The 72089-nt window shown below is 43.0% G+C and overlaps 3 protein-coding genes across 5 annotated transcripts in view; 1 reads left to right on the top strand and 2 right to left on the bottom strand.

Annotated features, from left to right (window-relative positions):
• The first annotated feature begins 18624 nt into the window (after positions 1–18624).
• Positions 18625–31476, top strand: LOC130126197 (serine protease HTRA2, mitochondrial-like). Of its 3 annotated transcripts, none has more exons than XM_056295597.1 (8): positions 18625–19304; positions 19561–19765; positions 24010–24204; positions 24413–24445; positions 25549–25657; positions 29468–29537; positions 29656–29751; positions 30704–31476. In XM_056295597.1, the coding sequence occupies exons 1-8, from the start codon at positions 18826–18828 to the stop codon at positions 30867–30869; spliced, it is 1353 nt and encodes a 450-aa protein (XP_056151572.1). In that variant the 5' UTR covers positions 18625–18825; the 3' UTR covers positions 30870–31476. The 3 variants fall into 3 exon arrangements, with proteins under 3 accessions (XP_056151572.1, XP_056151573.1, XP_056151574.1); XM_056295599.1 differs by having other exon boundaries at positions 19282–19412; XM_056295598.1 differs by lacking the exons at positions 29468–29537; positions 29656–29751; positions 30704–31476 and adding an exon at positions 27979–28204.
• A 51-nt stretch (positions 31477–31527) lies between these two features.
• hif1aa (hypoxia inducible factor 1 subunit alpha a) lies at positions 31528–53935 on the bottom strand. The gene is made up of 15 exons (XM_056295596.1): positions 53638–53935; positions 38554–38744; positions 37796–37941; positions 37474–37558; positions 36525–36634; positions 35738–35940; positions 35360–35466; positions 34800–34947; positions 34301–34593; positions 33958–34172; positions 33716–33838; positions 33336–33598; positions 33145–33244; positions 32952–33057; positions 31528–32751 (listed from the first exon to the last, which is right to left on the bottom strand). The coding sequence occupies exons 1-15, from the start codon at positions 53667–53669 to the stop codon at positions 32588–32590; spliced, it is 2286 nt and encodes a 761-aa protein (XP_056151571.1). The 5' UTR covers positions 53670–53935; the 3' UTR covers positions 31528–32587.
• Positions 53936–58034: 4099 nt separating this feature from the next.
• Positions 58035–72089, bottom strand: part of prkcha (protein kinase C, eta, a) — a 38159-nt gene continuing 24104 nt past the window's right edge. Inside the window, exons 10-14 of the mRNA XM_056295219.1 lie at positions 68517–68671; positions 63159–63297; positions 61437–61625; positions 59038–59184; positions 58035–58804 (exon numbers count right to left, since the gene is read on the bottom strand). Of these exons, the coding sequence (XP_056151194.1) occupies positions 58655–58804; positions 59038–59184; positions 61437–61625; positions 63159–63297; positions 68517–68671 (780 nt within the window). The 3' untranslated portion in view covers positions 58035–58654. The remainder of the gene's footprint in view (positions 58805–59037; positions 59185–61436; positions 61626–63158; positions 63298–68516; positions 68672–72089) is intronic.

Raw genomic sequence — 72089 nt, 5'->3', positions numbered from 1 at the left:
GCACTTGCCTTAAAAAAAAAAATTGCACTTGTCTTTTCCTGGCGAGTGCTGACGACGCCATCCAGGCGCTCCCTAATATATCCTAAATCAGTGTCAGTGTCATATCTGACCACTAGATCGTTGCAACCAGCTGACCTATCTTAAGGCTTCAATATAAATATATACATTTTATACTTTGGTTCCTACACACCGGCCTCTACTATTTCAAGTGTGTAACATAACAATAAACTAAACAAAAACTATGGAGCCAAATTACATAAACAAGATGAAGTCTTAATTCTAGTCCTACGGATCTATTTTCTATTCTGTTTCTACAGATCTCTTCTTCTAAGTTCTACGTGTGTAATGCAAATGTCATGACTGTGTATGTGTGTGTAGTGTAGGGCTGGGCGATATATCGAATATACTCGATGTATCGCGGCTTGTTTTCTGTGGGATGTAGAAAATGATTATATCGTGAATATTCGAGTATACATTCAATTGTCACGCAGTTGCTTTTAGTAGCGGGCATTGAACTACAGGTTTTTCTCACTCTTTCTCATCTCTCCGCACAGAGAGTTAAACAAGCGCACCTAGTTACGTACGTCACATTCTGTCTTGCGTGCAACGTCATACGCCCGGCAGCATGTAGCAGCAGAGATCTCAGGTAGCGGCAGCAGCACGTGCTATGACAAATGGAGGAGGGAGAATTAATTCCCAAGAAAAACAACGCAGGATCCATCGTCTGGCGGTGGTTTGGGTACAAGAGGGAGGACATTGAACAAATAAACGTAATATGTAAAGTATGCCGCAAAAGCGTCGCCACAAAAGGTGGTAGTACAACGAATTTATTTCACCATTTGAGAACCCACCCGCTAGAAAACCAAGAGCGCTTGAAACTCCGCACGAGCGCATCTCCGGCCGGTGCCATATCGAAGAAAGTGCCGAAGCAACCAGCACCGACGCAATTGAGTCTGGCGTCTTCTTTTTCCAGAACAACACCATACGACAAAAATAGTCAAACACAGAAGGAGATAACGTCCGCAGTAACGTTGTAAGTAATGAATGTTTAAAATCAGCATATATTAATGCAGTATGAACAAGAATGTTTTAATGTAGACACGTAGAATCATCATACTGGCATGATTGTGTGCATCAAAGTGTTAATTCAAGGCTAAGGCAAAATATCGAGATATATATCGTGTATCGTGACATGGCCTAAAAATATCGGGATATTAGTAAAAGGCCATATCGCCCAGCCCTAGTGTAGTGTACTTGGCTTTACAACCAGCTGACCTATCTTAAGGCTTCAATATAAATATATAATTTTATACTTTGGCTCCTACAAAGGTGATCTCACTGTATGCCATGCATATATTACTAGCAACGATGCTGAATTATGAGAAATTAACCATGATGCTGAACAAGGGATAAAGGGTGTTTGACCCCTCGGTATATCTGTGGGTACGTCATTTATGGGTACTCTGATTTTGAGTATTCTTTTGTTTTTCATTTTTGTTTTTGTCATTACTTGTATGATTGGGGTGATCCATAAATATTGTATTAAGACCGTACTTAATGCTGTACAAGTTAAATATTCTCCTGATCCCTGGGTTCCACCATATAATTGTGATGATGATGATAAGGATTTTAGCAAGTGTCTGCAGTGACCTCACTTGATAGAGTAGTTCCCCCAGAGCCCTTCCTTTATATTTAGTTATTTGTTTCTTTTCCTTTCCTTATGTTAATGCTTAGTTAGTTAATTTTTAATCAATCTACATGTGTATGTGTGAATATATCTCCCATTTATTGTTTCGTCATTTATTCATCGTTTAATGTTACTGGGGACTATGTTGTGTTTTAGATGGATTTTGAGCATTCACATAAGTTTTCCCTAAATGTCAACACTGGGTTTTTTCTTGTGATATGGTTGCTCAAATTAGTGTAGATGTTTGCCTGGAGAGGACCTTGGATGATTGTGACTTCTGTCTGACTGCTGAGTTTATATGGAATGTGTTGATATAAATCTGATGCATTTCAGGTGGCTTACAACTGACAGACAGACCTCACAGTTATTGTGTGTGAGGTAAGATGTTCTCCATGATGTACAGCCATTGTCATGTTTTTGTTTTTGTTTTATCTAGACGATTTGTTGTTGATTAAAAGTAATCAAATAGGGAGATTGTGAAGGCAATTCATATATGTATATTGCTTACTTTTAATCTTTGACCACAGATCAGCTAACTATGTTTACATTGTCTGAACAGATGTCTGGGGGCTCATGTGTAGCAGGACAAGGAGGGGGTTTAAAGGTGCGTCTTCTTGTGCCAAATGGTATGGGCCTAATAACAGGGGGACGAGAAGTGGTCCTGGAGGGTCTTGGCAGAAGGTGAGGACAAAGGAAGATGACCTCTTGGAACAATAAACAAGTTCTGTTACCCAGCAGGAGGACAATTCACCAAGAAAAGTTGTGTCCTCCAAGACAGGATGAAAGGAGACTCTGGGTACATATCATTGTGATCAAAGCAATGGGCGTTGTTCTACTGCATGGTATAAAGAGGGTGGGCTCTGAGATCAGGGCATGCACAAGCGTCTGAGCTTGTGCATCTGTTCATTGAACATACATTAAAATCGTGTGACAATACTGTAAGAGATTTTTGTTTCGCTCCTCATTTAATGTCAGAGTGGAATTAATAATTACCATGACACCCACATCTCAAGCTTTCGAGTGAATGCACTGATCTTGTTGGCCAGGTGAGGAAGGCGCTATTCTCTGCCTTGAAGCTAAAGATTTAATTCATTCAAATGTCCAAATATATCGCTGAGACAGACCAGTTTCATCAGATATTGTTCATCACTAAACTTGCTTGCAACTTCATGCATACGCCCCTCTTCCAGAAACACCCGAATTTCCTCTCTGAGCTCAAAGACTCGCGACAACACTTTACCTCGCGACAGCCACCTAGCCACACTGTGAAACAACACAGCTGAATGTTTAGCTCCCATCCCCTCACAAAGTGCAGAGAACAGCCGCGCTCTCAGTGGTCTTGTTTGATGAAATTGACCAGGCTAACAATTTCGGTCAAAACCTCGTTAAGGTCAGGCCTAATCTGTCTTGATGTTAGCACTTCTCTATGTATGACACAGTGCGTGCCATTGTGTATTTGGCGAGACCCTCTTGATTAGTGTCTGCAATCCCTTCGTTTTCCCTGCCATGGTCTGTGCACCATCCGTGCAAATGCCGGCAGAGTTCTCCCATTTCAGCCCATGTTCGGTCAGGTAATAGTCAAGAAGCCTAAAGAGCTCATCAGCTGTCGCTCTACTTGGGATGTACTTGCAAAACAGCAAATCCTCACATAGTGACTCTGATGTGACAAAGCGAACATAAGTAATAAACAAGTAGTCTTAATTGCTCTCAGTAGCCTCATCCACTTATAAGGCAAAACGTTTGTCTTTCAATGAGTTGTTCTTCAAGGTCATTTAAAACGTCGCATATATGTCTTGCAACTGCATCATTGGACAGAGGGACAACCTTCAATTTTGCAGCGCTTGTCTCATTAAACATAATCGATACCATATCTAAAGCCACGGGAAGTATGAGTGCCTCTGGTATTGTTTGTGGTTTCTTGCATTGGGCAATTCTGTATGATGCCATTAGTGCTTTGTTGTTCACTGATGCAGCTTTTACAAAGCAATGTTCCTGCTGACAGTATGTACAAAGTTTTCTCTGAAAGAACTTGAGTGGCTTATTGACGTGACTGGGATGTAATGTCTCCAAGTGTCTTCTTAATTTGTTTGGTCTCATACTACCAGCTGCCAGAGTTTTCAGACATAACATACACACTGGTCTCCCCTCATCTCCCACCACATTTACTGTGAACCCAAGAGCAAGATAGGCTTCATAATATTTTCTTAACTTGGTTTTTTCGATTACCATCAGCTAAGCAGTTTGTCTTGTTTGTTTCAGAAGCATCGCCTGTCTTTCTTTTCGTCCCTGTCAAATATCTCTCCATTCTATGAGCCTACAGACTCTGTCATGAAAGCACGTTTTGTTGATTGCTCCGACCTGAAAAAGATTCGCACTATCAGCTGCTGCTGAGTACGAGACTCGCGAATTAGGCCTGTACTGCAATGTATTAAAATCTTTTTTCCTGTATCCGTGTTGATACACACACACACACACACACACACACACACACACACACACACAGTTAAGTGCCAGGAGGATTGCCGTGACCTGTTCATTGGGGAAATTAAACAGACACTAGCCAAGAGGATGGCACAACACAGAAGAGCTAACGCGTCAGGCCAGGACTCCACAGTCTACACGCATCTACTGGCCAGTGGCCACTCTTTCAAGGGTGAGGATGTGCACATCCTTGATAGGGAGGAACGCTGGTTTGAACGGGGAGTCAAAAAGGCCATCTATGTGAAGAGGGAATGACCATCACTGAACCGGGGGAGGGGGGGCCTAAGAGTACATCTGTCGGCATCTTACAATGCTGCGATTGCAAACATTCCCACATCCTCTGTGAGTAGTACACATGGCCATTGAAACTCTAGTTAATGGTCACGCCTATCTGCATATAAAACTGATTGTTAGTTTCGGGCGTTATGCAACTGTATTGTTTATAAGGGTGGGGACACCTGCAGTCAGTTTAGACTGAAGATGTCACACTTGGATAAGTGATGAAACATTTCTGTCAATAAACATTGTGTCCAGATGAACTGATTCAACTTTCTTCCCTGGATTATTCAGTATGCATAAAGACAAAAGAATCAAACTTTGCTGTCATACAAAATTTCACCTTTACTACTTTGGTAGTGGGGTGTGGTTAGCCTCGGCTGCTGCCGGGGAGAGAGGGGGGGGGGCATGGGTTGCCAGAGAGCCACCATGCGATAGCAAGGCGGATCAGCCTCAGGTGTGCCAACTAACAAACTGCTCTTTATATTCCGCAGTGAAGGTGGGTCCTGGACTGACACTCACTGACAAACACGGAAGCGAATGTGGCGAAATAAGAGAGAGAATGAGAGAAAGAGAGAGAAAGGAGCGATGCCTGATATCCACTCTGAAGGAAGAGAGTGAGGCAGCTCTAGCACCAGAGCACACCGATCCATGCGGGAAAAGAGACAAGCACTTTGATAAATAAAACCTCTGTGTTAAACCGTCTAACCTATGTCTGTCCCTTCATCCTGAACCCTCCCCACTGGCAACAGCTTTGCTACAACAACATTATACACTCACCTTCAATTTCGAGCTTCCCTGTAGAGCTGCTCACTTTGTGAATTTCTTGTTGCTGCTGCCTCTTTGTTTCCCTCTCCTTCAGGTAAGCAAACACTTTCGCTGGGGACATGAAAGGGGCTGTGTCCGCAGTAATTAAGCACTCTGTTAAAAAAGTAGGACAATAGAAAAAAAGCTGAATCAGTTCATCTGAACACAACTTTTATTTAGAGGAACGTTTTATCTCTCATCTAATACCCCTTTCACACTGGCCAAAAAAACACACTAACATCCACCTTTGGTGGTCATATAAGTGACCTCTTCAGTCTCAACTGACTACAGGTATGTGGTGTCCAGATGAACTGATTCAACTTTCTTTCTTTGATTTTCTTACCTGGATTATTGAGCATGCATAAAGACAGTGGGCATAAACAGTAGGGGAAGTCAGACTGACTATGACGTTTAATATCTGAATGAATGAATGAACAAATGAATGAATGGGTAATGTCTTCATGCATGCTCAACAATCCAGGTAAGGAAATCACATAATGCTGAATCAGTTCATCTGGGCACGTTTATTGAGAGAAACATTTCATTACTCATCTAAGTGACCTCTTCAGTCTCAACTGACTGCAGGTATCCCCACCCTTGTAAACAATAAAGTGGCACAACAACCAAAAACAACGATGGGTTTCATATGCAAATTGCCATGAGCATTAACTAGTTACGATGGCAACTTGTACTATTCATAGATTGGAGAATAGCTTGGATTGGAGAATAGCTGCAATTATAGCATTGTAAAATGGTGACACATAGATGGCCCCTAAGACTCCCCGTGCACATCATCATCCTTGAAAGAGTGGCCAAATGCCCCCCCCCCCAACATTTGATTGTTACTGTTTACCGTAAACCAACACATACTTAAGGTTTGACTCTCATCATCCACTGGAGCACAAACTAGGAGTCATCAGGACGCTGTACCGCCACATTAAACAAGCCCTGGTTAAGTGTGGTTATCGTAACTGAGCATTTGTCAAAGCCAGGAAGACGTCCAAACAGTGCATCAGCCGATCGAAGAGAGAAGGATGGACGACAGCTGCCTAAGCATAAACCAGTGTCTATGAATGTTCTCATTCATCCAGGTCATGGTTATCCAAAGGAATTGAATCGAGTGCAACTGCACTAGGTATATATCCGTGAAGATGTTTCGCCTCTCATCCAAGAGGCTTTATCAGTTCGTGCCTAGTGAACTGATGAAGCCTCTTGGATGAGAGGCGAAACATCTTCACGGATATATACCAAGTCCAGTTGCACTCGATTCAATTCCTCTGGATAAACCAGTGGTGATTCCGTATTTGGCGGGAGTTTCGAGACGCATATTTTCCAAACATCGCAAGTAAGTTGCTTTCAAAACCCCAAAACACGCTACGCCAGGAATTTGTCTGCCCCAAGGATCGGGTCCCCCAGCACAAACAGAGCAAAACAGTGTATTGTGGTGATACACAATTGAGGGTAGATTCACCAGGGGCTGCTGCTCCTTTAAGGCAGACATTCAGAGTGCTGACGTAGGCACTGCTTAGAGTTTCCGGGGTGAGCCATGTTTGCAGCAGCCTAGCGGTTAGCTGGTTGCCACGAGAGATTGTGCTGTATCGGTGTCGTTTTGTGTGGCGAGTAAACGGAATTTACTCGACTCAATCTCCCCGTCTCCTCACTCCTGCACTCCCATATTGGTGACCCCGCACGTTGACAACGAACATGTCGACCCAAAGCGATGACGACACCACTCCGGCTCCAAATGATGCTAACAGTATGGCTCATGTTAGCGCTAGCATCTCAGCAGCAACGGTGAAGTTGCCCAACTTTTGGCAGCACAGTCCCCGGACATGGTTTCAGCACATTGAAGCCCCGCTCGAGCTAGGAGGAATAACGCGGGACGTTACAAGGTATTTCCATGTGGTGGCAGCGTTGGATGCCCGGACGACAGCCCGAGCTATGGGGCTAATGGAAGCCCCCCCGGCTGTGGGAAAATACGACGCACTCAAGGCATTCCTTTTGCAGCTCTTTGAGCTGTCGGAGATGGAGAAGACGGATCACCTGTTGTCACTCAACGGACTCCTTCTGAGCTGCTGGAGAAGATGTTGGCCGTTTTGGGCTCGGCGGACCCCTCTTTCATTTTCACCCATATTTTTCTACGGCAGCTCCCAGCGCCTGTGCGCATAGTGCTAGCCAGTTCCCCCCTCTCCTCCACCAAAGACTACCGCGCTCTGGGTACAGTGGCGGACAGGATTTTCCTCACCAACCGGCAGCAGTACATTCATGCAATGCTCCCCACCCAGACCTCGCCCCCACTGCTGGAGGATGCAGCGGGCACCGCAGCTGCCCACCACCAGCGTGACAGCGGGTTGTGTTATTACCACAACAGGTTTGGTGCCAGGGCCAAGCGGTGTCGCCCGCCATGCAGCTTCAGTGTCCAGGGAAACGCCAGGGCCGAGAGCCGGCGAGAACAGCGGGCTGTTGTTTATCAAGAGCACCTTATCTGGCTGGCGGCTGCTGGTAGATTCGGGCGCTCAGCGTAGCATCCTGCCTGCATCGGCCGCGGACACCATGGCCGGCGGACAAGGCCCCCCGATGGATGCCGCGAAGGGCACGCCCATACGTACCTACGGCACAAGGTATGTGGAGGTGTGTTTCGGCAGGCGGCATTTCGGCTGGGACTTCGTTATGGCTGCGGTGTCGGTTCCCCTCCTGGGCGCGGACTTCCTGTGCGCCTTCAGGCTGCTGGTGGATGTTACGAACTGTCGCTTGATCGGTGCTGTCTCTTTCGCAACATACCCGTGCACACTGGGAGGTGCAGGGATGCTCGGCCTGTCAAACATGCTTGCCACCGGAGATACGTATCAACGACTGCTCGCAGAGTTCCCTGACCTCATCACACCTACGTTGTCGTCAGTGGTGGCCAAACACGGCGTGGAGCACCATATTGCCACCGACGGCCCCCCGGTCTACGCACGTGCTCGGCGCCTCAACTCTGCTAAGCTGGCGATCACCAGGGAGTAGTTTGCCACCATGGAACGCCTCGGCATTGTGCGTCGCTCGGACAGCCCGTCGGCCTCCCTCCTGCACGTGGTTTCTAAGGCTGATGGCAGTTGGTGCCCCTGCCGCGATTTTCGTCGCCTAAACAACGCCACAACCCCTGACCGGTACCCTGTCCCGCACATACAGGACTTCTCCGCCCACCTGGTGGGGGCCACCATCTTTTCCAAAGTAGATTTGGTGCGGGGCTACCACCAGGTACCGGTCCACCCTCGGGATGTGCCCAAGACAGCGGTCATCGCGCCATTTGGACTCTTCGAGTTCCTGCGGATGCCCTTCGGTCTCAAAGGGGCAGCGCAGATGTTCCAGCGGCTGATGGACTGTGCTACGGGATATGCCGTTCTTGTTTGTTTACTTGGATGACATTCTCGTGGTCAGCGCATCCGCAGAGGAGCACCTGCGGCAGCTCCGGCATTTGTTCGAGCGGCTCAGTGCGCATGGATCATAGTCAACCCAGCCAAGTGCCAGTTTGGCCTGTCGTCCATCCACTTCCTCGGCCACCGCATCTCGCTGCAAGGAGCCGTTCCGCTTCCTGCAAGAGTGGACGCCGTCGCCCGTTTTCCACGCCCCCGCACAGTGAAGTCCCTGCAGGAGTTCTTGGGCGTGGTGAACTTTTATAACAGGTTCATTCCCTGCGCAGCTCACCGCATGCGGCCCTTGTACGAGGCCCTGCATTGCAAGGAAGCCGAGGGCGAGGTAGACTGGTCCCCGGGGATGGACAAAGCTTTCGACGACGCCAAGGCTGCGCTGGCCAATGCCGCTTTGCTGGCGCATCCGTCCCCCACTGCCCCGATTGCCCTCACGACCGACGCCTCTGACTATGCGGTCGGGGCGGTGTGCAAACAGTGGGTGGGCGGTGCCTGGCAGCCCCTTGCCTTCTTTAGAAAACAGCTTAAGGACAACAAGCAGAAGTACAGCACCTTCGACCGGGAGCTCCTTGGTCTCTCCTTGCCTCCCGACACTTCAGGTTCCTGTTGGAAGGCCGCCGTTTCACTGCCTTCGTCGACCACAAGCCGCTGACATTTGCCATGGCCAAGACCTCCGAGCCGTGGTCCGAGCACCAACAGTGTCAGCTCTCTGCCATCTCGGAGTTTATCCCTGACGCAGACATCCAGGCCTATCGGACGGCTGCTACGGGGCTGCGGTTGGAGGATGTGGTGTTTGACAGCGCCAACGCCACACTGCTCTGCGACGTTTCCACAGGCCAGCCCCGCCCCATGGTGCCCACGGGCTGGCGGCGTGGTGTTTTTGACGTTATCCATGGCCTTTCCCACCCAGGTGTGAAGGCGTCCACTAAGCTCGTGGGGGCCAAGTTCGTCTGGCCTGGCCTCAGGAATGACGTCAAGGCCTGGGCTGACTCCTGCGTGGCGTGCCAGTGTTCCAAAGTACACTGTCATACCAAAGCCCCCTTGGCGCCATTCCTGGTGCCCGAGAGGCGTTTTGACCATGTGAATGTGGACCTGGTGGGACCCCTGCCCCCCACTCCACGGGTTCACTCACCTTCTCACCATGGTGGACAGGACTACCAGGTGGCCGGAAGCTGTTCCCCTGTCATCGACCACATCTACTGAGGTGGCCCTGGGTGGCTCGTTTTGGCACACCGGCTGACCTCACCTCTGACAGGGGCCCGCAGTTCACGTCAGAGCTCTGGACTGCCATCGCAGTGGGGCTGGGGGTGAAGCTCCACCCAACACAGCGTACAACCAGCAGGGCAACGGACTTTGTGAGGGGTTTCATCAGTCTATGAAGGCCGCTCTTCGCGCCAGCCTCACGGACAGCAACTGGGTCGATTGCCTCCCGTGGATCATGCTCGGCCGTCGCTCTGCCCCCAAAGAAGACCTCCAGTCCTCGTCTGCCGAGCTGGTTTACGGCCAGCCGCTGCGTGTCCCAGGTGAGTTTCTCCCGGACGCTGTGGCCCCCTGGTCAGCAGCTTCTCATCTGGCTGTGGCCCGGGACAGTGCCAACGCTTTCACTCCGATCCCTACATCTCACCACTGTCTCCCTCAGTTCTACGTCCCCAAGGATCTGCTGTCGGCCAGGTATGTCTTCATCCGCTACGACAGCCACCGTACCCCCCTGCAGCCCCTCTACGACGGACACTTCTGCATCCTGGAAGTGGGGCCTAAGAACTTTGTGGTGGACATGGGGGGCAACCTGGAGCGGGTCTCAGTGGACCGTCTCAAGCCTGCCCATTTGGACCTGGGTGGGCTGGTCGAACTGGCCCTGCCCTCGCGGTATGGACGCTCCCCTTCTCAGGCACCTGCCCGGGCTCCGGCTCTGTCCCCTGCCCCTATACTCATTCAGCGCAGCCGTTTTGGCCGCCTGGTCCGCCCCCCGAGATGTTAACGGTTTCACTGAGGACTGTTCGCTTGTTGGCTGTTTGTGTTTCGCGGAGTACTTTTGTGTTGCATTACTGTTTTGCATTTTTTCGTGATGGTGAATTGTGGGGGGGGGGGGGCCTGTGTGGTGATACACAATTGAGGGTAGATTCACCAGGGGCTGCTGCTCCTTTAAGGCAGACATTCAGAGTGCTGACGTAGGCACTGCTTAGAGTTTCCGGGGTGAGCCATGTTTGCAGCAACCTAGCGGTTAGCTGGTTGCTATGAGAGATTGTGCTGTATCGGTGTTGTTTTGTGTGGTGAGTAAATGGAATTGACTCGACTCAATCTCCCCGTCTCCTCATTCCTGCACTCCCACAGTATGCTGTTAAGTGCCAGGATTGCTGTGACTTACATCGGGGGAAACCAAACAGACACTGGCCAAGAGGATGGCACAGCAGAGAAGAGCCAACACACTGCTCTGATGGCCGAGTGGAATAAACCCGCCGTTCTTGCAATCCGCTCGTCATGTGGCTGGGAGGTTCGTATCCCAGACTCGCCATAACCGGTCACGGCCAGAGCATCCGCGGGGTAAGGCATTCATTAGGCCACCCTTACCCGAGGGATAGTGGGGGTAGATCGGTGTAGTGTTCAGGGACTCGTCGTTTTCCAGCGACCCCTCTGGGCGCCTGCAGCCAAGCAACCAAAAGCATTCCACCTACGCCTGAAGGTAATGCGTGAATGAGAGGGAGGACAGCAGAATGGTGAGGATGCAAGGAGTAGGGGTGACGAAGGTGAATTAGTTTAAATACTTGGGGTCAACTGTCCAAATTAATGGGGAGTGAGGAAGAGAGGTGAAGAAGAGAGTGCCGGCAGGGTGGAGAAGAGTGTCAGGAGTGAGTTGTGACAGAAGGGTACCAGCAAGCGTTAAAGGGAAGGTTTACAAGATGACTGAGAGACCAGCTATGTTATATGGTTTGGAGACAGTGCCATTGACGAAAAGACAGGAGGAGGAGCTGGAGGTGGCAGAGTTGAAGATGCTATGATTTTCATTGGGCGTGATGAAGAAGGACAGGATTAAGAACAAGTATATTAGAGGGACAGCTCAGGTTGGATGGTTTGGAGACAAAGCAAGAGAGGCAAGATTGAGATGGTTTCGACATGAGCGGAGGAGAGATATTGGGTATATTGGGAGAAGGATGCTGAATATGGAGCTGCTAGGGAAGAGGAAAAGAAGAAGGCCAAAGAGGAGGTTTATGGCTGTGGTTGCATTGCATATAAAATGATGTGAGGGAAGGCATGCAGGTGGGTGGTGTGACAGAGGAAGATGCAGAAGACAGGATGAGATAGAAACGGATGAGTCGCTGTGGCGACCCCTAATGGGAGCAGCCAAAAGTAGTAGTGGGAGTATTTGCTGCATCCACATCAAAAGATCAGCTCCTATATCAGGGTTCATACACTCTTTCACCAATGATTTTCAATGACTTTTCCACAACCTTTAACTGAGTTTCCATGGCCAAAAAAATGACTTCATTGTTCACTGAAAATGATTTATTGTAGCACCAAGTAAAATTAGGTCTGCATTTCAAACATGTGGTGCCTCTCTAAAACAAATCTTTGCAGTGTATTCATTCATTCATTCATTCATTATCCAAACTGCTTATCCTGCTCTCAGGGTCACGGGGATGCTGGAGCCTATCCCAGCAGTCATTGGGCGGCAGGAGGGGAGACACCCTGGACAGGCCGCCAGGTTCCTTGTATTCACTTTTAACAAAATAAATACATAATACTTATATCTAAAATGAAATACAACAATTCTCCCAAAAACTAGCGATGGAATATGTGTCACCCAATAGTGTGAAATAAACTGTAAACAGTTTCACAACAAATATAAACAGGTAATTCAATTCAATTCAATTTTATTGTCATTAAAAACAATGTGCAGGTACATGTTAAAAATGAAGTGAGGGCTGTGGCTTCACCAATCAGTGCAAGACAGACACAGACAAATACAGCAAACACAATATAAAATATACACACATGAAGACCAAAGCTAAAAACAAGTTAAAAGAGAGCTGGAGTACAAAATATTCAAAAATATCTACAGACATTCAGTGGGTAGCCAGGTTCAGGTGGGCAACAGCTTGTGGAAAGAAGCTGTTTTTGAGCCTGGTAGTGCGGGCTCTGAGGCTCGTGTAGCGCCTCCCAGAGCGCAGGGGGGAGAACAGTCCATGGTTGGGGTGGGTGGGATCTCTGCTGATGCTCAGACCCCTTCGAAGGCAGCGTTTGTGATAAATGTCTTTTATGGCTGGGAGCTGGGTACCGGTGATATGCTGGGCCGCCTTGACGATCCGCTGCAGAGCTTTCTGGTCTACTGAGGTGCAGTTGCCATACCACACTGAGATGCAGATGGTCAGGATGCTCTCTATGGTGCAGTGGTAGAAGTTGTTGAGAATTTTGGGGGGTAGACGGGCGCTCCTCAGCCTCCTCAGGAAATGCAGGCGTTGTTGGGCCTTTTTCACCAGGGTCTGGGTGTTTAATGTCCACGAAAGGTCCTCGCTGGTGTGGACTCCAAGGAATTTAAAGCTGGAAACACGCTCCACTTCCACCCCATTGATGTGTATGGGGGAGTGGCTGCAGCTTCTAGCCCTCCTGAAGTCCACAATCAGCTCCTCTGTCTTCTGCACATTAAGGACAAGATTGTTGGTAGTACACCATGATGTGAAGCGCTCAATCTCGTCTCTGTAGGCCATCTCGTCATTGTTAGTGATACGGCCAATGACTGTGGTGTCATCTGCAAACTTAACTTTAACATTTGAAGGGTGAGTTGGCAGGCAGTCGTGGGTAAAGAGGGAGAAAAGGAAGGGGCTCAGAACACAGCCTTGAGGGGCACCTGTGCTGAGGGTCAGGGTGGAGGAGGAGTGGTCACCTAACCTAACAGACTGCGGTCTGTTGGTCAGGAAGTCCAGGATCCAGTTACAGAGGGAGGGGTTGAGGCCAAGGGAGAGGAGTTTGGTGGTTAGTTTGGCGGGGATGATAGTGTTGAAGGCAGAGCTGTAATCTATAAACAGCATCCGGATGTATGTGTTATTAAGTTCAAGGTGGGTCAGAGCAACGTGCAGGGCAGTGGCAATGGCATCCTCAGTAGATATTTTGGGACGGTAGGCAAACTGATGTGGGTCGAATGTGGGGGGGATAATGTTTTTGATGTGAGCCAGAACCAGTCTTTCAAAGCACTTCATGGCAATGGGGGTGAGTGCTATGGGTCAGTAGTCATTCAGACATGTGGATGTGGGTTTCTTGGAGACAGGAATGATAGAGGTGGTCTTAAAGCATGCCAGGACTTTAGATTGGGACAGTGAGAGGTTAAATACAGGTGTGAAGACCTCAGCCAGCTGGTCGGCACATTCCCGGTAGACCCAACCCGGTATGCCGTCTGGTCCGGCAGCCTTCCGTGTGTTCACTCTGCGCAGTGATTCTCTGACCTCTGCGACTGATAGAGTGAGCACCTGGTTTTCTGGGTGGCTGGGGATTTTTGTGGCTGGGTCAGTATTGTCCTTGTCGAAGCGGGCATAGAAATTATTTAGCTTGTCTGGCAGGGAGGCATCATGGACAGTGGGACCGCGATTAGAGCTTTTTTCAATAAAACTAAAATCCTTCTTGCGATGCTGTTGAAGATCATCACTTTTGGGATGAACAGAAGACCCTTGGAGCTGTTCTTTACGGCCTCAAAAGACTTAACCTTAGGATCTGGTAGATCACCCTTCCGCACCATCTCCACGTAGGTTGTCACGTGGGGCCAAAGCTTCAAAGCTCGGTCAGACACACCAACATTTTCAAGCCAACGATGTCTGCAGAACTTGAGCATCACGGTGCTGCATCCAGTGGAGGAGACAAAGTCCTCATGACGAGCAGGACAATCACAGAAAAGCCAGTATAGGCTCAAGCGTGTATGCTCAATGTCCCAGCCAGTACTGAAAGCATTGTGCACGATATGCAAACCGCAAGATCCAATGTTGAGAACTGATTTGTCCACCTGCTTCTGCATCTCTTTCTGTATTAGTTCAGATGCTTTCTAGTTTACATTTGGCTCATCCATAGACAGCTGGATGAGGTTATGAACTCTTGTCTCAGACAGTACTTTGGTTATTTTTTCGACGATATCGACTGCAGTGGAATGTCCCAAAAATTCTGAGCCAATGTATATAGTCTTAACCTGTGCTCCTTCCCACAGCCTCACATGTAAATCCATTTGTTTAGACTGCAAATGGTGGTTTAGGTTCTTGTCAAGTAGCACTACATATGCCATTTGTTGGGACATTTCTGCCAATAAGAGCCTCTTGAAATACGGAGCAAGCCCAAATGTGCAGACATATGAACTTCCTCTCACCGCAGGCAAATCTTGCTGCAATCTGGCTGTCCGGGAACATGGCTGTGAAAACACAGCTCGTGTCCTTGAATGACTTGAATGAGTAGTGCGAATTTATGATTTTTAATGTCCACATAATCGCCGCTTAGAGGACTTCGTTTTTTTGTTCAAACGTCCAAAGTTGTCCATTTCTTCTTTGTTGAAGCTGCAGCAGCGTCGCTGGATGTATTTGATACACCAGCATTCATAAACTCACCAATAAGAATTGCGGTGCTAGCAGTAGCGACTGCTGTCTCATGCTTTTTCTCCCTTCATGTGGCTAATAAGCACAGCCTCCCCCATATTCGAAATATCGAACGTTTTACAGCACACCTTACATTTAGCACGTTTTAGGTCAATGTCTTTTGCCAGCCACAAATGGTATTTATACTTATAAAGCCATGTATTATTGAAGTGCACTTCCCTGGCATGTTGGCACAGCAGGTTTGCCACCTGCTACCTTAGCGCACCGGGGGTTTAGTGGGCGGCCTGTAATCATAGACTGAAATAACTTCTCATACGCCACTGAAATACCGCAACGGTTATGTGCCAATTTAGTCTTGTTTTTCATGCTTGGATTAATTAGTAATTACATTTGATGCAAATTTAGCTATATTTCCATGACTTTTCCAAAACTTTAAAGAAACATATTCCATAACGTTTCCAGGGCCTGGAAATTGCATTTTAGATTTCCATGACTTTTCCAGGATTTTCATGACCGTATGAACCCTGTTATATATAGGTAGTGATACATTTTCAAAACACATGAATGAACCGCACCTTGAGCCACATTCTCCCCTCCATCCCAGGCCTCAGTAGTGCAGATGCTGTCTTTGTCGAGCTCTTGCCATTGCCCTTTTCTTTTCCTTCCCCTCTCTTTCACAGTATCATACATTTTTGATGGGGACACCAGAGGACATTTCTCCCGGGGTACATAAGCATCTGTACAAAAAAAATGAAACCACTAAAATCAACAATGCCTATTTGGTTTATTGAGTCTAGTGCTGGTGATAATGAGTTGGAAAAAGTTCTTTCTGTGACAAAGGACAGTTGTTAAAACAGAAAATTTGTAAGAACTTACCGAGGACCTTCGCATTCCATCTACAACCATCTTCAGTGGACATCAAGGGAATTGGCATCCTTTTTTTTGGAGTTCCGTTACACCTGTCAAAATTGGCCAAAAATTATGTTCAATCATTCCCTCTAAAAAACACAGGTTCAAACCCATTTAAATATGTTTTTGTGTGTTATTTCCATAAGAGGGCAAACCAATACAACAAGAGTACAACCAATACAACAATATAACAACTTGTATAGGTCAAATAAGGTTGAATCAGATCACCGAAACGACTGAAACCAACAACCAGTTTCAAATATGAAACTGGTCGTTAGTTTCAGTCATTATGCCACTGTATTGTTTATAAGGGTGGGGATACCTGCAGTCAGTTTAGACTGAAGATGTCACTTAGATGAGTGATGAAACGTATCTGTCAATAAACGTATCCAGATGAACTGATTCAACTTTCTTTGATTTTCATCCCTGGATTATTGAACATGCATAAAGACTATTTGAATAGTTATATTTATTTCAACATAAAGATGTCTTTTAAAAGATCTACATACATACCAATTACAAAATAAACAAATAAAATGATGTCCTATACCGTAAAATTTCATTTAAAAGACCATAGACCTCTCTCTGCGCCGTGGTTGGTGCTAGAGCGAGAAATGAGAACGCGCTACCTCTCGGGGCGAGATGAATGATTCGTAATTGATGTGTTATTCGATAGCCCAATTTTTATACAGATTAGGTAAGACTCATACTGGTTTAAATAAAAAATTTGGTAGAATTTTACCATCTTTGGTGAGGAAGAGTTCAAGTGACGTTGAGTGACTCCTGTTCGTCATGCAGCGTATTCAGTGCAGTGCAAACGAATATTAATTTTCATACGCGAATGTGTAGTTGTTGTTTTTTTTATTATTATTATTTTTTATTTTTTATTTTTTTTTACTATTCGGTTATACATTCGAATTTGGAATATTCATTGACAGCCCTAAATTCTGTTGGTCATATTAAATTCATCCGAATTTGTCATAGGATGTGGCAGTCTTTTCTCTTTCTCAGAACTGATCTGATCCAGCGGATCAAGTCAGTTTGAGGCATAGCTGAGATTATGGACAGTGGCTGCAGGACATACCTATTTGTTGGTGTACATGCATACCTTGTTTTGACAGGATTGTTTTCTTCCTTCCTTGGTGGTGATTTCTTCAAATGTTGGCTGAACTCTGGGAATGGTTTGTTTAAACTTTTCCTCGGAGACTTGATGGGCGAGATAGTCAGGGCTTTAAACTCATCCTGATGGAAATCATAACTCGGTTTCTCCGGTGGCTTGTCAGATATCCACAAGTTATTTTCTTCCGTAGGCAAGTTAAATGTTGCTCCCCGATTCTCCTCAACTGTACAACTCATATGTGTTCCTTTTTCAGTCATCTCGTTCATGGAAATCTTCATTCTCTCTGCTTTAGCTTTTAAATAAGCAAACACTCGAGCAGGGGATTCATGGCGCTGCATTGATCGGTAATGCGACTTCATGTCTCCCGGCAAGGAGCAACGAAAGGCAGACCGATTATTCATTGCACTGATCTCCAAAAGAAAAGAGGCCGTGGATCTCACATGTGATATCTATTGGAAATGTACAAAAACGAATAACGGATTAAGATACAATGTGTAGCTTTCTGTTATGATGTTCAAATAGCATCTGGAAGCGAATATGAATGATAGCTAGATAATTTTGTGAATGATCAATCAAGTCAATCAAGTTGCATTTTTATAGCGCTTTTCTAGCTGCAACAGCCACGTAAACAAGCAGGATACAACATACAGATAATCCATTGCCAATAATCTGAAGCGATCGACAAATCCACACATCAAACTCAGCGAACAGATCTCCATACACATCAGACTATTTGTTACGTGTTCGAAAAGGAGTAATATCTACGCAGTAGCAGCTCCTGGCTAACGGTTCCATTATCGAGTTTAAGATTATCATCCATCCTATGAATAGAAGTTAGAATGGAGACACTACCGAAGCATCACCTACCTCTTTTGACTATGATTAATGACGAAGAGTTGTTTAAAGTTGATTATATCCTGCCAACGTGAACGCTAAACATTTCAAATTTTGCCGCCTTCTTCTTCTTTTTCCCTTCTCTTCTTCTTCTGCTACTTTTTCTTCTTCTTCTCCCGGTTTACTGGCGGATAGCAAACGACTTTAAAATACATACCGCCACCTACTGTACAAGAGTGTGTAACAACCGATCTCATTTGCTGCTGAGTCGATTACCATTGTTTGTGTACTAAACAAAGTTTAAAAAAATCCGCACAGAAGCTGAAATTTGTATTTCTACAGTTATCTATATCTGACTGTTTAGTTTTCATTTCAGCACGCCACTTTTTCCATAATCATTGAGCGAATCATCAACCAGTCATATGTACGAGACCGAACGTGATCGGTGCGTTTACGTTGATGTAACAAAAACGTTGTTGCACTTGAACGTACCCCGTTTCTGCGCGTCCTAATGCGCATGCTTAGCAAGCAGTCAGCTTCTGAGATCACAGTTTAAGCAAGGGCTTTTCTATCATGGTCAATAATAATATCAAAATCACAGGACACTGACTTTTCTTATGCATTCGTTTATTCTCTCTGCATGACGTTTACCGGCTATTTAAGGACGCCCAAGAAAGCCTTTCTTTATTTCGTGTTGACAGCTCAAAAATCCGCTGAAGCGGTTTGAAGTGATGCAACATGGTATCGCGTATGGTCAATCGTTTTTTCTCGTTAATGAGGAGACCCACCCGCGACCAGAGACGCGGGTTTGATTTCAGAACTTTGGACGAAAGGACTGTCGACCGAGCCTCCTCTTCTTTTGTTATAAAGGAGAGTAAAGGAAAGTCGGAAAGCGATGGACATGTCGATCTTCACGTAGTAAGCCCGTTTCGGAATACGGGAAGTGGTCACGGTAGTACCAGGGGTCGAAGAAGTCTTGTGAAGTCGGTCGCCATTGGTTTGGGACTTGCCGGTGTAGCTCTTTTAGACATTAAGAATTGCGAAAGAGTTAGCGATGGGAGAGCCTCTCTGTCAGGATCAGTTCTTGACCACATCCTACGATCAGCCCAGTGTGCGTCTCCCTACAAACCTGACAGCCCCCGGTACAAATACAACTTCATTGCAGATGTAGTTGAAAAATCCACCCCAGCTGTCGTTTACATTGAAATCATCGGCAGGTAAGTTAAATCACAGCGAGCAACATGATGGAGATGGAGATCCAAAATTCAACATGGGAATAGTTTTCATATACAGTTTTATTTAGTAAAACCCTGGACTCATCGCAAGTTAGTATTACATCTTTTTTGACTAATTAAAGTCGTGTTGTCTTGTTTCTTTAATTATGAACTAAGAGGCAGAAGTGGCTAACAAGCCTGATTTAGATTTTGGTCTCGAAATGAGCCCAGAGGATTTAACGTTGTTTTATTGGCACAGGCACCCGTTTTCTGGAAGAGATGTCCCTGTGTCAAACGGCTCAGGTTTCATCATCAGTAGTGATGGTCTTATTGTCACCAATGCCCATGTTGTGGCCAACAAAAGAGGGGTACGAGTTAAACTGACCAATGGAGAGACATACCAAGCCACCGTACAAGATGTTGACCCAGTGGCAGACATTGCAACTATCAAAATCACTTCCAAGGTAAGAAATGACCCAAGACAGCACCCACCACAGTTCCTGCCATGGAAACAGTGCTCAGTAACTGTGGGACTGGAACCAGGAATGTTGGGAGATTTCAGGCAAGCCCCATCCAGCACCCCCACCATAGGAACCCAAATGTGGAATCGGGGCCATACTAAATTGTCCCTAGGTGTGTGCATGCGTGTGTGTGTGTGTGCGTGTGTGTGTGTGTGTGTGTGTGTGTGTGTGTGTGTGTGTGTGTGTGTGTGTGTGTGTGTGTGTCACAGCCCTGTGATGGCCTAGCGGCCTGTCCAGGGTGTCTCTCCGCCTGCCGCCCAATGACTGTTGGAATAGGCTCCAGCATCCCCGCAACCCTGAGAGCAGGATAAGCGGTTCAGATAATGGATGGGTCACAACAGCCATTCATCATTTAAACAGTTTCACAGCAAAAATATAAGTAATAACCCTAAATAAATGTAATTTAGAGAAAAACACCACCTCTTATAATGTGCCTCGATCTCAAGATGGAACAAGTTCTGTTGAGAAGATGCCCTAGAGGTTACTTGGATTTAGAGCGCAAAGTAATACATTTAAATCAGTATTAATTTGGATGGCATGAATAAAAGAGCTTGTCTATAACATTTTAAGGGTGCACCAACCAATATTGGTATCAGATATTGGGCTGATACCAGCACAAAAAGGAGTATTGTTATCAGAGATCTTACTCAAGATGAAAATTCGATAGCCAAAGCTATTAGTAACATGTCATAAATAAAAGCAAAATTACTTGATTTGCTGCTTCTTCTTCTTTCTTTTTTTTGGCACATGGAAGCTAAAAGTGACAAAAAACTGATTCTATTGCAAATATTTTGCCCATTGACCCCAAACTAATGGTTGAAGTCTGCACTATTCAGCAAAAGTAATGGGATTGGATCTGTACTCATCAGGGCTCCAAGCAAAAAAAAAATATATATATATATATATATATTATATGTAGGGGAAAAAACTTAAATAATTCATAGTAGTATAAGCCTGTTTCATGCACCACACACTCATCAGCTGCGAAGATGGTTAAACAACAAAGAAGATACAGCCAATAAATACCCCGCTGCCCCGCGCCACATGCCTAGTTACAGTGCACAGCAACCAATGGGAGGATAGGAAACATTTGAAAAATAACTACAGAAACATTACAACCAATGGGGAAGAGATTTGAGCTCGTTTTGAAAAGCAAGGATTTAAAGGGCCGGGGCACTGTTGAAAAAGCATACATTTCCTGGTGGCCTGTCCAGGGTGTTTTCCCACCTGCCGCCCAATGACTGCCGGCATAGGCTCCAGCATCCCCGCAACCCTTAGAGCAGGATAAGCGGTTCAGATAATGAATAGATGGATTTTTTTTTCCGGAAACCATCAGTTGTGTAGATAAAAGTGCTCAACAAATGAGGAGCGGAATATTAAGATAGATGTAGGAAAAAAACTTCAGCTGATGAGTGCGCGACGCACAAAACAAGCTTGTACTGAAATGCATCAAAGTTTTTTCCCTACATCTATCTTAAGGTTCCACTCCTCATTTGTTGAGCACGTTCATCAACACCATTGATGGTTTCTGAAAAAAAAGCTATTATATAAAACCCAAAATGTTTAGGAGCCAGATCAAATTTTCGGGATCCAAATATGGTGATATCATATGTTGCCTCACACTGCTTTTTCTTTCCCCTCTGTACTGTCTGCTTTTGTTTGCTCTGACTTCCATAGTCTACATAATGTGTTCTTTACATACACAATATGTTCAATGTTCAATATACTGCAATCATATTACCATAAATACTTACATTTCTGCCCCCCCCCCCACACACACTTTTTATTTAACTGAATTGGGCTGGGATTACTCAAATGTCACACGACAGCTTGTCAAGTTGGTCCTGACATCGTCAGCATCTGATGTAGAGGAGGCTGGGTTTGGACAGGCAAGCAGTGAGAAAAAGCCTGATAATTTCCATTTGTGCATTTTGTTTTTTTGCCGGCTGGCTAACGTTAGCTAACTATGCAGTTAGCTACATCCAGGGTTCGAATTACACAGTGGCTTTCAGGGGAGCCCTATTTACCGGCGCACTACTACACGTCACATGCATGCGCATACATGGATGTGCGCGGTCAATTGAAGGGTTACTGTGGAAAACATTCTACTGTTACACATAGTTAATACTGTCAACAACATTTCACTTCATACAGAGAAAATCTAACCATGCAGGTAAACACAACGAAACACAAAAAACAATTCACCATTGCAATGTTTTTATATCACTTGAGTAACGATAAAAAAAAAATCCTCACAGTGAATCACCCAATGGTTTGTGCTACACTTCTAAACAGACCAGACCTAGGTTACATCACATGACAACATCGGAACATGCCCGCAGCCTCAACTGCTAGTCTTACACAAAACATAGGCTAGCAAGACAACAACCACACTCTAAACACAACACGCAAATAGTATAAATACTACTGCATAGTAAAACATCCTGGAGGCAACGTCACTATGACAATACACCATAATACAGTACCAATCACACTTTTGTTCACCTTGAAAAAATAGAATTGAAACACCACAGGCCTAATTAAAACGACAACCAGTACTACATGATACAGCATACAGGATGCATGTGCATAGTACACATGCCACACATTGCCTATATTACAGGCTAGCCTATATTACGCCATGCAAGTCAATCTGATAACAAGCACGAAGCCGTCCACACCCACGGTGTACCCGCCAAGTGTGAAGTTGATGGGACGAACGGTTGTCACAGACAGAGACTCCTTCCATTTTAGTTAGATTATTATTATTCTGAGGAATCTTGAATGTCCCTCTGAAGTTGTCCATGTGTGAGTGAGTGACCAAAATTTGTGACACACAACCCATGGTGGCAGTTGCACAGCGCTGTGGGAAAAACAGAATAGACCAGTTGCATTGCAGTTAGGGAACTGAATCACATAACGGTCTTAACAAAAACATCAATAGTAAACAGGACTACTAGGGCCAGTCCTCACAAATGCACAGCTCAAGCAAGTAATTCTCTGTTTCTTACCTTAAATCGGAAGCAACCACAGGGGCCTGGGGTCTTGTTTTGACATTCCGGCTACTCATTCATAGACCGTTCAAAAAAACAAATAAAATCAATGTATTCTAACGATTTACTAGTCACATACCGCGTTAGCTAGCCAACTCAATGAAGAGAAGTTCAAGTGCTGACAACGTTTTTCCTTTTTATTTTAGTGCACCGCCACACATGGATGGCCACAGCAGGAATAGACACAGTATTATGTTTATTGTGGTGGAGATAAATGTTCGGAAATTGAAATGTAATGAGCCAATACGCACAACATTGGCATATTTTTACTATTATTGTTCATTTAAGGAACCTATTTGTACAGAAAAATAAAAGTCTAGAAGCTGTGACACAAAAATGGACGATGTTTCAGGGCTCCCCCTAAATTTCTCAAAGTAGGCTTTCAGGGGAGCTCATGTCCCTTTCCGGGGAGTCGAGCTCCCCTTAGCTCCCCCCGTAATTCGACCCCTGGCTACATCTAACTTCTAAATTCAAACTCCATCAAACTAAATTAAACACTGTTCATGCAATAAACACTTAACATTTTTAACCCAATAAACGTGACATTAAATTGTCTTCAACCACTGCAAGGACAGGAATGTAGAGAAGTGTTATGTATTGGAAACTGTACAGGAGTTCATGCGTTAGGACAGACGCAGGCGCAAGAGGAGATGAGAGTTCAGTACACAAAACGTATGGCCATTTCTATTTTTATTTATTTATTTTTGCTTGTGGGCAGTGGTGGCCATTGGCGGCTGTCAGAAAAAAATGGTTACATAATTAAAAAGTTAGTCACATTGTCGATGGCGACCTTTTTAGCTGCCATCTTGAGCACTGAATATTGACTGGTACTTAAAGATTCATACTCAGAATCAGTGTTGCTGTGAAAAAGTGATATTGGTGCATCCACAGTTGTTTTTCAAGTAATCTTTTATTCTTTCATTATACATACACCTGAGGAATATACAATTGCAAAGATGTCTGTGGAGGTAGATCAGTAACCCTGCCTTCATAGGATGTTTCTCTGATGGCGGAGGACGGTCCTCCTAGATATCTGAGTAGTCAGTCTAAAAAGAGAATTTGCAACATGCAGCAGAATATGACAAGAGTCGTTGCCTACTCTCTTTTCTCTCACTCTCCTTTTCCTCTGTGCAGCATCCTTTGCCCACTCTCACCCTTGGTCGGTCATCTGATGTTCGACAAGGGGAGTTTGTGGTTGCGATGGGCAGCCCATTTGCACTCCGGAATACAATAACATCGGGCATTGTGAGCTCAGTGCAGAGAGGCAGTAAGGAACTTGGCCTGTCCAACTCCAACATGGATTACATCCAGACAGATGCTGCTATCGATGTGAGTATATTATGTTTAGTTCTTGGGGGGGGGGGGGTGGCATTTGTTGTGTGTTTTTTGCCCCCCCCCCTCATTAAATCTTCTCAAGTGAGATAATGAAACCATATCCGTTTAAGAACAAATTGGAAAAAAGAAAGCCCTATGGAACAAGTTTTTATTGTGATTTTATTATGCTTGTCATATCATATGTGACTGTTATGTTTTGCAGTTTGGAAATTCTGGAGGTCCCCTGATTAACTTGGTGAGTTACAAATCCTGTTTTCACATTAATCATCACATCCAAACCAGCCGCTGAACCTGTTCTGGCTGCTATAACTATATTGTCTGACAGTGGAAGGCAGAATGTGTTTCCATTTTTGGTCCTTTTGTTTGATTTTGTTTCTGTGATTGTACACTCCATATTAGGATTGAGAACACATACATTTAGACTACAAATTAATCATTTTGCAGCTTTTTATGTGTTGATATGAAGTATGTACTTTGTGATCCCCTTTGATTGTGCAAGGGGGAAGCTTAGAAAATACATAAATGAAACAAAGCACTACCCAGTAGAAGGCTAATGTACCCGTGACTTGTGTTTTTGAAGCCTTCAGAAACCAAGAGCCAAGTTGTTGTTTGGTGTATTTGAAATTATTGTACCAGAATAAATCAGCTGCATATTTAAGGGTAACATTTGATTAGTGGCATACTTAGATCTTTGCTGGCAGCCATACCAACATGTACCCGGTCTTTACCAAATGACGGGAGCTAAACAAGTGTGGGCTTGGCTAGTACTTAGAGCGGGACCTGCGGGGAAAACTTGAGTTGCTGCTGGAAGTGGTGTTGGTGGGCCGCTAGGGGGCAGTCTTCCCTCTGGTCCTAATAACAACAACAAAATCCCAATGCCCTAGTGCAGTGACAAGGATACTGTGCTGTAGGAGATGCCATCCTTCAGATGAGACGTTAAACTGAGGTCCTGACTCACCGGGGTCATTAAAGATCCCATGGCACTTATCGCAAAGAATATGTGGTCTCCCAGTGTCCTGGCAAAATTCCCACCCTAATTGGCTCAATGATTCCTCCCTCTCCACCTCAAGCTGATGTGTGGTAAGCGTTCTGGCAAAAAATGGCTGCCGTGCATCACCCAGGAGGGTGCTACACATTGGTGGTGGTTGAGTTTCCTCCCATCAATGTGAAGCGCTTTGGGTGTCTAGATAAAGTGTAATCCATTATTATATATAAATTTAATCCATTATTATTATTATTTAGTAGTCAGTGGTAAGTACTTAATATTAAGTTCTTGTACTGCAAGATAAGATGTTGTACCTCAAAATATGAACTAAATCTCATCTCCTATTTCATCAGGATGGTGAAGTCATTGGTGTAAATACCATGAAAGTCACTGCAGGGATCTCCTTTGCCATCCCTTCGGATCATTTAAGACGCTTCCTTGACAAAGCGAAGGAGAAAAAGAGTAAGCATGGGCATAAAATAATAGAAGCCAGAGGCAAGTCTTATAAATACTGGTAAACAACAAAGCTGAACCATTTGAAGCCATTGAAAGAGACCATAAATGGAAAATCTCTTTGCGTGAACTGGTACAAGCAAGCAAGCAAGCAAGCAAAGCAAGGGGGCGCCTGGGTAGTGTAGTGGTCTATTCCGTTGCCTACCGACACGGGGATCACCGGTTCGAATCCCCGTGTTACCTCCAGGTTAGTTAGGCATCCCTACAGACACAATTTGCCTCGCCTGCGAGTGGGAAGCCGGATGTGGGTATGTGTCCTGGTCACTGCAGTAGTGCCTACTTTGGTCAGTCAGGGTGCCTGTTCAGGAGGGAGGGGGAACTGGGGGGAATAGTGTGATCCTCCCACGCGCTACATCCTCCTGGCGAAACTCCTCACTATCAGCTGGTGACTCCACATGTATGGAGGAGGCATGTGGTAGTCTGCAGCCCTCCCCGGATTGGCAGAGGAGGTGGAGCAGCGGCCGGGACAGCTTGGAAGAGTGGGATAATTGACCAAGTACAATTGGGATGAAAAAAGGGGGGATACCCCCCCAAAAAAGCAAAATTTTATTTATATAGCACTTTTAAAAACACACAGTAAGTGCTTTACACTCAATACACAAAATATGAATAAATACAAAAATAAATTGAATGAATATAAAACATGGCATAGGGAGTAACAGATCAAGCTAAAAACGAACCAAAACAGAAGGCAGGGGTGGGGATCTATAAAAAGGCTTGCTTGAAAAGATGGGTTTTTAGAAGCCGCTTAAAGAATGGCCGGGATTTTCACTCCTACCTAAAACGACCATGGGTGGTCAAAATGAACACTGGTTTTCAAACTCTATCTTCTGTCACGATAAAATACCCAATTGAGATATTAATGCATTGCATATGTTAGAATGTCTGTTAAGAAACGACAGACACCAAAATTCACATTTTAAAAACTTTAATACTATTTTTCAAACAATTTAAAATCGCCGCTGTCCAACGCCTGTAAATAATGCAACGCCTTGGTGGTAGTCATGGTGCATCTGAAACGACAGCTGTACCCAGACATGTTGGAAATAATCAAAAATCAAGTTTAGGCTATTACTCTGCGGGGTCCGCGGTGGTGTAGCGGTCTAAGCATCGGCTTTGTGTCGATGCAGTTGCCCACTGGGGACTGGGGTTCGCTCCCCGGTCTCGTCAGATCCGACTATGGCTGGACTCGGTGAAGCAGCAACAATTGGCAACGCTGTCTTCGGGAGGGGGGCGGAGTCGGCTTGTGTTCGTCACATGAATGCGTCTCTATGTGTGTCGGAAAAAGCAGTGGTTCGGCCTGGAGTCGCCTTGTCACGAAAGTGGGGAGGCGTCTCCTTCGAGACTGCCGGCCGGAGAGATGCAGCTAGCGAACGCATGCAGTACGAGGGTGGGTGTTTGAATTAAAATAGGGATCGAATGGCCACTAAATTGGGAGAAAAAGGGAAAAATCGGAAATAAATAAAAAAAATTAAAAAAATACTATTACTATTACTCTGCACTTGGAGAACGCTAGTGTTTCTAGAACAGAGCAATGAACGTCGTGAAGGAAATGACGCGACCAACACAAGTCATAAATAGTGACATGACGCAAATTACACACGGTCATTTTGACCGGTCATGGTCATTTTAGGTAGATCTTATAAATGTTCTTCTTTTTTTTGCAGCTCATTGCAAACTCATTTTAATGCAAATATAGACAATTTTAGGAGCATTCAGGGAGCGGCAGGTCTGTATCCCCCCCCCCCCACAAAGTTATTAAACTTTGAAAATCCAGCACGGTCAAAATGACTGCCTTGGTCGTTCTTGTGTTAAAACAGTCCAAAGATTCAGCAAATCTAATGGATTGGGAAAGATTATTCTAGAGTCTTGGGGCTAAAACTGCAAAGGAACGGTCACCTTGTGTTTTACAGTTGGAGTGGGGGAGATGGATAAAAGACCCGAAGTTTGAGGATCGGAGTGGTCGGATTGAGAAGATCAGAAATGTAACTGGGGGCAAGATTATGCAGTGCTTTAAATTTAATCAATAAGATCTTATAGGTTATTCTGAATAAGCCAATGGAGGGATGCAAGAATAAGGATTATATGGGACCTACGGCTAGTTCTAGTTAGTAGTCTAGCAGCTGCTTTCTGAACCGACTTGACAATTTAAAGTAGCTTGGTTGAGGCCAGAGTAGGAGTTACAGTAATCTAGACTGGAGAAAATGAAAGTGTGAATTAATGTTTCGATATCCTTAAAAGACAAAATATGTCTGATTTTTGCAAAACAGGATTGGACAAGCTTAGTAACATGGTGATCGAAAGACATATTCTGATCAAAGATGATACTGTGGGAGTGCAGGAATGAGGAGACGGAGAGATCGAGTCGAGTCAATCCCGTTTACTCGCCACACAAAACAACACCGATACAGCACAATCTCTCGTGGCAACCATCTAACCGCTAGGCTGCTGCAAACATGGCTCACCCCGGAAACCCTAAGCAGTGCCTACATCAGCACTCTGAATGTCTGCCTTAAAGGAGCAGCAGCCCCTGGTGAATCTACCCTCAAATGTGCATCACCACAATACCAAGATTTTTAGCGGTAAGTTTGGTGTTTTAATGAAGTGGACCAATAAACTGATCAACTGCAGTGGCAATGTTCTCAGGACCAATTAAGAGAACTTCAGTTTTGTCAGGGTTTAGATGGAGGAAATTAAGGGACATCCAGTCTTTGGTGGCAGCTAAGCAATCATGGAGGGAGGACAATTGATTCAGGTTATTGGGTTTGGCAGAGAAATAGATCTGACTATCATTGGCATAACAGTGGTATGACATGTCTTGAAAGTGATTATAAACAAATGACCCAGAAAAGCATGTATAAAGAGAAGAGGATTGGCCCAAGGACAGACCCGAGGGACTCCACACAGTAAGGGAGCTGACGAGGATACGAGATTGTTAATACAAACATTAAAATATCTATTAAAATATCTATTAGTCAGATAAGAGGGAAACCAATTTAACACTTAACCAGAAATGCCAACCCAGTTCTCCAACCTATCAAGTAAGATGGCATGATCAATGATATCAAAGGCAGCAGTTAAATCTAAGAGAATAAGAAGAGTATTGACCTTTATCCGCATGCATAAGAATGTGATTGGACACTCTTAGTAATGCAGTCTCAGTACTATGCTTGTGACGAAAGCTGGATCGAAATTTATCGAAAATGTTATGACCCTCAGTCAGCTGCAGGATTTGGTCCGAAACCATTTTTTTCAAGGATTTTGGATAAAAAAGAAAGTTTGGAAATTGGTCTATAATTCTCTACCCTTGCCAGATCAGGACTCAGGAACACTTTATTTCATCAATCAAGAGAGGGTTTTTTGAGTAGGGGCTGAACAGAGGCAATTTTAAAAGTACTCAGCAGTGGTATATTATTAAAATTTCAAGATTTTAATTTGGCACAGTGGCATGGCAACCGTTATGATTCGGAGATACCTCGTATTAAAAGTGAATCAGTTTGGTGTGACTGATTCTGGCTTGCATTTTTGGGAAATTCGAAATATCTGGAGCTCGACACACCAAAATGCTGCTTGCATACTGACAACATACTGTTTTTAACCCAATTCATAACCCTTGTTAAATACCCTGCCCTTAGTTTCCTTGCCATATTTCCCAACTTTTTAGGCTGTATTACATTAAAGAGGAGTTTCTGTAGAATAAAATAAACTAGAAATTAAAATGGATAAGTTTCACAGTTTCTGTTCCTTGTTGTCTTCCAGACTCTGGGTTTGGTGAAGCAGAGACCAAGAGGCGGTATATCGGTGTGATGATGTTGACCCTGACACAGAGGTGAATACTTAAGAAAGAGAAGCCTGAGATGAAGTCGTGTCTTTTGTAATTACGACAATTCTGTACATGTTTGATTGGTCAAATGTGGGTGTACTACTTTGTTGTCTTTTTGCCTCAGTATCATTGCCGAGTTGAAGCTGAGAGATCCCACCTTTCCAGACGTGACACATGGTATCCTAATCCACAGGGTCATCACAGGTTCGCCGGCCAACCGGTAGGTCAAAATGAGAGGTGGTGTGTTGGCTTTTGTGGAAACTCAAGAGGATCAAAGTTAGATCTGGTGTCCCTGGTTAAGATTGACATCATTATGTACTGTAAGGTTTTCATTAATTCAGGAGCTCAGGACTACAGGCCGGTAGTCATAGGGCAGCTTGAATTTGGGGTCTTGGGAGCCAAAGTGGATCTCTTACAGATAGTGTGCCTCATTTATTAAGCCAGATACAAAGTTTGTAATGACATGTACACAAGAAGGGCGGCATTTAAAAACGTCCTCTGGAGCCTGATTAGCACAGGGAAATATATTTTAGAAGAGCTCCTGAGCATGAATAAATTATAATAGGTATAGAAACAAATAATTCTGTTCGTGTTCTCCACTTGCTCTTTTGGGCTTAAATGGAGTCAATTGATAAAATGCTATTCAAAAATTAGGCTAATTTATATGGGAAATAAAAACCTAAAAGGGGAGGAGTCAATGAGCTACTTAAGTGTCAACGAATAATTTAAATTTGATTAAATTAGAAAAAAAATTGTGCACATCACCGTAATGTGATAAAGGTTTGTTAGTTTTCTTTGAAATAAAATTGTACCATTAGAACCCACAGCCAAATAATTAACGCTAATTGGCACCAATGAAATGTCAGATAATAAATAAACAGGCCAATAGTGCCCTACAGTTTGCTGTGGCAGACCTTGCACTACCAAAAGATTTGGGACATAGTACACTTAGGACAGAGCATATTAACATCCTCTATTCAGATGAAAATGTTCCTTCCAACATGAAGACACTAACAAATTCGTATCACACGCCATGTTAATATCTGCAATTGCAAAGGCACCCCCTTATAACAAACCTCATTACATTGTATATGGATTGTATGCTTAGAAAATCTGGCATCTCGGGTGTGTCATGCTGCTTACCTGTCGCATTGTAATGAACTTTTTCTCAGAGCTGGCATGCTACCTGGAGACATTGTAGTGGAGATCAATGGCAGAAAAGTTAACACCTCAGAGGAGATCTACCAGGCTGTCCGTAGCAGCAATAACATCACCATGGTGGTACAAAGAGGACAAGAGTTGCTCAGGCTGCAAATAACCCCCGAGTACACTGAGTGAGACTAAAATCCCCTGGATTTTGATGCTAAACTACTATGGCTCAATGAGTACTAAGACACTGGAGTCTGTGTACACAACAAGAGACTGGGAGACTTGATAGTGGCCTGACCTGAAGAAAATGTTTAATTAAACCATAGATAAATGTTATTATTACTGTATGATCAAATGTTTTTAATTGTGAATTCCTTAAGAATATGAACAATGTAACGTTTTGGTTTCATACTCTTGACTTAAGTGAGTTCTGACAAAGGTGCACATGGCCCGATTTTAGGTAAAGGTGTTGTTTTAAGCCATATTTAATGGTTGAACAGTGCAACCATAACAGCTGTAGCAGCATGGAATAAACTGGCAGTAGGGTGACAAGGAAGACCAGGGTTCAACCCTGTGAAAGCAAACATCCTCTCTGTTCTAGTGTCCAAGAGCAATGCCTACAAAGCTCAGGTGGTGCTGTTGTGAAGCAAGCTGTTTGCTTCATTTGCATTTGTCAGGAGACTACAGAAAATCACAAATGCACAATAAAGGGTGGGTTATCAAATTTGAGTACTTTTTTTCTTGTCTCATACAGTTCTATAAGGCAAAACTAAAGCTTAAAGAATTGCCTCTTGCTCTGGCAAAAATGTTTATAAATCATGAATTAACTAAAACTGACACACAACAGTGTATTTTAATAAAGCAATTTAATGTTAGACAGTGACAAGCAGGAGACCCAACACTGCAGTATGAACCAGGGGTATAAAACTGACGACTGATAACTGAGTGAGCAAGATTGACAACTAACATTGTATGATAATGATCGCACTGATAAAACTGAATCGTTATGGATCATACATCACATATCCAAGACAGTTGTATGTAGCACATTGTGAAAACCAAAACATGAACTCATTATGATCATGATCAAACAGAACTGCAAAATTTCCTTGATTAGAAACAAATGTGAACCAGTTACTTCATTTCAGTTTGAGAGTAAAAGGTGTCATCTGTGAAGCCATAATCTGATTCATGAAATTTCTCTGGTCTATAGACAGTAAAGCACACTTACAGTAATGTAATAAAGTGACAGATACTGAATCACTACACGATTAAATGCATTATCTCAAAGACTGGTAACCATTAAATGGAGAGAACATTCAAACCACTTTAGTTTGAAACAATAAATTTATACTTCTGGACTAAAGACATCGTTAGTTAAGGGAACTACATTATACGAGTAAAGGAAGAAAAAATAAAATTGTTGAAATCCCATTAAAACTACTTTAAAAAGGCTTGATATATATTGCTGGTAATATTTCATCTTTTTATGAAAATATAAATTGTGCGACTTAAGCTTACAATACACTGCTGGCAGTAGCGCCAAATTCTATGGTGACCTGCTGGAACAAGATCATCTGTAGAGGCGCTCTGTGTGCTGTCTGAGAGACTCCCCGCAAAGGAGGAAGGGGATTTAAAAAAGAACCAATCAAACAACTGGGCATCTCTAAACACCTGAATCCTTTGCACTGAAATCTGCAATGGTGTTCATAATGGTGGAATGCTGCAGAGATCAAGTGGTGTGCAGAAGGCAGCCAAACTAAAATGTGTATATAATCAAACAGATACAGAAACATAAATAAAGGACAGTGGGGTGAGATGGGGGGGTGGGTACTTGGAAAAGGAGTGAGCAAGGGAGGAACTGTAGTGTCCGGTCTAGTCCAGCAGTGAGCAGGCTAAGCATTGACTCAGTTGACTTGGTCCAGAGCACACAGCAGGTCCTCCCCTTGCAGCAGGTGCTGACGACCCTGCAAGGGGGCATTGACCTCGCAGTCATAGCGGGTGAGCTGTGGCAGGGTGAAGGGGGAACTGCTGCCTTCTAAGTAGCTGCCCAGCAGACGACTCGCCAGTTCTGAGAGGGAAGAAAAATGCATGAGAGCTGTACTCCATCTGAGGCATAACTTTACACCACAGTCCAAAGTAGTGTCCTTTGGCTTATCCATAGTTTTTGCTATTACGTGTATTTTTGATATTGTGTTTCTTTGGGTTATGCGAACCTTTAATGACACTTTAATTTCCCTCAGGATCAATAAAGTATCTTGTTCAACTCACCAGTTTGCAGGAGAAGTTTGGTCCCATTTGAGAGTGTTTCAGGTGTGGCCGTCTTAGACATCTTCAGCTTTTTCCCTTGTTCAAGCGGTTCTTGGAGCAATGTGCTCTGTGAATATACAGAGGCTCTCATCATCCACCCACTACCATAAAGCTTAACCCATTAACAGTACTCTTCAACTAAGAAAGCACTTACCAGTCCAACAACCTCTCTGATATCACCCAGCTTTCTTTTGCGCTGTGCATTCTGGGCTGCCAAAGTCCTTAGGGAGACTTCTTTTTCCAACTGTGGGTTTCTGAAAGCAGGATGGTGATATTAAGCTTCCCCAGTATTTTCAGATTTGAACATTTTCTGCATTTAACGAGAAAGGGTTTGGGATGTCTTACCTCTTAGAAAGCATGGTGGTCTCATGGGGGGCATTTACCGGCTCAGGAGGAGTTGGACCCGGAGAAGCAGTGCGACTGCCTGGTGAGCTGAAGGGAGAGTTGGGGTAGCTGTGGACCTCTTGTGTGACGTGGAGAGGAGAGCTTTCCATGGATGTGACTGAGCTACATGACAGGGGCTCTTCTGGGGACAGAGTGCGTAGCTGGAAGTCATCGTCCATGGGGATGTATGGAGCCAACATGTCCAGATCTAGGTCTTCCATAGCCTTTTCGAGTGGAAACAAAGCTAAATGAGTCAGAATACAAGAAACTTTCCCCACTACACCAGATAATCATACTATATGATCAATAAGTGACAAACACAGCACCTCCCAGCACAATACCTGTGTGATGAAAGGGGACTTGGGCTGTGTGTCAATAGTAAACAGCTTCCCCATCAAATCAAGTTTAAAATCTGCGCTCATGTCCGAGTCCATGGAAAAACAGAAGCCTATTTGGCTGTCAGGCTAAAGAGGAGAAAGACATATCATAATCAATAGTTAGTTGGGGAACATTCACAGACATAGTTTTAACAGTTTATCAGAAAACAACACATTCTCAGCTTGTAGATTCGCTGCGTTCTTACTCCTGTGGAGCTGTTTTCCAGACTTTGGCTGCTTGGTGTGCTAGAAGGAAGTGGAGCATAAGGCTCAGGTGTTGCATCTCCAGATGTGCTGTTGGTAGTACAGGGAGGCTCACTGGGCGAAAGAGGGGAAAGGGGTATGGCCAGTTTGTCACTGGTGGAGGGCAGCATCACATCATTGTAAACGGGGACATCTTTTAGCAGATGGATCTCAGAATCTGCGCAGAAGTGGAGGAAAGTAAAGTCACAATACTTAGTAAGATGCTGGGGGGGAAAAAAAAACATTTGTAAAACATTCAACCTCAGCATGTTCAAACTGAGCACCAGAATAAATGTATATATTGACCAGGGCAGCTGAAGTCCAAGGAGATGATGGTATCTCCTGCAGCTGGAGCTAGCAGGGTGAGGGCCTCAGGCTCTTCCTTAAGCCGGTCATATAGGCTGTCCAGGGGTTGGGTCTCTACTGTCTGAGTAAACAGCTTGATCACATCCAGCTCTGGGCTCTTCTCCTGCTTCTGCAAGGCTGGAGCCATGTCTGTCTGGCAGCTCTCTACCACTGCTCCCTCTTGCTCCTCTTTCTTGGGCTTTGTGTTCTCTGTCTGCTCCAGAGACAAGATCTTCTCCTTTTCTTCAATGCCACTGTGGTAGAGCCAATAGTTTTTACACATTAGCTTCATCAACTATTACATTCATGAAAGTAATTTTGATCAAAAATATGACTCAAAACAAAGACATGTATATTTGGAGCTATCGCACTCCACACACCAAGCTAAAAACAAACGGATGGGTTATATTTGTTTTTTGTCTCTGCTGTAGAAAATTTTTACCACATCCTATTTTTGTACCTGAGCACAAAGTTGACACAGACAACACACTGTGGCTGTGAGTTCTTGTTGTTGTAAATGACTGTAGCCTGGGTCTCCACCCACACAAAGCCTCCTCTTTTGGCCAACATGCGGTACTGGCCTGTGCTGACCTGCCCCTTTGCAAATACTAAAAAGTGAAATGGACAAATTGTCAAGTCAAGTCAATTTTATGTGTGTAGCCCAATATCACAAATTACAAATTTGTCTCAAGGGGCTTTACAGCGACACAACATCCTGTCCTTAGACCCTCGCATCGGATAAGGAACAACTCTCTAAAAGAAAACCTTTAACAGGGAGAAAAAAATAGGAAGAAACCTCAGGGAGAGCAACAGAGGAGGGATCTCTCTAAGACAGACGACGTGCAATGGATTTTCAAAAGAAAATAACAGAATGCAAAATTAAGAATTTGGCCATTTGTTTAGGACTGTGATAAAAATGGCACACCTGGAAGTTATATTCCTATTTCATCTTCAGAGATGCCAAATACCATTACTTATAAGTCAGTCTCTATTCAATGCACTTTTAGTGCTTGTGCTTACAGTTGTGGTGGGTCTTTGTAAGATGGTCTGAATCCAGGGCATGATAATATTCATAGACAGAGCGATTCAATAGGTCCTCTGGGTCATGACCCATCAGCTCAGTAATCCTGGAGGAATAAAAGGATTAAATTCTCATGAGCTAGAAAAGGGCTATATAAAATGCAACTTGATTGATTGATGGAATATTGGAACGTAGTAGTAGTAGTAGATGCTGTACATCTAGTGAACACTAGGTGGCTCTGCAGCACTACAGCGGCTACATGTTTGTTCTCATCCATTTATAGAAAATGACCAACACTGCACAACTTTACAGACTTGATTCTTGTGTGTGCTTTTTAAGAGGAGAAAATAATATTCCCTTTGAGGAGGCAAACAGACCTTTCATCACAATAGGTGAACTTCATGTCAAGCGTGTGGCGGCTGAGGAAGGTTTTTGTGTCCAGAGGGACCTCAATGTTGGAGGGGTGTGGAATGGGATCACAGATCAGCACCAGGTAGGGCATGGGTGGCTCTTTGTACCCACAGGAGCTCTGCTCAGTGGGGCTTTCATACACATGAACATGACCGGAGCAGTGGAGCACCTAAACAGAGAAAACAAGGTAAAGACATCTCTATTAGTTTGGATTATAACTGCCAAAGAAGTTGTGTTGTCTTCCAACACAAAACAAAATGGGTTGACTTTTCAAATGAATCAGTCAATCAATTCATTGCTCTGGTGACAGGGCCTTTTTCAATTATATTTCTAATGGGAGTTTACATTTCATACAACATTGTAACAGGCCCTCAATGTGGTCTAGGTCTCTCAGTAATTACAAAATGTGACTGTTTTGATGACACCCGGTTACCGTTCATTAATTTGTAAAACAAAATAATAAAATACGATAAAGAATACAGAAAAAATAGATCATTTAATTCTGCGGTTAGATTCAAACAGTTGAATAAAAAAAAATCAACTTCAAAATAAATAACACAATTCATCTATGTCTTAATTCCAAGATATTACTGAGGATAAGACAAAAAGCCAGAAATAACAGACATTAAAAACAATACTCAGAGATCAATACGATTTATGCGTAGCTGGTCATCTCCGCCAACTGTTGACTTTTAGCATAAAAACCTTTCTTTCTTTTTTTTTAAATGTATTTATTTTTAAAATTTGTCTTACCTTCCATGTAGCTGATTTGACATTGACAGTGCGGCCCCTGCTGGTCAGAGTACATTTCATTCGAAGGAAAAAACTGCGCTCTGTGTTTGGTTCCTTGGCCTTTTTGGGGCCTGAAAAGACAGGAGGAAAAGCCATTGTAAAGCAGCAGAGCAACATGAGATGGTTGTTTTCCCAAGATATCATGTTTACCATGCACACATTGCAGCTAACATTTCCTCCAATACACATCCTACTGAAGTGATGGCAAAATTCTCTTTCGATATCTATAGCAAACCTACTGCAGCAAAGGTTTTGTAGTTTGGTTTGTTTGCAATTGATTTACTGGCTGCTACGGCTGACTTGTGATCCATTTATGTTCACATGCATTTCCTTGGCAAAATTATCAAAGCATCTGTTATATCTATAATGTATTTCTTTATTAAAGTTGATGTTCTCCTTTCAAGTGGCAGCATCGTTGTCACATCGTGTCTGGAAAATTTTAACATGCAAATTGAGGCAAATTTGTAATTTGTGATACTGGGCTATACAAATAAAACTGACTTGACTTAATTTGATTTCATTTGAATCTTTCTGATAAGACAAATAATGGAACTTAAAAAGGTTACAAAGGAAGCCACATCTAATCACCTGAGGGCAAACAAGGTAAAATATTGCTACAGCCTGTAATGCAAAAAAAAAAAAAGTGCCAGTGGCATTGTGTTCTATGCCAGTAAATCTGAGTAGAAAGGCCATAAAGGTACACACCAGCCAGCTCCAACCACTGTAATGTGGAGGAGGAGCATGGAAAATGATAACTTGTTCTGATAACCTACGCGTCTGAATTTGCCAGCTCAGAGAAAATCAGACCCATACCAGTCAGGTATAGACCTGACAGAGTGCTTTATGAGTGCTTGTCTTTCTCCATAAGAACTTGTACAATAGGACAGTGCTTATTTTGTTTCCCTGTCACCTGTTTTATGGATCAGTATCTCTCTCAACTCCTCCTGGTCACAGGGGTGTGTGTAGTCAAACACACTATGTCCAGTCAGGTCAAACTACGACAGGTAGAGAAAACAGAAGTGACAGAAAATTAGACACTTTCACAACATGCATGAGTTTCATGAACATTCTGGTTTCCTGTTAATCAGCATTGCTTCTTTTTCCCTTCCTTCTCACCTTCTTACCCCCTCTAAAACAAAAACAGTAAAAATAACAATAATCCCATCTGCTCTAATATGGAACCATCTCAGAACATTGACGTGCACCATCCTAACAGGACAAAGTGGACCAACCTGTGCCAGCCCCAAGCACTTGTTGACATTCTCAGAGAGATAGATCATATCTCCATCCTCAGACAACACCATGAGGAAGCCCTCCAGAGCCTTCAGGTAGGAGCCATTAAGCTGGGTGTCTAGCTCCGTCTCCTCCACCTCCATGTCTGGAAGTCAAGTCAAGTCAAGTTTATTTATATAGCACATTTAAAACAACCACAGTTGAACCAAAGTGCTGTACAAGTTTAGAATACAATATAAAATAAGTGACACACATGAATACAAAAATATATGTAAAGAAAACATAAAATAAAGAATATAAAATGTAAACAATAAATCATAAGCGTAAAAGTATATCTGCACAATAAAATCATGGTGTCAAGCTCAACTGGAATTGAATGCTAGTGAAGGAAGAGGGGAGGACCAGAGGGGAGGAATGAAGGGAGGGAGATAAAAAAAAGAAAAAGAAAAACTAGCACTTGTCATTGTCAGGTGGTGACCACTGAGGTGATGAGAAGAACATGCTTACATGGTAAGGGCTAAGGACACTGGAAACATTGATGGGCAGGAATGACTGCAAAACGGTTTTCCTGCTTGCTTACCATGTCTAGCATCATACCAAAACACCAAAAGACACCTACACAGTAACGCCTTACTTAATAACATCATAACAAAAATTTCAGTAAAGCACTTCCCCCAAGTTAGATAAAATGATAATGTTAGAATGAACAAGTACACAAGTCCCTCTATTACAAGCTCCAAGCTTTGTGGATACTAACCAGTGTTGAGTAGCTTCCTCATGCGCAGGTAGCTGATGGTGAGTCTCATGATGGATGCCTTGTCCAAGTTGGAGGTGACGCTGTGGGGCAGGGGCAGCTCCTGGGCCAGCTCATAGAACACCTCCGACTCCTTCCCCCGCCGACATCGTGCCGCATCCCGTGATTTCTCCTTTCTCCGCTCCGAACTCACTCTACGGGAGACAGATGGTGGGTCAACCCGGCCTCGGTCTGCTTCTGAGCCCAACATGCATACTACAAAGGCCGGCATCCTTCTTGAGTCTAGACTATTGCTCAGCCACCGAACGCTCAGTGAGGCGGCTGGGGTCTGTGACAAGCCAGCTCCAAGCCTTTCTCTCTCTCATTTTATTGGCTGCTGACCAAAAGGAAGTGCAGTAAATCCCCTAAGAGTGATTGGACGGGAGAGGGGGCTCGCTTACAAGGATCCTACAGTCTGCTTTTCTGCTGCACAGTCAAGCTACAGAATGCCACCAATCAATCTGACATTTACGATCAGGGCTCACAAGATCGACTGGAGAGAGACTGGTAGTGCTTATACAAATACAAACATGCACCAGTGAGATGATACCTACTACCAAGAAGGATTTACAGTAAGAAAAAAAAAGCAGGACATCCTCTACTTTCATTTTTTGATCATTTGTAATTTTTCACTGGTCAGACTCACTTCATGTCTGATTTATCAGTTAGGTTATTTCTCCAAAAGTGGAAACCATTGTCAGTTCAAGCAAAAGTCTAACAAACTAGGCTGACACAGTACCACAATGAAAACTGCACAACATTGTCGAATAAAAAGGCAACGGATTTTAAAAAAATACCTTTCAATTAAAAAAAAAAGGGAAAAAGGCAATTAATGATAAAAGTCCCAGCAAATAAAAATCTTTTCATTAGATTTCCCCAGATTTACAAATGGCAACAAGGACACAGTGTTATCGATGCGACACCACTCTTACATGGCACCACTGGTGCTGTGCAGATGGGTCAGCTCCCCTTTGTCGACAATCTTCTGCTTGCTAAACGTGACTGAGTGTGTGAGTGATTTACAAATCGGGTCTATGAGGTGCTTCGCATCTAAAAATACTCCTAGCTTTAGATGCAACATTAAACTGAGTTCCATACTTCGTCCATCATTTTGTGACAATTTCATAGGATACAGAATATGCACTCCCGATCAAAGACATAAATAGATGGACTAATCTTCAGCATGAAATCAATACCCTGCCCACCATTCAATCTAAGTGCTGATGCATTTTTACCAGAATCCCTCTCAAAACCACTTCCTTACTAAAATGTCATCTAAATGACATTGGAAGAACATCACAAGTATACAGCTGGTTATTTAAAAGGCACATGAATCTGAAATGCAAGCCTACACTAAATTAATGTTGTGGACTTAGAGCAACACAATTAACCAAGGCTATGTTGTCATTTGAAGCTATCTGCAACAACAAAAATCAATCAACTAACCATATTTAGCCTGCTCAGAGGATCTCATCCCCTTTCTGCTACAAACCCAGCTTTACCAAAACTCAAGAGTATATTTTTTGTTTCTGGTCACACTTTGCTCAAACTAAACAGCCCTTGTTCAACATTAGGTGTGCACATGCTGTTAAAATCTAACTGAATCAGACAGGGCTTAACAAAATATTCTGAAATGTATATTGCAAGATTTAAGTTATACTATGTTCAAGCCCACTAAGGGCTGAGGTTTATCTGCTCTCTGGACACAAAACAAAAATCCCAATAGCTGCCAAAACACAGATCATCACGCATCAGTCAGATGATGTCCAACACGTAAAACAAAATTGCCATACAGACATAGTTAATGTTGTCTAGCACAATAGATGCACTAAAAAGGTAAAATGGCTTGGGTTGTCTGCTAGAGGGGTGCTGTGGCAGCAAGTTGATGCTGTCACCCAATCAGAGGACAAAAAGAGTTAATAAATTTTGTACTGATTTAAATGCGTAGAGAGCAAGCCATCGGCACAGAATATGAGGACAGCTCAATCAGTAGTAGACACATTAACCCAGATGTTTGTGTATTTGTCAATACTGATGACAAACTGGCTTTGCAGTACAGAGTGGCTTAGTGGGACCAAAATATTTACACCATCCTCTGACTGCCTCACAGAGCCACATGAAGGCCCAGCCAGTATCTCCAGGCTCTGTGAAAGTTGATCACGAGGTTATGCAACCAATCCTACATCGCATCGACACACTTCTAACTACCCCTGCTTCAGACTGCTGGCTCCAAGTGTAACACAAGAATAACATCCATCAGCCAGAGCTCACTGACAACCATTCATCTTAATATCATTAATATCAAGGTTAGATTCACTTACACTGCTTTTGTTAAGTGTACAATCAGGTTGAATTATCCAAAACCAACAAGCAAAGGCAGTGAGAGGAAAGTGAGCACCATTAAAGCGCCAACATTAGGATATTTCATTAACATGCATATTAACTATATTAATTGTTGTGGGAATTTTCTCTGAGACATGGCTGTTGTTGACAATTAAGACACGAACTCAGACTTAACAATGAACCTGAAATACCGCAGGTACTTCAGTTCCATCCATCCATCCATTATCCAAACCGCTTATCCTATACAGGGTCGCGGGGATGCTGGAGCCTATCCCAGCAGTCATTGGGCGGCAGGTGGGAAGACACCCTGGACAGGCCGCCACTCCATCACAGGGATCAAACTGTCTCAAAAGTGCCCCCCCCCCCCCACTTCAGTGCCAATATTCCTATTCATAGCATCCAAATTTACAACAGTGTCATGTCAAACATTGAGAAAAAACAATTTATGCTGAAAAGTATCAAAATTTAGTCCATATTATATTGTATTTTGTGTTAGTAGCATAACTGCTTAATGGCAATCACCTCTCATCTTTTTCAGCTGATAGTCTAATTACAATCTAATGTCAGTTGGAACCTTGCCACTTTGTGCCACACGCCATCTTCTGTTAATAGAACCATCAAACATAAGTCAGGCCTTTTTCTGCAGTCCTTACCTGGTATTTATGACACTTAAAGTTAACTTAAACATTTTTAAGTTTAAGAACTATACATTTATAGATTTGAAACAAAATATTGGAAATCAAGAAAACAACCTTTTGATTCTTTTGCATGAAACGTTGGATAAAAATGGGACAAATCCCTTGATCTTGAAATAAAGGCTAACAGAGGGCACCATTATGTAACACCTCTATGCACATGGTCATGCATGCCTTGCAGGACTCTGCATGACATTTTGTACTACAAACAAAACCACAGCTTGCTATGTGTAGCTAGCTTTAATTAGACAACCTTGTTTTAAAATAATGGTGCACATTATTACGCAGACAGAATTCATGTGAATTATTATTTCATGCAAACAATCAGATTGGGGTGGGAGCAAAAGGCAAAATTCTCAAGAGTTCTGACAATGTCCCTAAGCCCACTACCCAGATAAATGTCCCAGAACCAAACCCCATTCCTTGACTAAAACATTTTGAGAGGCTGGCCTGATTTTACAAAGAAAGTGTATCGAGCTGTTTGCCTATTCAATAAATGTGACAAACATTTAAGGCAAATTTGGTCCATATCTGGGAAACACCACAGCCCAAACTTATGAAGTGGATTGGATAGACCAGAATTCCAAACAAAATATTTCCATCCATTATTCAGACCACTTATCCTATTCCTACTCGGGGTCGCAGGAGCCTATCCCAGCAGTCATTGGGCGGCAGGCGGGGAGACACCCTGGACAGGCCGCCAGTCCATCACAGAAACAAATATTTACTGACAGAAAAAGCCCTGGCATAAGTATTAGCCAACTACATGTTAATTTTGGCAGCAGCTTACGGTCTTTAAAATTGACCCCCTCCAGTCAAATTGTCTGATGTATTTTTGTTCTGCAAAATAAGTTCAATTATCTTGTTAAAATTCTTAAAATCACATCTACTCCTCCCTCATTAAACATTCCAGAATCTATGAATATTCAAATTATCCCCACTCCCCAGCCGCAAACAGTACACGGCACACAGTGTTCATACCCAGGCACACGAACTGTGACCGGGTCCACTTGAAAAGGTGGCCTTGAGTATGGTTCATGTGTACACGGGTATGACTTGCATCAGGTGTGAAAACAACTGTACCAAAACACAGAAGTGGACTGCTCTGCTACAAAGGGATTACTCAATGCTGTCTTTCTTGTCTGAAATAGTTTTATGTGTGCAGCATGCATCGACCTCATGTGTATAAATATGCAAGTGTACTCGGGTACGGAACAACATTACTGATGTGAAAGCTGAGCGGCGGGGGAGTGGGGGTTGTCGTACTCAGGCACAGTACGAAGCAATCGTACCCAATATGAAAATGCCCCAAGATGCGCCGTTAGGAAGAAACGCTTTGAACACCATAGAAAGTCTCTAGAGTAAGACAAAGAAAAATAAACTTTCCGGTTGATCAACATGTCGACTCGTACTCGCTGTGTCCCAAAGATAAATGGATGGCACAGCTTCAAAATAAGTTTTGCAGTAAAACCCATCTGTTTTTGTGTTGAATTTCCAAAACAGTGTTCTTGAAAATGGCTATTGCAAACCCGTGTTTTTTCCAGAAGTTTGGCTGGGACATTCAATTTTTCCAAATAAACAACACCCATTTCTCTGATTTTTTGGATCCTTTGGTAAAAAAATGAAGGCTCACTGTTTCTCCTTTTGTGAATTTTCAGCTGGAAAAAAAAATACGTCTCTGCCATTGTTTTGAAAGTAGTGAAACTTATAACTGGCAAAATTACGATAAGTACTGACACCTGGCTTTTCTGGCTTGCAACGCCGAAGCGGGTGCATATAATGATATGTAATAGCGCCACCTCAGCTATTAATGCGATTGGTTCTTTAGGTTTGTGACGTATGAAATACTGCCTGACTGAATCCGTTTTGGTTTTTTTTGAGACTGTCCTTGGTACACGGGTGGCATGGTGGCACAGTGGTTAGCGCTGTTGCCTCACAGCAAGAAGGTCTTTGGTTTGAACCCCAGGGGTGGTCCAACCTTGGGGGGGGGGGGGTCATCCCAGGTCCTTTCTGTGTGGCGTTTGCATGTTCTCCCCGTGTCTGCGCGGGTTTTCTCCGGGTGCTCCGGTTTCCCCCACCATCAAAAAGACATGCATGTTAGGGTTAATACCCCTGTCTGTGCCCCTGACCGAGGCGTGGCAAGACGAATTGGAGTTGGTCCCCGGGCGCTGCACGGCAGCTCCCCACTGCTCCTAGCTACACAGCTAGGATGGGTTAAATGCAGAGGAAGAATTTCCCACGGGATCAATAACATAATAAAATAAAAAATAAAAATACACTGCAGTTTCAAAGCAAATATGCTCAGCCATGGTGTTGACTGCTTATTTCGTTCGTGATGTGTATTGTAACATTACTCTAAGACCATATGGACAGGTTAACAAGGTTTAAAACTTGATTTTCAATGTATTAGTAGACTAACAAGTAGACTAACAAGTCTACTTGTTTCCTTCAGTCATATGCTCAATCTTAACAATTAAAATGAACAAAGATGCTAACAACTGTCATTCCAAAGCTGCTGTAACAACAATATAACCTGCACAAGCCTGCAGAGGACAAATAAACAATAAAAGTATAAATTAAACACCAATCCCTCTGCAAATATTTCCTTGTCTAGCTTCCTACCTTGCAACATTTCCATTAATCTTGCCAAGATCAAACAGGCAAACTCTGATAAAAAGGTGTTACAAGCTACTTGGCTTGAAGATGCATCTCTATGCAGTTGCCAGATTTGTAATGAAACAACATGCACTAGCAATAGCAAAAGCTCAGAGCTCTGATCCATTTCTGTGTTGTCACAATGTATGCAATAAGGACCTACATTTTTCCAAGGCTGCAAAAAAAACAAAAAACAAATCTTTTATTTGCACCCTCCCCCTCAACAAGGACAATCTTAAATTTTGTGTGCAGTCAATTTTCTCTGAAAATGTTTAATTCTAGCTCTAAGTAATAGGTTTAGTTTCTGCTGTGTAAAAAAGCTGCTGAATTTTGTTCTCAACAAAAAGTAGGCTACAATTTCCCTAACGCAATCAACTACCAGATGGCTGTCAGTGGTAAACTGGCTAGTATGAAACAACTAACTGCAGTCAGTAGTTAGCCATTAAGTCACTCTTGGTTTACAATGACAGACGTTGACTGTCTAGATTCATGTACAGCAAATAGTCTTGATTAAATTAATACAATACAGTAGAGCTGCTCCCCAATAGCCGACCAAGCGTTAGTTGATAAGAAGAGTCTCTGTCGACCAAGTTTTCATTCGTTGCTTAATTGCAGAAAGAAAAAAAAAAACTATGAAAAGCTTTAAAAAAAAAAAAAACAACAACAACCTTATCGGTTGGGCTCTAGTTACAAGTTCATAAGATGTGTTAATGTGTTGAAATAAATTGACAAAATGTTCAGTCCCCTGACAAAATGTTCAGTCCCCTTGCTGGTTGTTCCAACCAATTCAGAATCATTATTCATTACCACTGTTGCCAGTGTCGTTAACAGGCGGCTCGCTTCATGAGTGCACTTGTAAAATGTATATTTTAAAGGCTCATTATTACAGTTTTATATATGTATTTACTATTTTATTAATCCCCATGGGGCAATTCTTTAATTCTTTCTCTGCATTTAACCCATCCTAGCTGTGTAGCTAGGAGCAGTGGGCAGCCGCCGTGCAGCGCTCGGGAACCAACTCCAGTTCGCCTTGCCATGCCTCGGTCGGGGGGCACAGACAGGAGTATAAACCCTAACATGCATGTCTTTTTGATTGGGGGGGGACCAGAGCACCCAGAGAAAACCCACCGCAGACACAGGAAGAACATTCAAATGCCACACAGAGGACGACCTGGGATGACCCCCAAGGTCGGACAACCCCAGGGTTCAAACCTAGGACCTTCTTGCTGTGAGGCGACAGAGCTAACTATTGGGCCACCGCACTGCCCATTTCCGCATGGTGACCGCCCGTCCACCGTGCCACATATTTCTCTGTAATATAGCACAGTGTTAACAATGTTTCTTGTTACATTCTCTCAGCCCCGGAACTCAGGCCATTTTCCGATGCCCCCAAAATATATATAGTATTTAAATAATTCAGTTAATATCATAAACACGCTGCGACTAGTTGACAAATGGCTTGAACTGATGACTACTAGTCGACTGGGAAAATCTTTGGTCAGGGAAGCCCTACAATCCCAGCATTTTGTACTTTTGCCAGTGTGAAACGTGGTTACCAATTTAATACAATTAAAAATATAGACAAATTAAAATACAGCTCATCAGGTTGTAATGTCTTCACTAGTGGTGAACCATGAAGTAAGCCGACCTGGAAGACTCTTGTATAATTTGAATCCCCAAGAAATTATTGGGGATGTTTTGAAGAAATTCAAGGAGGCAAAGTTCAGGTATTTAGACATACTATCTGCCCATATAAAAACAGACTTGTGCCTGTGATGTGTCTTCACTCCAAACTTTTCTACATTTCAGATGAAATGAAAGAAAGACTACATAATTTGCTTCTCAGACAGCACTACATAATGTACCCCAACCCTGGGCTGTTCCACATAATCATCTGTGCACTCGTGAACAAGTGTATGGAAGAACCCCTGAAATAAAGTGTAAAGAAAAGACAGGCTCGTGTGTCTGAACTAAATATCTCTTCCCACTGAGGTACACTACCCATCTTCATGTACCAGCTTACAATGTCTTTAATGCCTGTGGTAACAGGCCAAAAGGGGCGCTGCATTTGCTCAGGCTTGCAAGGTACTTATGTTCAGGCTAAAGGGAGCTGAAAGTAGTGCTGGATGATCGGAAAATATTATCATGATAGTTGCAAGGTATAATACACGATAAATATATACCATAATATCTTATTATATATGCAAAAATACCATGTTTAAAAATCTATCTCATCACATTCAATTGTTTGGCAATGTAGAGTATAATATCAAATCAAAATTAAGTTTTCAGATAATACACCCTCAGATATTTCAGACTTTTTGGGGGGGGGGGCATTGTCCACCCAGTGGCATTTTCTAGCGCTGTCGCCTCACAGCAAGAAGGTCCTGAGTTCAAACCCCGGGGTTGGCCAACCTTGGGGGGGGGGGGGCATCCCAGGTCATCTTGTGTGTGGAGTTTACATGTTCTCCCTGTGTCTGTGGTGGGTTTTCTCCAGGTGCTCCAGTTTCCCCCACCATCAAAAGAAACATGCATGTTAGGGTTTATACTCCTGTCTGTGCCCCTGACTAAGGCAATGGGAAGAGAACTGGAGTTGGTCCCCGGGCGCAGCATGAAGGCGGAAGGCCACTGCTCCTATCTATACAGATCACAGCTAGGATGGGCTAATTTGCAGTAACTGAATTTCCCCAAGGGGATTAATAAAGGAAACTTAATAAAACTTAATTATTTGATACCAATAGTAGAGACAAAAGGCAGGGGAGAGAGAGGGGATGACATGTAGCAAAGGGCCCAGGCCAGATTCGAACCCAGGCCACTGTGGTAAGGACTCAGCTTTATATGGTATGCACTCTACCAGGTGAGCCACAGGGGCGCCCCCAGACTTCATTTTGTGAAATTTTTTTAGGAAATGGATTCTCATTATTAGTAAAGCTACAATGAGGAGTTTGGAAATTCGTTGGCTTTTTGTGATGCTCTGGATAAGGCAGTTGCGTTTTGCAGAAGGATGACTTGTTTCAAATATCTACATTCACCCTTTGGTAGCACAGTGATTTTTTTTTAAATTTCAACTCTAGTTACAGTTTTCATTTCCATTTCAATTTAGTTTTATGAGTTGCTGACCGTTTTTTTTAATTACACAATTTCTATTTAGTATTAATAGTTTTATTTTAGTTAAGAAAACCCTGCGCTGGCCTGCACCACCCCTCCCTTGAAGCACCAATATTTTTGATATTCTCTGCCTATGCTAAAACATGAAGTCTCAACACATTTAGCATAAACGGCTTTCAATGACACCTACAAAAAAAAGTGCAAACATGTCTTTACAAAAACAAGTCCAGAGAGAACATTTCCTTAGCCTTTTAATCCAAAATAATCCAAACATTGTCATCCACTGGCCATTGTAATCAACCATCACCAAAATGAAGGTGTTCTGTGGTTATGTCAGGACTTAATGCATTTAGACCCCCCCCCACTCCCCACTCATATCTGCCTGAGGAGATCTAACTGATTGAATCATTGCTGGATAAAATAGCTTTTGGGAGCAATTTAGTGTACAGACCTTACTCCATTCTAGTTTTGCTATTTTTTGTCTTACACCTTAACATTTTCTGGATGCGTGCATACCTGGTCCCTCTTCTGGCATTTTGACACCCCCCCCCAAAAAAAACAAAAAAACCCGAATGACTAGCAGAAAATTAAAATGAATGCAATTTTGCTTCAACTTTGATACTATTTCTTTTCCCCCCCTTTTTTCTCCCCAATTGTACTTGGCCAATTACCCCACTCTTCTGAGCCATCCCGGTCACTGCTCCACCTCCTCTGCCGATCCGGGGAGGGCTGCAGACTACCACATGCCTCCTCCAATACATGTGGAGTCGCCAGTTGCTTCTTTTCACCCGACAGTGAGGAGTTTCGCCAAGGGGATGTAGCGCGTGGGAGGATCACGCTATTTCCCCCAGTCCCCCCCCCCCGAACAGGCGCCCCAACGAGACACATTCCCCGACCAGGGCACATACCCACATCCAGTTTCCCACTTGCAGACATGGACAATTGTGTCTGTTGGTCCCCGACCAAGCCGGAGGTAACATGGGGATTTGAACCGGCAATCCCCGTGTTGGTAGACAACGAAATAGACCGCTATGTTACCTGGATGCCCGACTTTTGATACTATTTCTATTTAGTTTTAAGGTCAGTATTTTCATTTCGGTTTATTTTTGTTTTCCTCACAACCGATAAAACAAGTTAGTTTACCGATAAAACAAATTGATTTTTTTCATTGATTTTGCTGGTTTTAGTTTTAGTTAATGATTACCTTATTTGGTAGCTCATGCATTTGCAGGGATCCAAGCCAGAGGCAAATAAATAGGCCTGATCAATGAAAAACTTTCCCTAGCAGCTTTACTTCAGATAAATAGTGTGTCGCGATATGCTATTATCCGAATTTCATCCCAATACCATTGAAAAGACGATAAACAACAGCATTGAATTATTGCCCAGCCCAAGCTGAAATGGCTGATATTAACTCAGAGACACTGCAAAATGCAAAATGGCTGGGGTTTTTTTGTATCCATTTTTACAAAAAATAAACTTGAATGTACTCTAAATCGTAACCACAGTTCATGAGAAGGTGCCAATTAGAAGGATGCCTTCATCACTGAATTGCCACACACATTAAGCCACACCCATTTACGTCAAACCCTAGTGTTTAGGTGATGAGACAGGAAAAACAAGTCAAAACACTCGGTGCACCTTTTCTGACCAGTGTGCAAATGTAGATATTTTAAGAAATCTTGAAAATCATGGCATTTTAAAAAAACAAGCAGAAGACATCCAAGTCTGTCCAATACGTTTTTTTTTTGTTTAGATAAAGTATCAAAGCTCAAATATAAGCTGAGGGAATATCAGATATAGTTCAAAACACATCCTTACAGGCACAGTTAATTGAAATGTCATTTATTTTACATTGGACAAGACCGGGGTTTTTCTTGCCTTAAACAAATTGCCCAATTGATTTTTACCTGCTGTGCAAGTACAAAACTGTCAAAAACTTATGTAGAACTTACATGGTTTTCTAAAAATAAATGAATAGAATAAATGTTAATAGCATAAATCTTATTACAGCAAAATATCTTTAGCAGTTTAATCTAAGCATACTTTTACAACATGCTCTACTTCCTCAAAGTAGTGTTGCCAGAATTGACAGCAGGAACTACAAGAGCCAAGACAGCAGTAAAATGCGGAGGAATGTCGCTCTGTGTGTGTGTGTGTGTGTGTGTGTGTGTGTGTGTGTGTGTGTGTGTGTGTGTGTGTGTGTGTGTGTGTGTGTTAAAACAAAGAAAAATGTGCTAAATCAAACTTAAGTGAGACTATAATAAAAAGAACAAAAATACACCAGGTAACTTAAGTTCACTGGCGAGCTAGGCAACCCTTCCTTTTGACGACAGGGATGAAGGAGAATAACAGCAACAGAGATGGTAGCTAAAAAGAGAAGCTATAGCTTACCATCAGCTACAAAACATTTCTATGTCACCAAAAATGTGAAAATAATCATGTCAGAGCTACAGCCATACCTGATAAAATGCAGGAACAGGCAGAAACAGAAGAGGCTGTTAATAATGAGGAAGAGCAGAGTCCCTTTGCTGAATTGACTAGGTTAGCGATGATAGGCCTCTGTTTGAGATGGGAAGCTTAGATTAACACCATTAATATCATTCCAATACTTTCCATGTCACAGTAAATTAATTATCACAGGTTGAGAGAATTTGAGTGAATGACCCAACAGCATTGACCAGCACCAATCTAACACATGTATCCATGTGTGTGTCTATAATATAACAAGGAAAATCGGGAACTGCATCAAGTGCAGAAACTGCACATGAGACTGCAAAAGTGCATTGCTACTGCAAAACCAGCTAACTCCACATGATCTTTGCCACCCTGGTCCCTTCACAACCAGGAAAAACACAGAAGATATCTAAATAATCAGTTAGCGTGCTGACTTAGAGTGACACCTATTTTTGATAGACTGCATACAAATGCGTTTGTCGACAGGGTTTTACGCAGGAGGATGGAGACTACTTGTGGGCTAAAACGGTCAATAACATTTGCATTTAAGTTCAAGACAGATCAGAAGACCATAAGAAATTAAAATGGGGGGGGGGGGGTCCCGGTAGCGTAGTGGTCTATTCTGTTGCCTACCAACACGGGGATTACCAGTTCAAACCCCCGTGTTACCTCCGGCCTCTGGCTTGGTCGGGCGTCCCTACAGACACAATTGACCGTGTCTGCGGGTGGGAAGCTGGATGTGGGTTTGTGTCCTGGTCGCTGCAATAGCGCCTCCTCTGGTCGGTCGGGGCCCCTGTTGGGGGGGGGCTGGGGGGAATAGCGTGATCCTCCCACACACTACGTCCCCCTGGCGAAACTCCTCACTGTCAGGTGAAAAGAAGCGGCTGGCGAATCCACATGTATCAGAGGAGACACGTGGTAGTCTGCAGCCCTCCCCGGATCGGCAGAGGGGGATGGAGCAGAGACCGGGCCAGCTTGGAAGAGTAGGGTAATTGGCTAAGTACAATTGGGGAGAAAATCTCCACACAAAAAAAAAAGGAAATATTTGACAAATTTTTTTTAATTTCAGATGTTTCATGTTGATGCAGTGGATATACTGTCCATTCATGAACTGCACATTCGACAGTGACGTGGAAACTATCCTTCACACTAAAATGTACTGATGAAATACGATTATATCAAATGATAAGAAAAACAAAGATGAATGGTGAAACAAACCTATTGATCCATAAAGAATTTAAGAGACAGCTCAGTACCACATGATTTGACATTTAGCAAGCTTTTTCCTGAAATGATTAAGCCCACTTTACGCACACACACACACACACACACACACACACACACACACACACACACACACACACACACACACACACACACACACACACACACACACACACACACACACACACACACACACACACACACACACACACACAGAATAAGATCCAAGCCATCAACACAGGTCTAGCCATCAGATACCCAGTTGGAATAATAAGCTGGCCAAAGCAGGAGGTAAAGACCACAGATATCAGCACATGGAAACCCCTCACAATGCATGGAGGGTTCCACCTGCAGTCCAGCAGCCTGAGACAATAAGTGAAAAGATGGGGGCCGAGGGTTAGCGAGTGTCAGAGCCACTATCCAGGATGAAACAAGAAAAATCCATGAGTAAATCAGAAAGAGGGCCCCCAAGGATGAACTGCTGCATGAGTACCTCAGGAAGAAGAAAGAGTGTGGGGAGGAAGAAGAGGAGGTAGCATGGAAGATCAAACCCCTCCATGGGATGTACCATCGACAGACAGAAGACGAGGCTGATAGAGAAATCTTACCAGTAGCTAGAAAAGGCTGGACTGAAAGACAGCAAGAGGCTCTGATCATAGCAGCACAAGAACCAGCACTCAGCACCAGACTGGTTGAGGCAGGGGGTCTACCACACCAGACAACACCCAAGATGCAGGCTTTGCCAAGATGACCCTGAGACAGTCCAGAACTTAGTAGCAGGATGTAAAATGTTAGCTGGGAAAGCATACACTGAAAGGCATAACCAAGTGGTTGGAATAGTATACAGGAACATCTGTACTGAATTCAAACCGGAAGTCCCCAAGTCCAAATGGGAGACACCACAAAAGCTGGTTGAGAACAGCAGAGCTAAGATCCTGTGGGACTTCAAGTTCCAGACTTACAAACAGGTGCTGGCTAACCAACCAGACATCGTGGTGGTTGACAAGGAACAAAAGACAGCAGTAGTGATCGATGTAGCATCCTGAGCGATGGCAACATCAGGAAGAAAGACCATGAGAAGCTAGAGAAATACCAGAGGCTGAAGGAAGAACTAGATCGGATGTGGAAGGTGAAATCCACAGTAGTCCCAGTGGCAAAGGGCGCACTAGGTGCTGTGACCCCAAACTGAGAGAGTGCCTCCAGCAGATTCCAGGAACAAAATCTGAGGTCTCTGTCCAGAAGAGTGCTGTCCTAGGAATGGCTGAGATACAGCGCAGAACCCTCAAACTCCCAGGCCTCTGTATCTGGAAGTTCGTTATCAGTAGAAGATGAAACACACTTTAACTCATTGCTTACCAGATATAACACCAAGTAAATGCTTCTCAGAAATCTGATCAGATGGTCAAAATAGGCTCACCAATCCATTATTTAGTGTAAATATCTGCCAATACCAATCAATAGTCAGTCCCCCACAGTATGTCAGAAGTACACCCCAAAACTGTCAATTAATGTAGTCAAATGTTAGGCCACACATAAATACTGTCCCCAAACACAAAACAGCAGAATTCATAAACCTTCTTGGACCTCGAGTCCCATTATCTGGTAACAGATTGGTTAGATCTTTGAACATGCAGTGTGACTCATTAGTCTAAGCATAAAACTTTACCATGGTCCTCACCAGCAACAATATCCAGGACATTGAATGCCATTACTTTCAATAAAGTTACCAGACAACTCAAAATAAAGAATAAAAAAACACCTCCAAAGGATCTTTTGTTATTAGACTGGCTCGTCACATCAGACACATTATGCCAGCAGGCACAGCTTGGACAGCTTTCACTGAACATTAAATATTTCAGCAGTAACCGCAAACCATACTGCCTTTTCAATCCAGCACCTCTCACAGTGACTTAAATTGCTTTTCGTCGATCCCTGGCATTCTTACAGAGATAAAACTTATCAATCATGCATAAGCAAGAGGTTAGGAGGAAAATGATTCTTCCAATACGACACAGTGAGGCTTAAAATACTATGCCAGACTACAATATGAAAGCATACTGGCTAAAATTTTTTTTAAAAGTGTTCATATTTTTTCACTCAACCTACAATCATAAATGTCATTAAATAACAGTTTCACCGGCCCAATGTGTTAACGATCACGTTACAATGATAATAACTATAACCTAGGTAGCTTGCTAGATGAGATGCGTTTAATGCTAATAGTCTATAATTTTAAATAGAAGACAGCAATTAGACGAGGAAATACAAATCTTTATATCGGGTTAAGGAGCATTAGTAGCTCGCTAGCTAGTCTGTTAGCCAGCTAACGCTAGTTTTGGGCTAGCTTCCACAGGCAACGATAGCACATAGCCGCTACGTAGCTTGCTAATAGCATCGATGTCAAACACATTCAGTTAAATCAAACACGCCAAAAGTAAGAGATGAACTCGAATAAAAAGTCCGTAACGTCGTAACAACAGCAATAAATACCACAACGGAGATCAAAGTTGTTCAGGCCAGATACCAACAAAAACAAACAGCTAGCTTGCGAACTAGCTAGCATTACCTTTTCTTTTCGGGGACAATTCCTGTGTCCATGTCAGGACGACGGACCTTCGGTTGAGTCTCTCTATCGATATTAAACTGTCCTCGGGCCCGTCGAGAATAAAGGAAAAAATCCCACGCTTTGAAACCGATATCACGTCGTAAATCCGTTCGTTGTTCACATAAGTGTTTTCAGTACGTATGTTTTGACGAATTTAAGATTTCGTCCGCTTAAAACGCTGCATTCATCTATTTCCCCCCTACGAATAGTGCCACGCTGGAGAGGTTACTCGTCGAAACAATGTTGTACCGTGTAATGTGGATCACCGCACCCCCCCCCCCTCCCTTCTGGGAGGGCGCAGTCACATGTCTTTGTCGAGGCTACCGCGCGTTCACGAAAACCATGTAAACTTTTTTTGTTGTTGCTGCTGTTTGTTTAATTGATATCTGGTTTACGAACATTGGACTCGTAACGAGTCTCTTATAATGAAACTAGAAATGGTTTGAGGGAAGGGTTAGTGTAACTTTTTGTCTCGTCGACTCGATTAAACAGAGGGGAAATTGAAAGTGGTTTTCGGCGAGTCAGTCAGATCTATCTGATTAATGAATCCCTACGTGGAAAGTTTACCTTATCTGCAGTTTCTGATAAGCCCTTTAAATATCTTAAAAAAGTTACTTTTTTAATGAAATTTGTTCACATCAATCTCCGAAGTATACACTTATGAAATTGGTACCGAATAGTTTGGAAAACAGTGGAAATGTTTAAAAAAATTCACCCTGGAAATATTGGTGACTTATTTTGTCATTAAACCGATTCTTAATGCATTGATTGTGTCAATTGATAATTACAGACTAAGCTCATTTAAAATCAGAAAATCAATCTAAAATACGTAGTGAATTGTTGTCAGTGTGGACTGTTTCTAACAATGTTAACAATTCTAACAACTATTAACATATGGAAGACTTCGGTTATATTTAAATCAGCACAGGCCAAGAAAATATATTGGCAATTTTCCTGAACTAGTGTGGAGATGCCAGGGAAGTCAGTGAAGGCTGGCACAGGATAGCTGCCCTGGCCTCCTTTACCGCAGGAGAACGTGTGGATCATGCTTGGACCCTATTCCCTTTTGAGTCAGCTCTCACTTGTGGAAAAAAAAAAGAAAAAAGAAAGATAATCTGAAATTAAGTGTTTCAACAACTTCTGGAGTCCACAAAATTCCATTTGACTCCTAGAGATGCCTTATTTTCTCACTCTGGGTCCGTCGCTTAATACATTCATATGTGGCAGTGAGATGAAATAAATGTTAAGTGTGTGCATCTGGAAAGCTCCAGCCAACACTTCCCAGAAAATGTTGGCAGGGTGGCACAACACCACAATGTGACTGGACTCAGTCTTCTAGTTTGAGCAGAGAGGGGAAAGAAAAAAAACATCCATCTTTCTGTTTTGCAAGCTGATTATGTGCCGTGACATGTTCATGCAGCTTCTTTTCAATTTCTTTAATAGAATAGCCAATTTAACTTTATCAAGGTTGAAGTCATAATCTCACAACTGCAAACTGTAAAGTTGGGAAAATGTATGAACGAGTATTAGCATTTGCATGGCTTAAAAAAACAAACCAACAGTAAGCTTCTCTGATGACAATAAATACAATAGTTGCAATGCTTGGCTGTTGTTAAGGAAAATGAAAAGCTGATGGCAGTGTGCTGGAGGTGTTTATCGCTCTCATTTTCTTACACTACTTTTGGAGCATCCATCAAACAGAGCCTGGAAAGGAAAGCAAGGTCAAACATTAATTCAATCAAGGCATGAAGAGACATTGCTAGCAGCAAATAATACATCTATAATGGCTGTTTAGACAAGGCTCATAAGTCTAGCCTTTCATTCAGACATTACCCCAGGAAAGCTGCCAGACAGGACGCATTGAAGGGTAAACAAATACAGTTGAGTAAATTCCAAAAATCTCCAAACAAGGGCACAGGTCTGGGTATATTATATGGTAAGCGAATAATCAGTTCTCATAGTAAGCACGTTGGATGCAGGAGAAATGGGCAGGAGTTAAGATCCGAGTGACTTTGACTAGGGCCAAATTGTTATGGCCAGACAACTGAGTCAGAGCATCTCTGAAACAACAAGGCTTATGGGGTGCTCCCGAACAGCAGAGGTGAGTCCCTACCTAGTGGTCTGAGGAGGGACAAACCACAAACTGGTGACAGGGTGTTGGGCGCCCAAGACTCACTGATGCGTGAGAGCAACGAAGGCTATCCCATCTGGTCAGAACTGACAGAAGGTCTACTATGGCACAAGTCAGAAAATTGTAACGATGATTATGGGAGGAATGTGTCACAACACAGTGCATCACACCCTGCTGCTTAGCCGCAGACCGGTCAGTGCCCATGATGACCCCTGTCCACTGTCGAAAGCACCTACAATGGGCACGCAAGCGTCAGAACTGGTCCTTGAAGCAGTGTAAGAAGGTTGTCTGGTCCGATGAGTCCCATTTTCTTTTAGCTCACGTGGATGGTCGTGTATGTGTACACCATTTATACCTGGGGAAGTGATGGCACCAGGATGTACTGTGGGAAGACGACAAACCGGTAGAGGGAGTGTGATGCTCTGGGTAATGTTCTGCTGGGAAACCCTGGGTTTGGCAATACATGTGAACGTCAATTTGACACATGCCACCTACCTAAACATCATTGCAGACCAGGTACACCCCATTCATGGCAATGATATTCCCTGATGGCAGTGGCCTCTTTAAGCACGATAATGCAACCTGTCAAACTGCACACATTGTTCGGGAATGGTTTGAGGAACATGATGAAGTAAGTGTTCAAGGTGTTGCCCTAGCTTCTAAATTCTCCAGATCTCAATTCAATTGAGCATCTGTGGGATGTGCTGAACCGACAAGTCTGATTGATAGCGGCTCCACCTTGCAACTTAGAGGACTTGAAGGATCTGCTGCTAATGTTTTGGTGCCAGACACCACAGGACACATTCAGGGGTCTTGTAGCGCCCATGCCTAACAGGTCGGTGCTGTTTTGGTGGCACACAGAGGACCAACAGCATATTAGGCAGGTTTTGACTCATCTGTGTATTTGGTATTTGCAAGGCACTGTTTTCAGACTCGGAGCATGCATGAGCTTGTCTCTCTCTTTTAGCCTCATTCATTTCATTAGCGGTAACATTTTCCACAAGGAGATAAACAGTTGCAATGTGGAGCCTAAAGACTTCCTTGCTCTGACCACCAGGAAACACCTATCTCCATTCTATCAAGTTGGGATCTTCCATGTGTTGGTCAGGTTCAGCCAAGGGCAGCACGAGCATTGTTCACACTGACTGCTGGAATGGCTGTGGATTTTCATGACAATCTTCCAACTCCTTTGTCAGATATGATAATGTCTTTATTGTGAAGTTGTCTTGCAAAAGTGTCGCATAAAAAAGGCAGGATTCCCTTTCTTTATGTGTCTTCCTGCTCTGTCGAAAGACGACAGTCATGGTGCTGTGTGGTTTCCTGTTTACTCTGTTTTGTGACATTGTAATGAACTACTGATGCTGTCACCAGATGCACTAGTGTGCATTTATATTTCCCTCCCCCATAGGTTCTATATTACATAGAAGCAAAGTTGGTGGTTAGTGTAACAGGGGGAATATTTATATAATTCCTAAATTCTGTGATTTTTGAAAACAACTCCCCCAGTAATGATAGTTCTCCGGTTAGTAATGTTTCAGAGTTTATGTTAGGTCAAGAAAGGAAGCATACACGAGAGCAAACAAGTGCTGTTACTATTCAGAAACTTTCAGACAGACGTACCGACAATAGTTGATGCAGCAGTTTGCTTCCATCTCTTAACAGCATTTGCGTCGTTCTCCTTATCGGTGGTAGGTGGTGACGTCTGAAACCTTTCTGAAATTTCTCAACAGATGTGATTCACCACACAGATTTTGATGCAGTTGAAATGTTGCATCATCCTCTTTTGCTGCTGCATTCATGTGAGCGGGACCTTAGTCAGATGCTGTATTGACAACTATTTTTTACAGACCAATTATGTCTTTACTCAGCTATTTTCATTGGAAAGTGATAAGAAATATTCCATCCGTCTCAAGTCACTACTTTGATTCAGTTTTGGAATAAGTAAAAGGGGTATAGGCTTACTGACTAAAACCATTTAAAATCCTCTCTACAGAAAATCCTTCTTAAAAAAAAAGAGCAAATAAACTCTTTCACTCACTCTGAGTGTGTGTGTGTGTGTGTTTTGAGTTTTTGTGTTTTTCCAGGGTGGTCACATCACTGAGAAACTATTTCAGTGTGCTCAGTCAGTTCTTCCAGCTCAAGCTGCTCAAGTTTTCTGGGAATCTCTCACTGTCCTTACGGTTCAGTGCAGGGCAAAAGACAAAGAGTCAGACAAATCATACACATTTGAACCATAGCTGTATATTTCACAAGTTCTTTCTTGTTTAAGAGGCTGGGAGCAAATTTACAACATATTCCTTCTGTTCTACCATACAGTTGTAATAAGTCTGCAAGAGTCTGAAAATTATTTCAGCCACAGTGCCAGTTAAGCTCATTGGATTGGCTTGTTTTCCTCTTTCAACGATGAACGATTAAGAGATCAACAAGGCTGTTAAACATGCAATACAGGTATACAAAAAAATCACTTTACAAACTGCTTCTCAGTAAGAACACACAGACAGGGCGTGATCCTATCTTACAACCATATGGCAGTTAAAAAAAATAAATGACCATTCAGAGGCTGCCATTTAATGGTTGCCTTGAAGTGGCTTTTTCCAGTTACAGTAGTCGCAGTGCTGCAGAGTTTATTAAGTGCAACTCCCATTCCTGCTGTGGGAGCATTCATTGGGCTTGCTCAGTAGCATGGCCAACCATCAAGTCTTTGGGTCTCATCAAGATATCATGTGTGGTGTTTTAACATTGGGAATTGTCTGTGCCAAGTATGAAGAAGACATCGAGAGGGCTGAAGGTAAACAGAAGTTATCAGGGCCTGGAACAGATATGCACACTGACAGGTCGCTGGGACTCTTAGTTTTCCAGAAGTTCAGGTGAGGTATAAGAGAAGTTATGAAACTCATCTTGATTGATGGAGGGGATGAGGGGATCATCAATGGGCGTGAGGGTGGGCTCTTCCTGAGTAAAGTCGGGGTCAAAGTTGTTGACATCCTCTGTTGTTTTCTGGAGGGGTGTAATGAATATTAAATACTCAATGCACTGGCATGATGTGTAGGTGCAAAACATCGCCCTTTATGAAAGCTTTGAAGCAAATAGAAGCTAAAAAGCTTCCTTGTTTCCATTGTAACTAGCACTAGTATCACAAAGCAAATAGAGTAAAAACTGTTGTATTTTCAAGGCAAGAAAAAGTAAACATTACACTCCATTAGGTTATAAGTAATAGTCACATGACTTACAATCCTGGGTTTGAATGGCGGCTCCAGCTCTCTACGGTTCAGCTTTTCCCAGTCAAGGCCAGTGAAGAAGGGATGTCTTATCACAGCATTCTCGCCCCCCTCTGAAGCAACACAGCCGAGACGACGGGCAGGGTTTTTGGTCAAGAGCTGTAGGAACAGAGCAATAAATGGATAAGACTTTTGACTGAAAAAATAACGATTAAAATGAATCAAAAAAAGCTAGTACATAAATAACAATAATGAAATGTCTATAGATAATCTGTAAAGAGGGAGTGATGAAAAGTGTATCGTGTCATTTGATTGGATTGTGATTTTATTGTCCCATTTGACCGATTTCTGGCACAAAGCCAGTGTGGAATCCAGCCAATACAACATCCCGTCAGTCTCCACCTTCTACCCAGACACACACACCCTGGAGGGTGTCTGGCACCTCCCATCCCACATTTGGCTGGAGAATGACCGAGAAAGTAAAGGAAAACGAGTTAACATTGTCTCAGTTTCCTGGTATCATACATGTCCCTGTAGAACCACAGGAGAATAATGGGGCTATTATGTCTCCAACTGTGAGCCATTTCTCTACGATCAAAGTCTGACGCTCGGTAGGTGGAAAAGGCCAGAAGGAGAAGCTAAAACAACACAACAGCAAATAAAAAGGGTTTCAACTTGGCCTCCGAGGAGAGAATGAAGAAACAAATGATTGTGTCTTGGACAGCTCATTGGCTAGGGAGTCTGTACACACCTAACGGCAAGTGGTGACATTCAGGCGTGGCCTAAACAACCCTCTTTCTTTCTCTATCTTTCTCTCTCTCCCTCAGTGAAAGGGTGGCCAGATTTACCTCCAGTCCCCACAGAGATTAATTTGTCTTGTCACATCAACACCGAACACTGTTAACAGAGATCTGACCTGAATAACACAGCAGTCTCAGTGAGAAAAGTGTATGTGGGGAAAAAAGGATAACGTAAAAGACCAAAAGATGGAGCAATAGGAATGAATTTGAGCAAAGTGAAATTAAAAGAGAAATGGAGGAAACAGCAGGGCCGGCTGTATTTGTGGGGTCAAACAGTTTATAAGCCGTTTGGGTTTCTCTCAGGCTGTGTAGACCACAAAACTGAAATAAGACTCTTCTGCTGAAGGTGTTGCCATCTTTCCATGGCTACACGTCAGCTTTGCCATCCGGTTTACCAAGATGGCCCTGTCAGCACAACGGTAGAAAAATTGAGAACCAGTCTACTGAGCAATAGACACATGCAAAGCAATCCCACAGAGGACAATGATTTCATTTGGTTTTCAAAAATGTGGCAGCATGTCACCTTTCCCGCAGTTGTATTTCAGAACCCCCCCCCCTCCATTTTAATATTTCAAAGAGTTTCAGACTCCTATTTTAGCATGTAGCAGAGAATGAAAGCCAAGGCCAGAGAGGGAGTGAATGGCATTCAAAGGGGAAGAGGGACTTATATTCAAAACCTGGGAAGACTTAACATCCACCTTGACGTCCTCCAAAAGGAACCATTTAGCCGATCCATTTAACTCGGAGCAAGGAGAGGCCTTGGTGAGCTTTCAGTATCGAACGTGCGGTGGCATTCAAATCCACTGTGCTGGCGACAGAAACAAGATGCTCATCTTTATGGAACACGTGTCACTCGCAGCGAATCAGAGACGGGATTCTGACCGCCGCTTCCTCAAGCATGTTGAAATAAAAACACTCGGCAGGATACAGCGGAGAAGGAAGGAGGCAGCAACGAGGAATGAGGGGGCGAGCGGGGGAGTAGGGAGGTGGTGTTGTATTTATAGTGTGTCTGCTGTGGTAGAGCATATGGTTATGTAAGAGTCAGGCTACACAGCTGGCTGGCAGAGCTCCGTAAGGCTGCCAGTCATTCTCGCATTCATATCGTCGGTCTGTCAGCCTGTTTGAAGAACAAATAAAGTCTGATCACAGCAAAACCCTCCTTCCTGGGATCGTTCACTGTATCCACAAGTTGCCTGTGAAAATGAAAATCCTACCTCTTATGTGCTCATGTCATATCACTGTCACCCTTGGGCTCCTCTCATTCTTATTTACTACAATGTAAAAGGGCCTCTGGTAACTGCATCGTGTTTATTGGTTTTCCCCATGATGCTTTCAATATAGCCATGGCGGGAATCAATTTCCCCTGCTGTGAGCTCACAAGCATTTCCTCCAATTGTATTAGGTGAACTATATCAAGACCTCTGTGATAAATGGAAACCTGCAGATGCCAAACCTCTGCAAACGAGATGTGAAAAACAAACACTTCAGCCATGCTGGGCTTTTTATCTATCTATCCATGTCCCTAATACAGTTGGTCTGAGTGATTTTTTTTTTTAACAATCAACCTTTAACTATATATCCAAGACTGTTTGTGACAGTGGGCGGACTCACAGCTTTGAGTATGTTCACAGCCTCCGTGCTAAGCCAGGACGCATAGACAACCTCTTCTTTGAGGATGGACTCAAACAGGTCATCTTCGTTCTCTGCTTCGAAGGGTGCATGTCCCGAGAGCATCTCATAGAGCAGCACCCCCAGGGCCCACCAATCAACAGAGGGTCCATACAGCATCTCCTGGAGGATCTGCGGGAACAAAACACATCACCCAAACAGATTAGCCATCACAACATTGCAGAGTATTGACGGTTCTGAAGAGCTTAAGAGTTGCACACATTAGTGCATTAAACTAGGAAGCAGTGCATGATGCCGGGTTGAGGGAGTGTGTGGGCTTAGTGTGTTGGTGGGAATGGGGAATACTGAAGAATAAGTGTTGACAGCAGCAAAGAAACTATTCATAAATCTAGGTATGCAGACCTTGGTCATAAATAAAACTCTTTACAACTGTTTGCACAAACATTAATACATACCAGAGTTCCTCAGTTAGAAAACAAAGCACATCCGTCATGTTGCAATCTAATGGGCTCAGGGTTTCTCAAGTAAACAGCACAAAACTTAAGAATCACAGGATGTCTGCTAAGACATATAACGGCCTTTGGCGTAATTCATACAGGTATTAGGCTTGAGTTGATTTGCGACTGGATCATATACTGATGATTGAAGGGACGATCGACGATTGTTTTTTCCTATGCCAATATTTGTAAAAAAAATTATTTTTCCCCCTTTTTCTCCCCAATTGTATTTGGCCAATTACCCCACTCCTCCGAGCCATCCCAGTCGCTGCTCCACCCCCTCTGCCGATCCGGGGAGGGCTGCAGACTACCACATACCTCCTCCGATACATGTGGAGTCACCAGCCACTTCTTTTCACCTGACAGTGAGGGGGTTCGCCAGGGGGACGTAGCGTGTGGGAGGATCACGCTATTCCCCCCAGTTCCCCCTCCCCCGAACAGGTGCCCCGACTGGCCAGAGGAGGCGCTAGTGCAGCGACCAAGACAAATACCCACATCCGGCTTCCCACCCACAGACATGGCCAATTGTGTCTGTAGGGACGCCCGACCAAGCCAGAGGTATAACACAGGGATTCGAACTGACGACCCCCGTGTTAGTAGGCAATGGAATAGACCACTACGCCACTCAGACACCCCTTAAATAGATTTTTTTATGTTTAAATGTTTTAAATAAAATGTTCACACTCTTTTATAAATGTTTATTCACGTAACTTTAACTGTATTGCTTGCAGAAAGCTTAAAGGTTCAATTATTTCAAAGCTCCATCAGACGCTGAGCCGTGCTCAAGATGATTATTAAAAATCTTTAATCCAAATTAAATTCTAACATCAATAATAATTTTTAAATAATGCTGCCTCCCTTTCTGCTGCCCCCGGCGACCTCAAGTCGCCACGATTGGACGATGTGAAAATAGAAACAATCGGCCATCTCTAACAGGCATATTACCTTGCAGCAGGTCCGAAAAGAGAAGAATGCTGTGAGCATTCCTTGTTGTGATCTTAAGGTGACAGAAACCGAGGCATGCAAAAACAAAGTTGATGTCCAACAAACTCTGCCAAGTGGCAAATTACTGAGACAATTTAAAAACGACTTATATCATAGTGTGGGTGAAAGATTAGTTCATGTGATTCTTTGTGTAAACACTATTGTGTGCCATTGCTAGAGGTCAAGTTGTGAGATGTTGTTTGGTACCAAGGTTGAAACTGACCTCAGGAGCAATGTAATCAGGTGTACCACAGAATGTGCCTGTTGCTGAACCTTCAAATATGCCCTCTTTGCACATGCCAAAGTCTGCCAGTTTGCAATGGCCATCTTTATCTAGAAGAACATTATCCAGCTTCAGATCCCTGGAGAGAGAAGAGAAACATGCACAGACACCAAAATATCAGTATTCAGACATTTTAAATTCAGCATGACTACAAGCAGCAATGTACCAATCCTAAAAAAACATATTGGCCTGCAGCTACTCAGTTGGTAATTTATATCTATATCAGTGATTCAATAGACATTTTAAATGTCTCTTTTTATACAATCTCCAGTGCCACATCCCCTTTAGAGTAATTTCTAAATGTACTTTGAGGGGACTGCTATGTGTGGTGAGAGAGGACAAGGGCCATCTGAGGACAGTGAAACTCCCAGAGGAGAAGGAGACATTGAGAGGTTCTGAACTGACAAACAAACAGCTAGTCAGATGGCTCCCTGACCGCTAACTGGCAGCCAGGAAAAGTCTGACACATTCAACTGACTGGCTGAGCTAGCAAGAAGGAATGAGCACTCTAACGTCAATATTTGCCTGTCAAAACAGTGCCTGAATACAACTTGCAACCTCATGTTAACTAAGACAATTTGGCATCAGTTGCTTTTATCATTACCGATGCACAATATTGATTTTTTTGCCAATAACTGATGAATTCCGTGGTCATTTGGCCGATATCAATATTGATATATTCTAGCTTCATTGCAATACCACTATGAGTTTCCACTTGTGGAGTTACCAATTATTATGGTGTAACTTTGATGACTGGTGCAGATGTAGACAAAACACTGCTTTGTTAATACCAGTCCTGACTTGCTGCTAAAGACTACAGTTTCCAAGTGTCTGCATTCATTGAAAGAGACGAACATAAATCATTTCAACTTAGATGGAGAAAACAAGCAACATTTATTTTGGTATAACCTTTTCAAACATCTTTGCTGTTACATTTTTTTTCTATAACAGGTCGACCCTTGAATGAGGCCCTGTAAAATACTGATGATCACATTGTTTCCTCGTGTAGAAACAATTACTTGTGAATATCCAAAAGGGTGAAATCTGCTCCTTTCAATCATCACAAACTTTTTCCTAGAACTCCAAATAAAGTTGGAAATTAACTTTATCCTTACAAACTAGGCTAATTGCTCATTGTCACATTGAAACAGAAATAGCCTACACTACAGATATTTCTTTGTAGGCTGTAGCATGAGCAGTCTTTCCATTAAAGCTGGGAAAGGCCTTTTTTTTGGCATCATTGGACAAAAATTCCATAATGACCTTTCAGCATATTGTAATTCAAGTTGTCTGAGAGAAAACTAGACTTCTGCATCCCCTCTTGGCTCTGTATTCAGGTTTTAGAAAATCTAGCCTGGGACAGACGATTTTAGCCAATCACAGGTGAGTTCAAAGAGAGAGCGATCCTATTGGCTATTCTACAAATACAGACGCACGTGTACACAATCAATTCGCATCCGCCCTGCCCCGCCGGTCGCTTGTGGCAGTGTTGACTAGTTCTCCCTTTTCTACCAGCCCACCGCACAAGTGTTTTAATTATGAAAATAAATACCCATCCATCCATCCATTATCTGCTTATCCTGCTCTCAGGGTCGCGAGGATGCTGGAGCCTATTCCAGCAGTCATTAGGCGGCAGGCGGGGAGACACCCTGGACAGGCCGCCAGGCCATCACAGGGCCCACACACACACACACACACACACACACACACACACACACACACACACACACATTCATACCTAGGGGCAATTTAGTATGGCCAGTTCACCTGACTTACATATCTTTGGACTGTGGGAGGAAAGCGGAGCCCCCGGAGGAAACCCACGCGGACACGGGGAGAACATGCAAACTCCACACAGAGGACGACCCAGGATGACCCACCAAGGTTGGACTACCCTGGGCCTTCTTGCTGTGAGGCGACCGTGCTAACCACTGCGTCACCGTGCTACCCAGAAAATAAATAAGTAAATTAATCGACAATACCAACTCAAAATGGCTGCTTCATATGGACAATATTAGTGTCACCAAGAGATTCGCTGACATGGATAACTACAATACAAATTTCATGAGTCTCGCTTCAACATTTCCTGGTTGTACACATTTGCATTAGTATATCCGTGTTTGTCTGGTGGGAGGGGGTTAGGACAAAGAGGAGAGGGGCTTAGGACAAAGTGAAGTGGGAGAGCTGCAGGAGGGCTGTATTTTCAAATTCTGGCGTTTTTTTGTTGTTGTTTTTTTCTTGCCTTTCCACTCTTGAGAAAACTGCCTACCCCAGATTTAATGCCAGTAGTCACCGTCAGCACATAATTCATGTGTCATCATACCAGAGTGACATATTTGGTATAATTTTCATATCTGTCCCTATACCGATACATTTTAACCAATTATTGGCTGATAGTAATGAGCTGATTGGTATATCAGACACCCCCTACTTGTTATCAATTATCATTATTAAGAAAAGCAATATACTGTATTTATGTGGGAGCAGGGCCAGTGTGTAGTAAACTGAATTTCTTTGGTTGTGTTTGGAGGTAGCTGAAGTAAAAGTAGCTCAATTTTGTTACAGAACAATTGCTGTTTATTTTAACAATATCTTAGTTATAAATGGGACTTCATATTTGCATGTAGTGATGGTTACACGTTTTCCTATTTCTGACAAAACATTATATACACAATTCAAGGCCAAACTACAGAAATTATACTCATTTTGTTTTCATAAAAAGGTTCTTTCAAAAAGGAGGAGACAGCTGTGGCAAAGCCATCCATAGCCTTGTCCTCATTCAAATGTACACTTTTATATGAGCGAGCAGATGATAAAACTGGACACATTTCAGTGAACTGTTTCCACTTCCTTACCCAGTTGCTCTATGTCTTACAAAGAATCATTTGAACATCTTGATTACATCAATATTAATTCAATGTCCCCACAGAAAGAAATAATGGTGTGTAAAATACTATTCTGATTGAGAGATAATGTCATCTAAAATAATAAATGGCCGAGACCAGCAGGCGTTATAAAGCTCCGTCTCTGTCAGGCCCGCGGGCTTGTTGTCATCTGACAGATTAACCTGCCTACTCTTGGCTCTGGAGTACAGCTCAGATCTGGGATCATGTGACCAAGGGCTGGACTAAGATGTCATCCAAGGTGCTGGAAATTAAAGAGGGTTTGTGGTGGGGGTTAGGGTGTGTGTGTGCGTGTGTGTGGGTGTGTGTGTATCTGCTGTAATTTAAGCCATTTTACAGAGAAGAGGTTGAAGCTGTGGAGCCGTTAACATGTTTTGGCCCAGCCAGACAAACAGCAAAGTAAAAGACTGAAAATGAAGGAGACTGACAGATAGCATTGGTTTGGTTCTGGTTGGATTAAACTGGTATGCACTTCCCTACAGTAAGCTGATTGTGTAATACTGACTCAGATCCTCATGGTGCCTTGCAGCCCAAAAAACATGCCAAACAAGGGCAACTCAGCTGAAAACACATCACAGCCACACAAACAAATAGTACACAGTTCAGAGCATGTTAGAGAACTAATAAAACCTGAATATTGATAATATACGGCATGGAGGCTGACTGAAGTCCTCTTAAGGGTTGCATGTAATAAACTGCACACTAAAACTGATCAAGGTGGCTTTCTCTCCAGTTTCCTTTGACCTTTGTTCTGATGGGAAACCCCTTTGGACCTCCTTCTCTGGTAAGTGGGTCAGGGTAAGTGCAATGTAGGCATCTTTAACATTTTCAGCTGTAAAACACACCAGGCTGAACTGCTGAACTACAGCTAACATTGCTGGGGTGACAGACTGGTTCACACATACAGTTGCAATAATGTGAAAAAGTACCACTCAGGATGAAGTGAGGAAGTGGTGACCAAGAGACTTTGACGCACAAAGACTGTAACTGTGGTTAAGTAGTCTGTGGTATATCAAAACTACCCCGTGTTTTGAAACCTCTGCAAACACAAGAGAGCCTGAGCCTAACATGTTAATCGTAAGCTACTAAAAGTGTGCATGGTTACACAACTTAAATGAATTTAAATGAATTGCTCAAACGAATTAATGATCAAACATGGAGACATAATGGTGCTTTTTACCAATGCTGGTGGGCTGGGTTTTCTCCCCCCCCCCCCCCAAAAAAGATAAAATTGGTACATGGATTTGCCTATTTGTTGATTGCTAAGCCCGTCCCGTGCTTTTCCTCAAAATCTTTACAGGCACAATGGAAGTGACACATTTATGTATTAATAGACTAGCATTCATGTAATGTGCACATTATATTTGCACAGTATAAAGTGAAATAGATTACTTGGATTTTGTTGGTTATGCACAAATGACAAAATATAATTAGTCACAGTGTTAGAGGCCATGATCCACAACTGGTTTCTGACTTCATTCAAGCGACATGAAGCAGAATTTTGGGAATCGAAGTCAACTAAAACAGCGTGCCGCATCGTCTAAAACCGTTGGCCGTAAATTCCCTTATGCAGCTTTAAAGCAACCCATTACTTGAAGGTGAAAGAGGATCAAGAGAGAAAAGGGAGTGGAGCCACGAGAAAGCAATTACATAACACAGAGACTTTGTCCATTAGGTTGAAGAGGCAGTTAAAGGCCTATGGGAGATTGAGAAAGGGAGATCTGTTGTGCTAGCTGCTCGTAGGCTGCCTGTTTTAACTTGCATGCAAGTATACAAGCATGCTCTCCTAGATAAGTCGAGCAAAAAAGTCATGCTATGTAGTGGGTGCTGACCTGGAATACACATCTAATTATAACTAAGCATTTACAGTTAACTTACACAACACCCTCTTATCATGCGCTAGCAGGGAACTCTTTGCATTAGAACTCAATTTAAGTAGCCAACGAGTAGAGTCCACACATTAGATAGGTAAATCTAGTCAAGTTTATTTGTACAACCCAAGATCAAAGTTACTGTTTTCCGAGGTCTTTACATTCATTCACAAAGGGGAAAACAAGGTGACAGTGAATGTCAACAGACAACACCCTCTGTCCTTAGACCTTCAACACACCCTTGGGCTCATTTTCCACAGTCATGTCGGCCTCATGTCTGTGGTAGACAATACAGTTCCATGACAAATACAATCCATTTGTGACTCAAATATGACGTTCTTTCAGTAAACACTGGAAATCTGAATGTCAAGTCATGTCAAGTCAATTTTACTTGTATAGCCCAACATCACAAATTACAAATTTGCCTCAGGGAGCTGTACAGAAACACAACATAATGGCTACATGCTTGGCTACATGGTAAAGTGCAGTGAGTTATACTTGCTGTGTGTGTGCTCATGTCCTACCTATAAATGATGCCTTTGCTGTGCAGGAATAGGAGCGCTGAGGTGATCTCCGCTGTGTAGAAGCGACCTCTGACCTCCTCAAACTTCCTGGACTTTTGAATGTGGAACATAAGGTCACCACCGTTGACAAACTCCATCACAAAGAAAAGACGGTCCTGCAACATACAAGGGAAGATGATATAGAGACACACACACACAAGCAGCAAAATGTTACCCACATAGAAGCCCCCATGTTATTGGAATGTCAAGCCACCCATGACAAAGGACATGCTAAGACTGCATCAAAGAATATTGATGGCAAAGCTGTATCTGCTTCTCATAAATTTCCCATTAGCTTAACAGATTCATAATGAATTGTCCACAGGGCCAATATGGTAACAGAAAACTATACTAAAGCAACCCATAAATCTTTTTTCTCATTACAGGCAACGGTCGACACGTGTTCCAGAAAATGGAAGTCTGGGTGGAAAGAAAACACACGGTGACAGACCATAATGTAAACATGTGGTCATAAAGCTCCTGGAAGCAAACGGGCGTGCAGGCAGGCAAGCTATAGCCAACATCGCTAAACCCCTCCGTGGTTTAATGTTATTTACTCTCTAAGGATCGCATTTATGGCGTATAATAAAAAGTTCCCCCGAGCAGGAAAAGAGAATGTCAGTGTGAGGTCCAGCAGCTCAAGTGAATGCCTCTTCATAAAATAAACACATATTTGTCTTCTTGATTCTTGTTATTTTCTTTTCTAGTTGAACTTTTTGATTTGAGGCAATTTAGCTTTACTTTGCATTATAATTTAAGGATCCCATTAGTATAACAGCAATCTTATTTCTACATTTTCCGAATACCTTTCATTAATCATACCCAAGTATAACAGAGTTCTGTTACAGGGCACTTTAATATCCATGCATGCTATCCTTTTATAGTCTCCACTCACTTTATTAAATTCTATTAACACTTTTATCTCATTTCATCTCATCTTTCAACTCTTTCAACCTAGTCAATTTAATTTGTATAGCCCCAAATTGCAGTTACAGTCTCTGAGGAATTTGAAAACTCACAGTGAAAGAAGTGGTAGATACAGCAAATGACAATAGACCACATCCTTTATCCTTAAGTCTATTCCTTGTCGAGTCTATTAAGAGGCCTATGCATTTTAATGGAAATACACCTGAACACGTGCTGTCCTCTGGTATCAAACCTGAATTTGTGGGGCCGTGCCTATAGTCCCCGGGTCCTATATTCCCCGGGTCCTATGTTCCCCGATCGGGGAACATAGGACCCTTTCGAAAAAAAAGGGTCCCATATTCCCCGTTTTCCCCTAAAAAGGTTCTATAATCCCCGTTGCAATAGACACCGGGGAACATAGGACCCTCTTTTGGAAAAAGGGTCCTATATTCCCCGCTGTTTCCAGGGGAACATAGGACCTTTTTCCAAATAAAGGGTCCTATATTCCCCGCTATTGCCAATCGAGGAACAAACCGGGGAACTTAGAACCCTTTTTGCAAATTAATTTCCTTAACGGGTCCAAAATAATAAAAACTGGGGTCAAGGCTGAGATGTAGGCTACGATAATCTATTCCTCCGCTGATTAAATTAGGCCGTATTACCATTGTTGGCTGTTGTATATCGCAGGCCACCTTGAGTGTGTATCCAAATTCGGCCTATAGAGGAGGCTGTAATTTGCTTTATTGTTATTTCTTACCAATATTTACTGCAGTAGGCCTAGTTAGTTGGCTCTCCGGCTCAGCATGGACAGTCGGCAACCAACGCAAGTTTGTCTTGCAGTAGGCCCGCCTACCAGTATAACCTAGCCATTTCCACCTTCGCTCAAAGTTCAATTTGCACAGCACTGGACACTTCAGCCACTTTCTTGTTACTTTGCAGTTCGTTTTCCATATTAAATCACTTGGCAGACTTTCTTTCAAAAAGACTTTAATGATGAACTTTTTAGGCAGAGAACTTAGACCAGGACTTGAAATTTAGGACCAGCACAAAGTATCCATCAACGGGGGCCGCCTACCTTACACAATAGGCTAATTGCCCAATAATAATAATATGTGCTTCTCAAAAAACTAAAGGCTTGTGGAGGTGCTAAACCAAAAACATGAATCAAAGACGAACATCAAAGGATGTAAGGTAACACTCACCAAATGGTAAGAAAATAACAGAGGCAGTCCTCTATTTCACCATTTTATCGTCTGGCATCAGTCATTAAGGTTTCTGAAGAAGACCACCCGGCCAAGTTAATGACTGATGCCAAACAATGAAATGGTAAAATAGAGAATTGTGTCTTTTTTTTTCATTTGATGAGTGCTACCTTACATCCTTTGATGTTCTTCTTTAATAATAATAATAATAATAATAATAGTAATAGTAATAATACCAATAATAATAATAAGAAATAATACATAATAATAATAATAATAATAACAGCCTAATAATGATAATAATAATAATAGCCTAATTATAAAAGAGGCCTAATAACAAATAACAATTACAGGCACAATACTATCAATAGTAATGCTGATAATAGGCTATTAATAACAAAATGCTTCTAGTAAAAGCTTGGCTGAAAAAGGGTTGGTCTATGGCAGAAGCCCCCCAGAAAAGGCATGGTCTAAAACAAAAATCTCCAAGGCCTAACTAGCCTAACGTTAAGGCTTTTTTCTTCTTCAAAAAATCAAAATGAGTAGTCCTAGTCCATTAGGCTACTCAACAAAGAGGGGCTAAAACCCTGGATTTGACATTGCCGACGCTGCAGGACCCTTTGCGCATTATAGATCCTTCTTATTGGGACTGTTGGCTCCCTCGCAACTTCTGCAATCACCCCCTGTCGGAATTCTGCACGGTGCACCATTTCTCCGTCAGGGGGATGCACGTGTTCCCCAACATCGTGCACAATAATGTTAGCATCCACGTCCTCCACTTCAAATCTATTTGTGATCAGTGGCACTCTACAGTTCCACCTCCAGCACCTCCATCTAATGGTGTCTTGATTGGTGCGGTGCTTCTGATATCTGAAGTTCTCATGTACCAACACTTTGCCCCCTCGATCACCATCCATAACTATCGCCATTGTTTGTCTTCTTGTAGGCTAGTAAGCACATGACAGTGAGTCCACGAGTTATCACCGATAACAACCGATTGTTGCAAATTGTTGCAAGTTGGCGGGCGGTTTAGACATTGGTGAATTTTGATCATGTGGTTTAGAACGCCAGGAAACTTGCGTGCAGATGACCACACATCCACGACAAGTCTTAAATATTTCCAAACTCGAAATCATGTGTGCATTTGGCTATTTATAAATTATTTTTCGAGCAATATGTGTTTTGTGATTCAGCTTTAGCGTTGTTGATTAGCCTTTCATTCATATTTTGTCAAAAAGGCGTATTCATTAGCCTAGGCCCATGTCCCGTTATTTCTGTAGCATACAGCATCTTAGAATCTTAAGAGACCAGGCAGATATTGTTATTATTTTATTGTTATTACCATGCCTTATTAGCCTACTTTATAATTATAAATATTTCAATTACCCGATTTTTAGCATTTCTAATATAAGGCTATATTGTTATT

This window comes from Lampris incognitus, chromosome 16 (assembly GCF_029633865.1).
Source record: "Lampris incognitus isolate fLamInc1 chromosome 16, fLamInc1.hap2, whole genome shotgun sequence".
NCBI lineage: Eukaryota > Metazoa > Chordata > Actinopteri > Lampriformes > Lampridae > Lampris > Lampris incognitus.
The sequence above is the reverse complement of the archived record's forward strand: the minus strand, read 5'-3'. Positions and strand labels throughout refer to the sequence as shown.

Bases quoted from the DNA above. Each gene is read 5' to 3' on its own strand.
- LOC130126197 (XM_056295597.1), top strand. From the start codon at position 18,826: ATGGTATCGCGTATGGTCAATCGTTTTTTCTCGTTAATGAGGAGACCC. The intron at 19,305-19,560 runs GTAAGTTAAATC...TTATTGGCACAG, and splicing joins TACATTGAAATCATCGGCAG to GCACCCGTTTTCTGGAAGAG. The intron at 29,752-30,703 runs GTAGGTCAAAAT...ACTTTTTCTCAG, and splicing joins ACAGGTTCGCCGGCCAACCG to AGCTGGCATGCTACCTGGAG.
- hif1aa (XM_056295596.1), bottom strand. From the start codon at position 53,669: ATGGACACAGGAATTGTCCCCGAAAAGAAAAG. The intron at 35,941-36,524 runs GTAAGACAAATT...TTCTCTGTTTAG, and splicing joins TCAAATCAGCTACATGGAAG to GTGCTCCACTGCTCCGGTCA. The intron at 34,594-34,799 runs GTACAAAAATAG...GCTCTACCACAG, and splicing joins TGTGTCAACTTTGTGCTCAG to TGGCATTGAAGAAAAGGAGA.